The sequence below is a fragment of the Malus domestica genome, chromosome 05 (assembly GCF_042453785.1).
Source record: "Malus domestica chromosome 05, GDT2T_hap1".
Taxonomy (NCBI): Eukaryota; Viridiplantae; Streptophyta; class Magnoliopsida; order Rosales; family Rosaceae; genus Malus; species Malus domestica.
The window spans coordinates 21,605,262-21,676,392 of NC_091665.1; the positions used below are offsets into that span (position 1 = coordinate 21,605,262).

At 36.1% G+C, this 71,131-nt stretch overlaps 5 protein-coding genes and 2 long non-coding RNA genes across 16 annotated transcripts; 1 reads left to right on the forward strand and 6 right to left on the reverse strand.

Moving 5' to 3' along the window:
• Positions 1-1,824: 1,824 nt before the first annotated feature.
• LOC103428109 (phytosulfokines-like) lies at positions 1,825-2,506 on the reverse strand. The gene is made up of 2 exons (XM_008366207.4): positions 2,207-2,506; positions 1,825-2,107 (listed from the first exon to the last, which is right to left on the reverse strand). Exons 1-2 carry the CDS (start codon positions 2,333-2,335, stop codon positions 1,976-1,978), a joined length of 261 nt encoding a protein of 86 aa, XP_008364429.1. The 5' UTR covers positions 2,336-2,506; the 3' UTR covers positions 1,825-1,975.
• Positions 2,507-5,570: 3,064 nt separating this feature from the next.
• On the reverse strand, positions 5,571-19,585 carry LOC103428110 (pre-mRNA-processing protein 40A). 10 transcript variants are annotated; one of them, XM_070822372.1, is made up of 32 exons: positions 19,437-19,561; positions 19,261-19,335; positions 18,807-18,874; positions 18,573-18,638; positions 18,431-18,492; positions 17,816-17,881; positions 17,388-17,720; positions 17,139-17,300; positions 16,970-17,046; positions 16,755-16,824; positions 12,616-12,668; positions 12,468-12,525; positions 12,008-12,345; positions 11,841-11,901; positions 11,668-11,763; positions 11,462-11,530; positions 11,301-11,378; positions 10,876-10,962; positions 10,746-10,780; positions 10,535-10,640; positions 9,928-10,008; positions 9,750-9,842; positions 9,625-9,678; positions 9,418-9,534; positions 9,153-9,251; positions 8,786-8,833; positions 8,621-8,713; positions 7,676-7,783; positions 7,460-7,524; positions 6,424-6,523; positions 6,005-6,301; positions 5,571-5,914 (listed from the first exon to the last, which is right to left on the reverse strand). In XM_070822372.1, exons 5-32 carry the CDS (start codon positions 18,461-18,463, stop codon positions 5,777-5,779), a joined length of 3,015 nt encoding a protein of 1,004 aa, XP_070678473.1. In that variant the 5' UTR covers positions 18,464-18,492; positions 18,573-18,638; positions 18,807-18,874; positions 19,261-19,335; positions 19,437-19,561; the 3' UTR covers positions 5,571-5,776. The 10 variants fall into 10 exon arrangements, with proteins under 10 accessions (XP_070678473.1, XP_070678477.1, XP_070678472.1 ...); XM_070822376.1 differs by having other exon boundaries at positions 5,571-5,911; positions 18,807-18,916; XM_070822371.1 differs by having other exon boundaries at positions 18,807-18,916.
• A 1,686-nt stretch (positions 19,586-21,271) lies between these two features.
• LOC139195924 (uncharacterized) lies at positions 21,272-22,385 on the forward strand. Its single transcript, XR_011581004.1, has 2 exons — positions 21,272-21,680; positions 21,796-22,385. It is a non-coding gene; the product is annotated as an uncharacterized lncRNA (long non-coding RNA).
• A 9,500-nt stretch (positions 22,386-31,885) lies between these two features.
• On the reverse strand, positions 31,886-32,629 carry LOC139195925 (uncharacterized). The gene is made up of 2 exons (XR_011581005.1): positions 32,430-32,629; positions 31,886-32,338 (listed from the first exon to the last, which is right to left on the reverse strand). It is a non-coding gene; the product is annotated as an uncharacterized lncRNA (long non-coding RNA).
• A 10,950-nt stretch (positions 32,630-43,579) lies between these two features.
• On the reverse strand, positions 43,580-47,183 carry LOC139196432 (beta-glucosidase 12-like). Its single transcript, XM_070822377.1, has 13 exons — positions 46,968-47,183; positions 46,725-46,794; positions 46,410-46,468; positions 46,190-46,265; positions 45,941-46,018; positions 45,760-45,847; positions 45,423-45,678; positions 45,107-45,222; positions 44,747-44,964; positions 44,579-44,610; positions 44,383-44,485; positions 44,132-44,240; positions 43,580-44,015 (listed from the first exon to the last, which is right to left on the reverse strand). Exons 1-13 carry the CDS (start codon positions 47,136-47,138, stop codon positions 43,844-43,846), a joined length of 1,548 nt encoding a protein of 515 aa, XP_070678478.1. The 5' UTR covers positions 47,139-47,183; the 3' UTR covers positions 43,580-43,843.
• Positions 47,184-55,169: 7,986 nt separating this feature from the next.
• Positions 55,170-58,692, reverse strand: LOC103436320 (beta-glucosidase 12-like). Its single transcript, XM_008374742.4, has 13 exons — positions 58,477-58,692; positions 58,226-58,295; positions 57,911-57,969; positions 57,690-57,765; positions 57,441-57,518; positions 57,260-57,347; positions 56,923-57,178; positions 56,607-56,722; positions 56,247-56,464; positions 56,079-56,110; positions 55,883-55,985; positions 55,632-55,740; positions 55,170-55,515 (listed from the first exon to the last, which is right to left on the reverse strand). The coding sequence occupies exons 1-13, from the start codon at positions 58,645-58,647 to the stop codon at positions 55,344-55,346; spliced, it is 1,548 nt and encodes a 515-aa protein (XP_008372964.2). The 5' UTR covers positions 58,648-58,692; the 3' UTR covers positions 55,170-55,343.
• A 7,779-nt stretch (positions 58,693-66,471) lies between these two features.
• Positions 66,472-70,195, reverse strand: LOC139196433 (beta-glucosidase 12-like). The gene is made up of 13 exons (XM_070822378.1): positions 69,980-70,195; positions 69,735-69,804; positions 69,420-69,478; positions 69,200-69,275; positions 68,951-69,028; positions 68,770-68,857; positions 68,433-68,688; positions 68,117-68,232; positions 67,757-67,974; positions 67,589-67,620; positions 67,393-67,495; positions 67,142-67,250; positions 66,472-67,025 (listed from the first exon to the last, which is right to left on the reverse strand). The coding sequence occupies exons 1-13, from the start codon at positions 70,148-70,150 to the stop codon at positions 66,854-66,856; spliced, it is 1,548 nt and encodes a 515-aa protein (XP_070678479.1). The 5' UTR covers positions 70,151-70,195; the 3' UTR covers positions 66,472-66,853.
• Between the last annotated feature and the right edge of the window lie 936 nt (positions 70,196-71,131).

The window sequence follows — 71,131 nt, forward strand, 5'->3', positions numbered from 1 at the left end:
GAAAATGATTATGACCATGAGAACGGAGAGAGGAGTTGAAGCTGTGGATACAAATATGCTTTTAGAAACTAAAGTTCATGAAATATCAACAATATCATTCTTTAGAAATCGAATTTGGATGATAGCAGTGTATACAAATATGCTTTTAGAAATCACTGCTAGAAAGCACATATGCAATAATGATAGAAATTGTGACAATTTCAATCCTCAAGTCGGTCCAAGATGTACATAAAGGAAGAACTTTTACAAAGTTTGGTTGACTCGGAAAAGAAGGGATTCCCAGCAAAAGAACAGTCTTATCTCGTGTGCTTTTGTATCAACTAATGGAGAAAAGATTTGTCTATCCTGGTTGTATGCAACAGCTGAGTCTTTTCTCTCGTGTAAGTGGAGATAACACAGATTCAAATCATTCAATCATCACATACAATAGACCGATACATCTCAGATTTTATTTGATGTTAGGGCTAGATTAGCCGTTATATTGTCATACAATGTTATTAATTTACTTAAAATATAACACGTGTACGTATACTTTATCTAAATTCATATATTAATCATACACAGATTAATGTTATACATGTAACAATATTATCGTCACAGACAAGAATTATTCCGCCAAATGATATCTATTACTATGAAATTCACTTGGTAAAACTTTTTTTTTTCTTTGTTTTTTTCTGGCTGGATAATATCAGTCATGATAAGATGGTCAGCACAATGTCCTTGTAGCATTCCACTATTGTAGTATGCACGCTTGTCACTCCTCTATACAACCTCATCATGTTTGATCTTGTCTTTATGTCATCGGATCAAGATACAATTAAAATACAAAATTGTGCTTAATCATTCGTGCTACAAGCTAGCAATCTCATGATCTAGATCGATTACTTGTCGACAATATGATATATGTCTCCAAATTATTAGGATTAAGGTGCACTCCTTATTATATATATGTCCAGTACATATTGTTAAAGTTTTTGTTTAATTAAGTAACAACTTTATTGTCTCCATCTCTAAATGTATTTTTTTATATAATTAACAATATGTTTATATTAAGAGTGTGAATGAATAAATTAATATTGAACTCGCTATTTACAAAATTTGAAATAAAAACTTTCACTTACAAGTAAAGATAAATATCACTAGATTGGAATACTAAAGGAATCCAAATGTATAAAGTTACATGTAACATTTATAGATCAAACCTCCATCTCTGGTAAAGGTAATTTGGTAACATCTTAATTTGTGATGACTCGAGTCAATGTAGTTCAAATAGTTTCATTATTAGTTTTAACCCTGAATATGTAATTAATTATTAGTTAAGATTTACTCATATAGGAGAATTGTAAAGACTTTTACACTTTTTTTTTTTTGAACAAACGATATTATTTACATTAAAAGAGAGATGGTGGGCTTAGCCTCTCACAATGACCTAGCAATAATATGATTAAAATTCGTCTTAGGCAAGAATCGAACCTAAGACCTCTCACTTACAAAAGAAGAAGAATACCACTTGACCGTGACACTAAGTGGTGACTATATACTGTTTGGATAAGGGAAATAAACATGGAATTTTGACAAAAATTAGAATTTATAAATTGACATGCGCCAATTCCCTTGTTTGGATTTATAAACATAGAAATTTAGAATTTCCATGTGGAAAAAAAACTTGCGTTTGAGACCTCTAATTCTTAAGTTTAAATTTCATGTAAATATGTGTCATTTACAATTTGAGAGTTTAAAAATAATAAATTTTGTATTCAAATTCAATTGTTCTTTTAAGTTAACCAAACAAAAAAAATTGGGAAAGAAATGAACCGAAAATTGAAGAACTACTCCACAACTCTATATATCATTTATACACCGGCTAGTACACAGAAAAATTCCTAAAATAGATTGGTAAATTAAGTATAGAAATATCAACTAAATCAATTAAGAATACATGATGCATAATTGCATATGAAGAAAAATTAATTTATGGATTGTGCTTCTGTGTATAGATGTAATCAATGTGAGCCGCAAGAGTTCTTCTCATCAGGCACTCATCTTCTCCAACTCCATCACAACTTTCCTCCACCATGGCTTTTTCTACCTCAACATCCTTCAACTACATTAATAAAACACAAATTAGCAAATTTTACCACAAGGTTAGCTAGTTTATAATCTGATTTTGGAAGAAATAACTTATAATTAGTGAAATAATTACCTCAGGTTGAACTTTCACTGCACTGACATCAGAAGAAGAAGAAGAAAGCAACGGCCGCGCCGTCATGCCGGATAATGCAAGGAAGAGGAGGAGGGCAACCACACAGAGGCTGGTGAGCTTGGACGACATGTTTGATTAAAACGATGAGATGTGAGCTAGCTAGCTGTATTAGATTGTAAGCAGAGACTGTATGGAGGACTATATATAGAAGTTGAAGAACAGGAGAAGGGCATATGTGGAATTTTGAAAATGAATCGGATGACTCGTTTCTGCCTACTACTAGCCGTTGACCATTTCTAGAAGGCTAGCTAGCCGCAATTGTATTTAAGTAATGTTAGGACAATGCTTCCGCAACGGCATTTCGAAGGACTTGGATTCTCTGCCCTCTCATTTCGGTGTCCTCTTCGTGCTCTTCTGTTTGTGTGGTCACGGTTAAGCCACGTCAATATTTTATATTACTATTTTTTTTTTGTCTTATTATTTTTATAAAAAACAATATAAAATGTTAGCATGGATTAACCGTGACCACACAAAACAGGAGGGCACGGGGAGGGTACCGAAATGGGAGGGCAGAGAATCTAAGTCCCCCTCCCCGTGTCCTTCTGTTTTGTGTGGTCACGGTTAATCCATGCTAACATTTTATATTGTTTTTTATAAAAATAATAAGACAAAAAAAAATAGTAATATAAAATATTGACGTGGCTTAACCGTGACCACACAAACAGGAGGGCACGAGGAGGGCACCGAATTGGGAGGGCAGAGAATCCAAGTCCACGGGGAGGGTACCGAAATGGGAGGGCAGAGAATCCAAGTCCCATTTGGAATGGGGATGTCATAATGCCATTTGACTTGGCAGATTTCTTTAAAAAAAACAATATTATTTACACTCAGGGGTAGTAGGAGAGTGGGTTAAGCTTCATAATGAACTAAAAATAATGTGGTTCAAATTCGTTTTGTGATAATCGAACCTAAGGCCTCTCTTATAAGTGAAGATTATTACTAGATTGTAGTACTAAATGACATAAAAAAAATATTTTGCTCATTTGATATTTTAACTAAATCACCCTTTTTTTATACTAGAGAGAGTATGACGAAGGAAATCTACTATTTCGGATACACGAATAAATATTCTTAACCATTTTAACCACAAATTCCTTCAAACTGTATAAAACTTAACATTTAACGATAAAGTATCCATTTGCACAACCAAAAACCTCCTAAACCAAAGATATTGTTTACGTATCACCTTTGCCACATTGTAAATTTTTTTTTTGTCAATAGCCACATTGTAAATTTAAGTGTTCTACACATATGTCATTAACTCGTTACAAGTTGAACATATTTTTTGAGTCACATTAATATTATATAATCGTAATTGATTGTCGATGATTATTTTGTTTTGAGTTAAAAAAGTTTTGAGTTTAAATTTCATGTGCGACAATTATTTAATAAACATTGAAGTGCAATCTCGTATTTGATTCGATCACTGTCGGCGATGAGATCTATCAATTTGCTACGAATTGTTTATTCAGTCTTTCTTTCATCCCCATCTCTAAAATCCAAACCATGCAAATGCTAATCAAATAATTAACACTTTTTATTGGAGTCAAAACAATTAATTAGTTAATTATAATTAACACCTGCATGTGAAGTTGTGAACACAGGATTATTCTCCGCGGGTGTATTTTTTGGTCACGGACCGACAGATTTAACATGCACGTTCGTTGACAAAGTTGAAGGCATGTAAGCAAATAGTGTAAGCATGCACGTATGTTCCAAGAACCATGCATATAAAATCTTGGTTTTATCTAAAATTAGAGTAATTTAATGATATTAAAAATCGGATTAGTCCAAAACTGCACATGTGTATACGAATATTCTGTCCCCTCCAATGTCACCTGAAAACTTCACGGGTGATGAATATTTAGTTGAATAAATCACCAATAGGTATTGCAGGATGTAATCAAGAATGTTCTATTTAATTAACTATTAAAAAACACACACAAAGTGGGAAAGAGAAAAACTATTGAAAAATGTTTGGATTCTTACAAGGTGATATGAACACATTACAATTAGAAAAATTGTTTTTTTTTTTTATTTTTTTTTAACAAACGATATTATGTACATTACATTAAGGGGGTGGGAGAGTTGACTAAGCCTCACAATGGATTAGCAATAATGTGATTCAAGTTCGCATTTAATAAGAATCGAACCTAAAATATCTCATTAATTACAAGTGAAGATGAATACTACTAGATCATAATACTAAGTGGCAGAAAAAATTGTTTGGGTTCTTACTCCATTTTAATGAAGTTTTTGGTTTTTACCGCTCATTCTGAACATTATTAGTTTCAATGCTCAGCAACCTCATTTTGGAGTTTAGAGTTATCGTATGCTTGTCACGTAACAAGAAAGATATAAATAACTTGTCAACAGGCATAAGCAGATGATAATAAGCTATGTGGGATTTTTCTGATTAATCTTCTTATATGCTAAAACGTAGACCATTCTTTTGGAATTAATTATTAATTGTTGGGTGTTGGTAGGGTTGGGTGGCTTAAAAGTATAAAGAGAATAGGTAAGAATGTAGGCATGACAATTGGGAATGAAAAGAAACTTCTTTTCGTCACCCCTTACAAAGCTTGCATATGTCAAAGTTAGATATAAGCAATATTCTACACTAAATTAATCTTAACTACGAAAAAAAAGCAATTTAAATTTGGATGCTAAAAGAATAGTACACTGTTTTAGCTAACTTGACTTAATCCAGGTATGCAGTACAAAAAGGCCAAGAAAGGTACAATCTTCCAAACAAAAGAAAATTTCATTTGAATAATCTTTAGATAATTCGAATTTCATTATAATCTTCCAAATGACAGAAATTGAATAAAAAACATTGAACGAAATCCTACCAATTTCTATTAAGTTAGAAAAACAGAGTACGACATGTTTCAAATATCATTTCTTCCATTTGTATTATTTGCAATCTACATGATTTCCGCATCACTATGACTAGAAAGCTAATATGCTCCCCAACTTCGATGAAGGCAACGGTTCATCAAGTTAGCCGCAACAAACTTGTTTTTCAGCGACTCGCAACAAGCTTTTCATTGAAGTAGGTCGCTCCAACAGACGAAAAGAAGTCCCACACCAACTTCAAATGCTAAAAGCCACAGAAGTGGCGGTTCTCCGTAGAAAAACCAAATGGACGTGATTCTTCTCAAACCCGGCCACCCCCGAGAAACAAAAGACTACCGGAAAAAGAAGCAACCTCTGTATTGTGTAAACAATGAAACCCTTGGAAGGGCACACAAAAGAAACAAATATGTTCAAGCTCAAGAAGACAAGGAAGAGACCGGAAAAATAGTTTAACAGAAGCCTGTTAATGGTTAAAACGAGATGGAAGTAGTGCAGCATGATGCGGCTAATTCTTAGTAAAAGAAAAAGGAAATAGCTCTTTTCGAACTAAATATATAGCGCTAGAAGTTCTAAGATTGTAAGGAAAACATATATTTCACAATATTAAGAAAAGTTTAAACATGGGTATAAGCAAGTTGGAGGATGAAACAACTACCGACTTTCCCCAACATTGCCAAATTCCCCATCTTCTAGATCCTCACGATCACCACTTCTACGAGAACCATTCCGGTGATCTCTTTTATGTCTTCTATGTCTGCTTTCGGAATCTGATTCAGGACCAGGTTCCTGCTGTGACATAACGATTGGAAATGCGCTAAACTTTACATCAATGTTTAGATAATAAATCAAATGAAGAGTCACAATTATTTCTCAACATACCCGTCTTGATTTCTTGTGGTCACTGCTAGATCTGTGAGATTTTCTAGACCGATCATTCTCATTTCCATTCCCATGATCTTCATCACTATGATGCCGCTTCCTATGTCTCCTATTATCGTCATGTCCTGACCTCTTTTTCTCTTTGGACTCATGAATATCCATTGCATCAGCTATTTCATTGTCTGCTCCATCTTTCTTGTTGTGTTCCCCGTTTTCTCGTTCATATTCCACCTCTTTTTCCCTTCTTGGCTTCGCCCTTCTTTTGTCTCTTTCTTCTCTCTCCTTTTCCTTCCTTGCCTAGAGGGTGTAAAATAAAAGGAATTCAAATTCAAGGTTTCATTCCACATCGAATAGTGAATAAAAGCTTAAACATCAAACAGATACGGATTTACAAATAATGTGATCCAGCTAATTAGTACCTTTTCCTCCTTTCTTTTTCTCTCCTCTTTTGCTTGTTCTTTCAGTTGCATTACATGCTTTTCAAATATCTCCTTGCAGAAGTTCTCGTCGCCAATGCCACTACACATGCATCTAACATAATCAGGGAAGAGGATAGTATTTGTTGAAGACTAACAAACCTAAAACAAACGTATCCAGTGATAAGAAATATGCCGAACTTAACTTTCCCGTTATAATTTAATTTCAGTTTCTTCAAAATTTTGTTTATTTTCCAAATTTTCTTCTTTACGGCCCTAAACATCAGGCCAGACAATAGAGATCTCTCAGATATTAAACTTTAGGCCCAAAAGTGATTGTTAAAGCAGATACATTATGAGTCAGAAAATTGTGCCTCAAATTAACCATAGTTGGTCACCACATAAAATCAAGGGTGAACTGCCAATTTAGTCCCTGAATTAGCACCTCTGTGAAAATTAGGTCCCTAAACTATTTTTTCAGAAAAATCAGTCCTTGAATTAAAAAAATCTGCCAATTACATCCCTAATATTATATTCGAAGCTATTATATTTAATTTTCCGTCAATTTCAGTCACATCACTTGCATGTGATACACATTAGAGGGTAGATTGCTAGTTTTTCAAAAAGTAATAGTGTATGGAGTTAACTTTGGAGGGTAAATTGGTAGTTTTTCATAAGAAATAGTGTAAGTTAACTTTGGAGGGTAGATTAGACGTTAGATCCGCAACCTATATGAAATGTTAAAGGCTTATAGGGGAAAAAATGACGATATTACACTCTAAAGTGTGTTGATTGACTTAAGTTGACGAAAAATTGGATAAAATAGCTTTGAATATAATAGTAGGGATGAAATAACAATATTTAATGAATTTAGGGACTTATTTTCCCGAAAAAAATAATTCAGGGACCTAATTTTCACTGAGGTGATAATTCAAGGACTAAATCTACACTTCACCTAAAATTAACATACCAAAAACACTATTATAGCACAAAACATGGTTGGAAGGTGATTCAAGTTGTTACGTGTAATAAACTATACCTGTACTCTTGACTAATTTCAAGAAGTGGTTTGTAGTCCTCCCACTTAGAAGATGGAGTTATCTCCTGCAGCAAATAATGAATCAGAAAGATGACAAGATTTCAAACCAAAAACTAGAAGATAATATTGAAATATATTCTACTGGTGCCAATTGCCAAACCATTAGGAAAATAACAAAATCATAAATACCAGAAATTGGAACACAGCATGCCACACCTTGATAGAAGATAAAAGATGAGAGAAGTCCTCTGCAAGACGTTTAAGCTTTTTAGCTTCTTTCTCCTCCTTTTCCCTCACTCGTTCCAGTAACTCATTGAAAACTAGCTGCAAGGCAGTTGAAAATCACATAAGATCATTGCAGCACATTTACCAAAACAAAGCACTTATTGTAGGATGAAAGGAAAAAAATAAAAACAATGGATCATTAAAAATTAAATTGTCAACAGAGAAGAGACTTTTCTTGCACGGAAACTTCGCCACTCTGGTTGACACTTCAAACATCAATATGAAAGAATATAGTTGCACATAGTGATGTTTTGCTATGTGTTATATTCCTTGAAACTTCTTGAATGCTTATAAGTTATATCTACCTCATCCTAAAGCAGTGAAAAGTTCATCTAAAATTCATCCGTGACAACTTGACTGGCAAAGACTGAAAATTTGGAACAATGGCATTGATTTAGTTTAAGAATGCATATGGTAGCTTCATCACGACTAAGGAATTATATCTGAGGTTGAGTAAATGTAGCAACCTTCTTTGCAATATGTTCTTGGATGCTTTTTTGAAAAATTGGTACATTGGTTACTGAAGTGTAGGCACGATTTTAAAAATTAACAAGCAAATACATTGTTATCTATAACTGAGATGTTGACCAGTGTTTGTCCATGGTGGTTTCCACAAATCATTAACTTTAGTTATTTAGATGATTCTTAAGAGCAATGACCCACACGATGAAAGTTAATATCCGTAAGAGAAATTCTAAGGTCCGGTGACCAAACTTCATGCCCATCCAACCACCCAACCAATGTATTTTGGTTCCCAAAAACCCCGTGTGGTCCTACATCTGTGTGTGCTACCGTATCTAGTAGCTGAAGGAAGAATCTCTCCCATTGACTTCTCAAGTTTAAATATCATAATATTTGTTTGAAGTCTAAATGTACCTTTAAGTTGGCATCTGATATCGGTGGAGAGCCAATATCATTTGATAAAACAGTTTTGAAGTCTTCAAACTTCCAAGTTGATGCAAGCACGACCTAAAAGCAACCACACATTAGATATCTAATGACAGTAGAAAATATAAACAAGATAAATCTGACCAATCAAACCTTTCCCAATTTCACGGCATCTTTTATTCGAGTTTTGTCCTCCTGATACTGTAAAAGAAATAGGCAAGATTTCTAGTTTGTAAGCAACTAAGAACTTAACTAAAGATTCAAGAAAAAACAGTAAGATGCCTTACTCATGCGTTTAAAAAAGAATGCTTAACTACAACTTTTTTAATATTGTTACAGGAAAAGAAAGAAGAATTTTTTGCTGAAATGTAATTACAGAATCAAACTAAAGGGACCCAAACATGGAAACTTGAACCAAATAGATTCATAGGGAAAGGTGACAAATTGTCATTGGAGGACAGATTTATAGATCCTGTTTCATTTTAAGAAATATAAAAAAGCCAAGGTATAGTTTAATTACTTGTTTCGTTAGTTCCTCAACAACATCATCGAACAAATCTTTTGGAGTAGCACCGGAGGCGTTTGATGCAACTGCCAGATATGCAGGTAGGTCTTTAACCTAAAGAGGACAGAAGAAAAGGGGAAAAAAGGAAGTTCAAAACATGAGATAACAACATGATAGCAGCTAAATTAAGTGTAGCTGGAAAAAAATTATGTTTTCATCACAATTTTGAATTTTTTCAAAGGAAATAACGTTACAGATACAGGGAAAAAGGTATACTAACCTTCATGCAGTAATCACGCCACTGAGTTTTGAATGTAAGAGTGCCTTCCGTGAGATGTTCTTCCATTAATTTGCGGAACTCATCACGGTTTTTACGTTCTGCCTTTCTCAATTCTTCCTGTTCTCCAAGAAAACCCAGATAAAAAAAAATTGTCCATTTGAACATAAACATATAGACCAATGTCAGCACAGTCAAACAATAAAGAACCTTCTGTATCCTCTTCTGCTCCTCCTCTTCCTTTTGTAGATCCAGCAAATATTCCTGTGAACGACATTTTACAATAATCTTCAACATCCAGTTGGAAGTATAACTAGATAAATGAGAAGCATTACCTGGAAAATTTCCAAACGATCAATTTTTTCAAGACGTGAACATCTTTCATCAGCCTCTAAACGATCTTGAACTTTTCTCCACTGGATGTTTGCCTAAATGAGAAGGTGATGCCAAGATCCATAAGTTTTAATGGCAAAAGAACCCCATGAATACAAAAGAACCATGCTAAAAGAGAACCTTGATGAAATCACAAGATTCCAAGAATCTCCTGTATTCCAATACATTGCGCTTACGTTCCTCCTGTGCTTTTGCTCGTTCCTGTTCCAAATTCAGTTTAACAGCAATAAGAGCATATTTACTTAGAATCTATGATCATCAAAGCACCAAATGATAATGGGCATCAAATGTCAATTTAAAGTACTTCCACACTAAGTTAATAGATACTATCACAATGAGGACGAATGGAAAAAATGGCAAGGTTAAATTTGTCACACCTAATTTATGAGGTCAGTCATATCTAAAGCTCTGTTTGTCGGCTAAGAATAGCCATTCAAAAATCAAGCTTTAAAATGAGCAAATCTCAATATATCCATGCCTTTATCTGTACATAAATACATGCATAAAAATATACACATTGGAAAGTGGAAACACACACAAATGCACACTAAGTCTTAAGGAGGTCAACTCCGGTACAATAGTTAGACAAGCAAGGATTCCTCAGCAGCATCCCAGCCTTAAGTTGCTCAATGCCAATGTACGTTTTGCAACTAAGGGGTGTAAACATCCACAACATGCATATAAATGTTACATATACAGGAGAAAAACTAAGGTGGCAGATAATTACTTTCTTTTGGAGTTCCTCAATATAGTCTTCAAACATCTCCCTGCGATCTCTATCCCGTTCAACAGCTTTGAAACGTTCATCATTTTCGAATATGCTCTCTACTTTTCTGTATGATAATTTAACCATCAGTCTTATACATACATATAGGTATCAAACTGTCTATTAACCACACATTGGAAACAGAAGAATATTGATACAAGGAAAGACAGACCCCCATCTTGCAGATGATGTTAACTCTGAGCATTCCTGCAAGGAATTCAAGCCATGAATAAAAAAATGAGACAAAGCATATAATTTCTATGTAGAGAAGAAGAATTTGAGGGGAGCAGATAACAACGTACTTCCAGCATTGTTTTGAATTCATCCCGTGCCTTTTTCTGTTTGATACGCCTCTCCTCAGCCTCCTGCTTTTTCCTTTGTACCAAGAACTGAAGCATAATAACAACATTAGTGATTATTTACAGGTATATAGATATACAGTGAATCGTTAGCAGCACCAATTATATACCCTAACAGTGATTGAAACAATACACATCTACAACTTAATAAGAATACCAGACAGGACGGTCAGGATTTAATGGTAACCTCAGTGCAAAAAAAACAAATCCATGGATCCAGTACTTGAGAGTTGACCACTACATACCAAAGTCTAGAAGATTGACACAATACCACATCCCCTTCCCAGGAACTCACTTTCATGAAACCACTACTAGGTATATTTATTAATTTCTTTGATACGAGTGCACACAACAATGTGAAGATTTACCTCATTAAAAGCTTGCTTCCGCTCTCCAAGCGTTTTGAGAGCACCATATCTCTTGTCATTAATTATCACTCTCATGGCCTGCTAAATTTCAGGATTATATCATGAACTTTTAACATATATTAGCTAAAAACTGAGAGCATATATGGCAATAATTGAATTACCCGATCCCAAGTCCAATCAGAACCAATATTTGTAGACTCAAGGAGCGCTTTAAATGCATTTTTGGCCTCCTGAAAAAGAAAGCAGAAGGTAAATAATAAGGGTATTGCCATGAAAGTAACAATGACAGAGACTGAAATGCATCCAAATTTGAGAAAGCAACAATGAAAGAGAACACAGTGTCTCAAAATTTGAAATTTATTTGTACCAGTTTATTTTCATATGGTATGGGTTCCCGATCAACTGATTTTTCTTCTGCGGCAATATCATTAATCTTCTTTCCCGTTGCATCATCCTTAGCTTCCTGCAACACCTCGCTGTATGAGTTGCTAGAAAAGTATGTCAGGAATTAAAAAACTAAAGAAGAAACCTAAGAAATACCTCATTCTCCTGAGCAGGAACTCCATCAGCAGAACTATCAAAATCCTGAGCTGATATTTCCCTACAAATCGGGTGCAAGAAAAGTCAGATTCTCGGAATACATGCCAAATATACCTCCTCCAAATGCAAAAGAAAATTTCATAAAAAAAACAAGTTAATGACAGTACATTGGTTCTGCACCAGTATCGTTGATTGTGACAGCAGCTTCAGTACTTCCCATAACAGAGGCAGATGGTGCAACAGGTGTCTGAACTTCACTGGGATTTTCTTTCAAGGGAGAATCCACAACAGGTGAGGCAGATGTTCTCGATGGTACAGCAGTTTGAACATCACCAGTGGCAACAACTGGTGCCACCAAAACAGGGCTTGATTTTACTTGAGCAGTACCGATTGAAGCATCAGCTTCAGCTACAGAGGGAGAAACAGTGACTGTGGCATGATGATCACCAATCGTTTCCTGTTGTATTTCCTTCACAGACGCCTTTTCTACTAGCTCTCGAGCCAACTTTAATAAATAAATAAAAACATATTTTTTAGAGGACTAGTGGAGAAAATTAAAAAAACTGAAAAACTATAAAAGGTTGAGGGAATGATGAGTGGCATAAGCGAATGGGTTGGAACAAAAACCTTAAGTTCCTCAGGCATAGTCCATCTTGATTCTTTGGTGACCTTGTTGTAGTAATACCTGCAACATTTGCATGTAGGATGAGGTAAGCAAATGCAATTGTGAACATGCGTTCATGACTTTCTCAATGCAAAAATACCAATTACTCACTTTCTTCCATCAGGACTGGTAAACTCCTTCCAGTTTGTTGATGCATCTGCCCTCTGTCCCAGTGAAGATACTAAATAAGTCGAATCTCTATCTTAAATAACACTTTCTCCCAAAACAAGAATGCTAGAGAAAGGAAGGGCAGGAATAAAACAGTACGAACCAAAGTTCTTACAGCAAAAGCATAAACAGCACAACGAAGAAGACGCGTGACGATGACTCTCTCTCTCTCTCTCACGCACACAAAGGCGTACACGTATTGAAGAAGACATTAATCAGCACATTTCAGTAAAAATATACAAGAAAGAGCCAATGGAGAAGATGAAATTCGAAAACCAAATGATATTAAGTCTAAAATAGTTCTAGTTTTCTTCCTAACATAAAAGCACGCAGACAAAAGTTGCTTAAGGTCAACAATGGATGAATTTCACCTGAAACTGTCTAATAATACCCATAACTCCCTCCATTGCCCCTAGAACTAAAAGCTAATACAAATTTTAAAAATGGTGGGGGGATTTTGACTGGTGGGTGTGGCAAGGGGTTGATGTTCCTTATTACTTTACTAATATTACCCAAATGAAATTTTAAAGTTTAAATAATTAAAAAAAAATCTATTGATTTTAGATCAATTAATGAATATTTTAATATGTTCTAACTGTAAACAGACAAAATGGACTAAGATTGTTTATGTTTGGCAGCACTTAACAAATTGTTAACATAGTGACAAAAAAGGTCTTTAACCCTTACCAACTTGCAACATCAACTTATGCAAAGGCCATTCTAATATAGAATCCCAATGATAAAAGTCGCCAAAGCTATTGAAATAATCAGCCATTGCAACCTTCTTATCCTCTATGGCACTAAAGATTACACACGACTTGAAGGACAAACCCCAAACGATATGAGGCCAAACCCTTCAAACTACAAGGAAGATAGTAAATTTTTTTAAAAACTCAAATAAGATATTTTTATACTATAATGAGGGATGAGTAGCTATCAGAGCCATATTTTTGAAACTGGAAACACAATATATGCATGTATAAAAGAAAGATTATGCTTATGCAAGTTATGGGGTCAGTTTTCGAGTTTCTTATCAGTGTAAATGTGAAAAATGATAATTTATTCAAATAGTATGCACTAAGAATTAAACATACAACATATCACGCCAATATCATTGTAAAATCAAATAATGCAAATGACAGAATTTACATTCAAGCTACATAGTAGGTAGAGCAAGCAACAAAGACCCACAGCATATCCTACCTCTCAATAGATTGGCACGGCATGTACCTGTAAGCATCTTTAAAACTATGGACATTGCCAATGCATAAATGGATGAAGAATAAATTGAAAAAATTCTTAAAAAGGAATTAAATGACCATTAACACTGTTTCTAGGACTAATGCAAATAGAAAACAGCAGAAAACAAAACTCATAAAACCTTGGAAGCCCTTACCAAAAGAGAATACCTTCGAATTACATCAAACACTAAATGATTAAGAATAATATTAGCAATATGACAAGAAGTAAAGATGCAAGTCATTTACCAGAACATGTATACCGAACATAAAAGATTAGGTAAGATAATACAATTACCATGAAACTCAAATAACAATTATGGAGAGACTCATTTTGTGTATTCTTTTAAATTTACTAACTACATGTCGGTGGCCTAAAATTCTAAATCCTGTCAAGTAATTCCAAACCAAAACAGCATTCTGTACGTACTAAATATTCCCCTTACAAAAGCTGTAGGATTTTCCAGAACAACAATTTTTCCATTAACGCTTCCCCTTTTTTTGAACTCTTGGGATATAAGACAATAGTTGGCCTGCATCCTAAGAGATTAAACTTTTCCGGATAGTGGTTGATACCAAAGTATTGAGTTTAAAGTTTAAACCCTTGGGACTGCATGATAAGCTCATATTTATATATACTTTACATCAAATTCAATTGTCTTTTCTTAGTTAGTTCCTTATTTTTTTGAGCTATTTACTTTGTTTTTGTGTTTTCTAGGATTTGTCAAGCAAAGAAAAGAAAAATAGCACAAGTTGGATATTACGTAACAAATTCGTCAAAACTGCCTGTGCAGGTCAGCTGACTTTGGAAGCAAGTTGCGAACAGCTTAAAATGAATTAGAGAATGAGCCTTATATGCTTGGAAAGCTACGGATGTCTATTTTCTGGAGCATTTCGCAGATTGTTAATAGCATTTTTGTAGAAGAAGTTATGGCCATTTTAACACTGAAAGGTTCACAAGAGACTGGACAGTTTGTAACTGCAATGAAAGCAATAAACCCAATAAATCTAGCAGCCAAAACTGATGCAGCCAAGAACAAACCAGCTGATACCTATTCAAATATCAGAGGAAATGAAAATAAAGATGAGGATTAAGTGGGAGTAATTGGCATAAAGACTACCCAAAGAGTTACAATTGTTTTACCATTTCCTCTCACTTATTGTCATCACTAATTGGCTGTTAGTGGGGTGAGTTATGGAGCAGAAATGATGCAGCAAGAATTGGTTTAAAAGCAGCATTGGGGAAGGAAGGAAATAGAGGAGGAGGCCTCGGTCGATTTCTTTCGGTTCTATCTTCTCAAACTCATGTCTTTCTTTTGGTTTTATTTGATAATAATGTGTAACTAAATTTTTAGTAGTTAGGGGCTGTTTTGAAGCCCCGAATATGATTGCAATTTTGTTATGACATTTTGTTTGAATTACTTTTATGAATGGATGAAAATTGGTTCACTACTTGTCTCATTGATGAATTCTTTATTTGTTTTCTATGGATGCATACGTAGTAAGCATATCTAGGATTCTAACACTATGAATATGTGTGTGCCTGCCCTTGTCGAATGAGGACCTACATATGTTCTAGAGTAGTACTTGTTAATTGCGATTAATATGTGAACCAATTTCTAGGATAAGTAAGACAACGCCAGTACTTACGATGCCTTGTGATGACTCAAACTCTTTTCGTTCTTAATGATTTCTACTTGTTAAATCTATGAACACGTCATTCTAGATTGCATGCTAGGGACTAAGTTAAGTTGAAAACGCCATTCTCTTAACATACTACGTAAGAAAGAGTAATAGGTTGAGTTCTAACATTGAGCCAACTTGAGCATCTTCATCCGGAAATAAAAGGAATTTGAATGAAACATAACATGTTTGCATGATTATTTGGTGGTGGATAGCAATTCCCCTAACTCGTTTTTCTTAATTTACGAACTATTTAAAATTTGTTTCTGTCCTGTTTTTGTTCAATTTAATTTAAATAGCAAATCAACTCCAAAAATCCCAAAAATTTGTGTGAGTGTAGCTATGTGTGTCTAGTGTTGTCATATAAAATTTTGTAGACTTTAGATAAGCGTAAGTTAGTCTAATAATTATTTTTTGGTGGCTGGTCAGTATGGACAGCAGCCCAGTTTTAAGTAGTTAGTTAAAACAATCTTCTGCGGGAAAGACCCTTATTTTCATATGCTACAATTGACAAATCTTAGCTTTAATAAGGAAAATCAATAGGACATGTGTGTGCTACTTTGTGGTGTGCTTTTAATCCTATCACTGCAACCTCTCAATTTATGAGTTCCACATGTTGGTTTCTCCACTGGTCAAGACAGGCCCACATGTGAGGGGGAGTGTGAATATAAAAAATAAAAAATAAAAAAAATAAAATAAAAAAGACATCCTAACAGTATAAACTTATGAGAATAGTAACCAACAGAATTTTTGGGAACTTAGCACCATAGTTGATCCAATTAAAATAAATAAAGTTGCAAAAAATGACTTATTGCAATGAGTCAATGTAAACAGAAAAGCTTAATAACTAATGGTCCAACCAGGCCCTCGACATTGGTAACCTTGCAATAAAATTACAAATCGTGGGTGCCTGCTTGAGAGGAACTCCAGTAATGAGCTAAAGTTTCACCAGACTTCATAAAAGTTTGCATTCAGTGTACAAAAATGAAAGACATTTCACTCACAAGTAACTTGATAAATCAAACCCAGTAAGAATAGCACCAACACGGAAAGGAAACACACCGACAAGCTCACAATTTCACGGAAATGAAAACTGTCGATTGATATCACTAAAAATTTAAAAAAGGACACCAGGAAAAGCAAGTTAGTTGCATGACTCACCTCCATTGGTGTCATCAGTTCCAAAGGCTTCTCCCAAGTAGATAATGCTGTCCTCCTGTTGTAATAAAATCTGAAGAGTTCATACAGCAAAGAATATATTCAATTAGCAAGAGTGACCCTTGAAAAGTGCAGATCAGCCAAGAAATCACTAAAGCACAACATTCTAACAAAACAAAGAGTACAATACAAATATGTGGAAAAGTAGGACTAATTACTTTCTTCCATCAGCAGATGTATGCTCTCTCCACTCTGCTGCAGTCCCTCCGGCCGGGGGAGGTCGAACACCTGTTTCCTGAAATTTTAAAGGATAATGAACATTAGCAATAAATGATCATAGATAACTGAGAAGCATGACAACTAGGCTCCAAGCTGAAGAATTCTTACTGGAGCAATGGAGGTGGTTACAGCAGGCCGTTCACTGGCTTGCTGCAGAGGTGTAACTTGTCCCTCGGATGAAACACTGGTTGCATGCGATTGAGATATAGACTGATACTGGGTGGAGTCATTGAAACTTCTTGGTATTTGACCATAAGAAGAAGTTGCAAACTGCATAAGTGCAAGTTATGAATTCAAGGCGGCCTAAGGAATTTCAAGTAAATCAAAAGGTCAACCAAGAACACTCATGAAACTCACAGTATATGATGAAGGGACAGCTGCTCGTGGGCCACCAAAGTTAGGCATGATGTTATTTGGAGCTTGTGAATTAGGCTGAGGTAGAGGCAACTCAGATGCAAAATTCCTGTTAGGCTGAGCAACGGGCAATGGAATTGCCTGTGATGGAGGCATACCATGACCTGGCTGACCAGACCTTGGAGGTAGATGCTGCATTGGTTGTGAAAACTGGGGTTGGTGATTTGGGGGAGGCAGCCTAACATTCATCAATGGAGCCCTGCCGGCATGCTGAAAATTTTGAGAAGCCACAGGAATGAACTCCTGCGAATGTGGTGTCGGAACTACTGGGCGGAACTGTAGCATAAAATTAAATTGAAAGGGATTATTTTAATTATAACAACTAATATTGTACAGGTGACACAAATATTCGTCAAGAAGAAATGAGTTACTTGAAAAGACATGGGTGGCAGACTTCGAGGAGGATCAACAGCACCAACCATAGGAGGCCGAAGAGGCTTTACAAGGAAAAGAAAATGGCAAAGTTAATTAGCAAAGCATAATTGGCCACATCTATTTTTATAATTTTTTTCTTTTATGGAATCGAAAGCTTTCATCCTTTTTGAAAGTTACATGTATTTTTCAAAAGAAATTCAAGTACAGGAAAAAGTATAACCAGTAAAATTATGAAAGGTAAATGGGGGGTTTTTTTTGTAAAAAGAAACAAATTATATTAAGAACAGAGGAAAATGCGGAAAGGAAGGCAGTAGTCAAGAAGACCATGGAGGAAAATCAAAATATTAAATATATCGGAAAATGGAACTTAGTCACTTCACATGCATAAGAACCTATGAAGATATAAGAAGAGCCTTGATGCATGAAGCTAAGATGCCATGAGTGCCTTAAGCTATATGGAATGTAGATAAAAAGTAATGGCCTCAAAAGAATCCGAAAAGATCACCCTTCATCCCTAAGTGGCGGGAAATATAGATTAAAGAAACATACACACTGAGCATCAAAGAAAAACAAAAAAAATTGTTTTAAAATCTAGGTGGTTTACAAATTACCTGTAGACCTGAAAATTGAGGGTTATTGGCCATTTCACTAAGCTACAAGCCTCTGAAAGCAACTGCAAAGACAACAAACATCATTAGAATCTTACAGAATCAAGGGAGCATGCTAGGATGGACGCTTCAAATTATCAAGTACTTATCGTCCGCAATCCACGTAATGGAAATTACACCAAACATACAGTCGTATATGATTTGATCCAGTCTGCAAAGAAAACTGAAACCTAAACTTTGTGGCATTGAGGGGTGCAGATTCAGAAAGATGTTCGTTAAATGATCATTGCTAAGAAGAGATATTAAGACTAAACTACATTCTAGAGGCAATGGACAGAAAGATGAAACAAGAAAAAGAAGGGTAAAGGTAGAGTAGTACCAAATTATAATTTGATAGCAGGAAGTCCTCTATGACGGTTGATATGCGCAACAAAGACTTAATAAGCACTGCACCAAAGAGTGATCCAATTCAAGTTCAAGGAATCAAATCTGCAACAAAAAACAAAAAACAAAACCCAGAAAGTTATGAAACAAATCCTAAGTAACCATTTTTATCTTGCAGTTCGGAGACTGCGAACTATTTTAAAAAAATTAATTGCTAACTGAAAAATACAATTTTATACTGCTTTACAAGAACAGATTTTGAAAACTCAATAAAATAAAAAAAGGATTAAATTCTCAGAAAAGCCAAATACAAAGATATTTTCCAGAAAGCAAAATGTAGGCTGTGACACTGCCACCACCAAATCCAAAACCAACCCAGAATGTCAATCCAATCAAATTAAAATCCCTAAAGTTTCAAACTTAAGAATCCCAATTAAACAAAAACTGACCTAATTAATTGGATATCCCAACGAGGACAATTGAAGCCGGAGATACATACAGTATCTACCTATACATGTTGGAAACTGCAATAGAATTTTGATTCATCCGACATCAATGGAATTTAAACGTGATAATAATCACAAAGATAATAAAAATTACGATGAAATTTGAAGGAAAATCGTACCAGCTCAGTGATGAAAGCTGTGAGGTGAAGCACGTGAGAACTTGAAGCCTCCGAGCGTTATCGATCTCGCCCGTCGCAGCTTTTTATTTTTCATTTTTTTTTATTTGGTCTGAATTTTGCAGCTTTAACTAAAACGGAAAATTTCAACTTAGTCCTCGGTAACTTTGCGGTTTATGATGCGGCGGCCCCTCTTATTGCGGTAAATTTTATTTTGGTGCATATATTGTTGTAAGATTTTAATTAAACCGTTTTGACTGTGGCACACGTGAATTAGACTAGTTGTTGTCAATAGCGTCATTCCGTCCTCTCTTCTCTCTTTGAAATTTGATACTGCTTATATCTTTTTATACTTAAGTTTGAATTTTTTTTTTTTTGTAGATTTAGTAGTTTAGAATGAAATACTGTCGGATAAAATGACGTTTTTCTTTGTGTTTTTCAGGTGGTTATGAACATAACTATAAGTTGCAACAACCATCGAGTATATGTGTATTCTTTTTTTTTTTTTTCTCCCCATTTTGGAGAATCCAAATAATAAGATGAATTGTTTGATGATGTATATCAAAAGAATATTCTTACTAGTGACTTAAGGGTGCGTTTGGTACGTGGGATGGGACGGAACAGAGTGGGACGGAACCGTTCCGTCCCACGTTTGGTGCGCTAAAATTATGTGGAACGCGCGTCCCACGGAACGAAAATGGGTTAGATTTTGGTTCCCCCTCCCCCCTGGAACAAGTTTTTCCATCCCGTGGGACATAAACTTTATAACTTTTTGGACAACAATACCCCTCTTATTTTTCATTAATTACATTGTTTACCTCCCTTTCTCTCCCGTAACCTCCTCTCTTCTACCCCTCTCCCGTAGCCCTCCTCTTCCTACACCACAAACCCAGTAACCCAACTGCTAACCCAATCCCAGCAAACCCATCCGACGACGACGACGACGTCACCATAGCAAACCCTCTTCTTCTCCGGCGCCGTCTGGCGTCACGAACATGACCCGTATCTCGTAATCTCCGTCCGTGTAAGTGAGGTGGATCTGATCCGGAACATGACCCGATTCGAAGCTAAGCTCGTCATTCCTAATCTGAGGTGGCGAGCAAGTGGGCGGTGCCGGGGAGGGGGTTGTGGTCCTGGTCGAGGTGGTTGGTGAGCAGGTGGGCGGTGCCGGGGATTAGGACGAAGTCGCCGATTTGGAAAGGGAGGTTGGGGAGAGAGAGAGTGAAACAGTTTGGTGGGTCGGAGGGAAGAAGGTGGATGCTGCACGGAGGACGATTGAAATCAATTTTGGGATTTTTCTGTGTTTGATTTGAAGAGAAAGAAATTGTTTGGGGGTCTGATTCGTCATTTTTTTTCGTTCCGTCCTATGCATACCAAACATAACACGAACCTCCATTCCGTTCCGTTCCGTCCCGTTCCGTCCCGTCCCGTCCCGTCCCGTCCCGTTCCGTTCCGTTCCGTTCCGTTCCGTTCCGTCCCGTCTGCTTACCAAACGCACCCTAAAAGACATTTTATTTTATTAAGGAAGATAGTCAATATTAGAGTCAACTAACTGCCCGAATATGTGATTTAAGAGAGATCTAATTTTGACTTTGAATTAAAAAAATGTTTAAGATTTATAGATCTTGGAATACAAGTTAAACTTTCATTGGCCAAAAAAATAGATATAAGACTCGAGGGTGCAAAAATGTGGGTTGAAAAACTTCAACTTTAGAACAAGATTAGTGCTTTTGAAAAAAAGTACGATATTCATTTATTGGAAAATAATAAGTACAAATAGGAGGATAGTATGCATATAAGGGCCTCAATAAAAACCTATTAGGGATTTCAATCTGGACGAGAGAAAAAGAAGGTCCTGCACAAATAGCTTAAATAGCTATCTATCCTCAAATAAGCAGTAAAATATAATTTGCTAAAATAGAAAATCGTGCAGAGTTTTCGTCCAACAATACATCCATTAGAAGATCTGATGGCCCGCCAATCCAAGTCTTCTCACCAGTTCGTCCAAGATCACTACACGTAAGGCGATGAGCGACAACATTGGCCTCGCGACGAATCCAGCTAACCTAGGCATGCGAGAAATCCAATAGGTAAGCACGGAGATCGTTGATGATAGGTCCAAGCACCGAGCAATCCTCTCCTTGCATATTCATCGCAGCATCAGTCAGGCTTGAGTCACCTTCAAAAATCACCTCTACACTGCATCCAACAGTAGCCTGCGCAAGAAACACTGCTTTCCTAGCCGCTGTAAGTTCGGCCTGCGACGAGTCAATATTATATTATATATATTATTCTATTCTTAGTATGTTTTAATAATTATTTTGGTAGAATTTTGATACTTTGCTTTATATTTTCAATCTAGGACATTCAACTTCTTCTGAAACAAAACATGATCAAACAGACGAACTTTAAAATGATTCAAATTGGAGGACGTTCGTGAGTTGCTTTAGCTTGACTCTATCAAAATATCAGATTTTTCCACCAAGCGATTATTTTTTTGCAAGGAAATAAAGATGCAGTGCATGGTATTGGAAAGTGACGTTTTTGGGCTTAATTGTGTTTTTGGAGCCTAAAATAACCTCTGAGGGGTTTGTGGCCTTCTGGAGAAGTGTTCAGAATAGTCCAAACTTTAAATCCAGTTATTTTAGGCTGGTTTTGGAGCATATATGGGTCCAAAACGTGGCTGTGCAGATTTTGAGCAGATTATCCTAGTCAATTTAGAATTATGTTTCCTAATTTATTTTAATTTATTTGGTTTCCTAGTTTTATTCTAAGTCATTTTCTAGGAAGGATTGGATTTTCTAGTTGTATAAATAAGCCATTGTGGCCTTCTTCTTTACGCAATATTAGAGAGAGAAATTTGGCTAAAGCTTAGAGATTTTCAGACTTTATTTTACAAGGTGTTTTCATTTGTTTTCTAGTTTAATAAAATTCTTTTGATTTTATTATGAATATGAGTAATTAACCTTCTTTTGCTAGGGCGATGCCTTGAGCATTAGCATGAATATGTAGTTTTTATTTAATTGCTTATGATATTATGCATGCATACTTTGAATTATTAATCACTATGTTTGAACTGTCTTTGTGTCTTAATGCTTCGTGACCATTAGGATGTTTAGATAAGTAATCGGCTTCAATTCGGTCGGATTACTACTGGAGGATTGAGTATTGCTTCCTATGATTGATAATTGTAATTTCACCTAGGGCGGATGCCACGTCTTACGGGTTGCATGGTTTTTTCAAAGAGTTTTCACAAAGCGTAATGAGTTATGCATGTTTGTATTTGATCTGAATATCATAGACGGATTGCATGTTTGATATACGTTTAAACTTGAATACCACGAGTAGAATATGTAGTAAACCTAACCTTTAAAGTTGCATGGGTAATTCATAAATAATTAGTAAATCTACATATATAGGATTGTTAAGGAAATTGTGGAATCCTAGTGCTTTTCCAAATTTATTTCTCAAAACCATTTCTTTTTTATCTGATTTCTTCTTAATTGGCTACCAGTTGTTTTTCCTAAATTACTTTTATTAAATTCATTTTTATTTATTTAAATTCAAAATCAACCTTTTCCAATCTTTGTTTTTAAATAATTAACTAAGATTTTGGTTTTGCATAAATTGTTTTAAATAATCTTTGTGGAATGACCTTGCATAACCATTTTTACTACAACTACCTTGCTCTCTTGCAAGTATTTTGTGTGATTTTAACCTCTCTTTGTGCAGGTCATAAAAAAATCATATCAGCCTACATTGCCGAGCCCACGGTGGTGGCACTCCCCGACATCACTGCAATGAATTCCCCTTTGCAATCACGAATTATTATCCCAATGCCACCGATTCTTTATCGTTCATCCCATGCACCATCGAAATTACATTTTACCTATCTGTCAGTTGGTCAAGTCCATTTTTGCGACGTTGCGATCCCATTCTTCTTCTTTGGTGAATGCCAACGGTGATGCAAGCAACCATTCTTCGGCTCGAATGGAGATATCATGAGGCAAAGCTTGAACACCCTTCCATAGCGTATGTCATTCCGCGCTCGCCAAATACTCCATAACGTTATCAACACCAAGTCAAAAGCATGTTTAGGTACTATTTGTGCTAGCTGGGCCAACCATTCCAACAGAGATTGATTATTATTATTATGAACTCTCAATCCCAGAGTCGACAACCACATCACAGCCACCATGGAGCAATCCCTCAACACATGCCCTATAGTCTCCGACTTCCCGGAACAGAACAAGCAATTAGTTTCAGTAGTGATCCTCTTTTTGGAGAGGTTCGATCTAGTTGGCAGCGCATCTAAACAACCTCTCCAAGTAGAGGTTTTAACTTTTCCTGGAATGCAAGCATTCCATAGTTTCTTCTAGAGCACCGATTCATGGTTTTGCAAGCTCGTTCTGTTGTTGTTCTAATCATCTCCACCTCTATTCTCGCCAAGTGATAAGCACTTTTGACAGAGAAGGCTCCATTCTTTTCATAGTGCCAGATAATTTTGTCAACCGTAACTCATTCACTTAGGGGGATAAATTTTATGGTTTCCACTTCCTCCGGGCTAAACAAATTGCCAAGAAGTTCTAGGTTCCAGCAACGTGTTTCCTCCACAAATAAATTACTCACTGTGGCAATGCTATGCCAATTCGCTGGAGGTGGCGAGATTATTCTGAAAAAATTATCCCGAGGCACCCAATTATCGCCCCATATTTTGATGGATGAACTGTCCCCTACTTGCCAACGCAAGCCCCACAAGATTACTGAGCGAGCTGCTGCAATACTCCTCCACACAAAGGAGAATTAGAATTCACTTTTGCACTCAGAAAATCTGTGTTAGGGAAATACCGAGCTTTGATAGGCGAAAAGCTAAAGAAGAAGGCTGAGAAACAAACCTCCAAGCTTGCTTAGCCAAAAGAGCTAAATTGAAGGCATATAAATCGCGAAAACCCAATCCTCCTCCATTCTTCGGTTTCCATAACTTTCTCCAATTAATCTAATGAATCTTCCTCTTTCTTGGATCCCCACTCCACCAAAATTTGGCTATCAACATGTTTAGTTCCTCACAGAATGTTTTTGGGAGTAAGAAACATTGCATGGTGTAAGTAGGCATTGCTTGGGCTACCGTCTTCACCAATAATTCCTTCCCCTTACTCCTAAGCAAACCGCCACGCCAACCTTGCATCTTTTTCCACAAACGATTTTTAACATATGCAAAGGTTGATTTCTTTGATTGTTTCACAAATACCGGCAAGCCCAGATATTTATCATGAAATTGTACTTTTTGAACTCCAAGACAACTTGCTAAGAATTGTTTGATCAACATCATGCTACACAACTCTTATTAAAGTTAACGGATTGTCCCGACATTAATTCGTAAGTACGCAGCAAGGTTTTGATGTTCTGGCATTTCTCCAAAGTACCTCGGTGCATTTTTGCACACCGACACACCATGAATGAGTCCGAGTTCTTTTCCATTACTTAACAACGCGGACAAACCTTCGACACATATGACAAACAAGTCAGGAGATAAGGGGCAACCCTGTCGAATCCCCCTCTTAGGAGAAACAAGCCCCATCTGCTCGCCATTAACTTTGAAGGAATCTGTAACCGTTGAGATACACAACATTACCATACGAATCCAATTCTCATTAAAGCCCAGACACCTAATCATTTCCTCCAAAAAATTCCATTCCAAACGATCATAAGCTTTACTAATGTCAAGTTTCAAAGTCATAATACTGTTCCAACCGGATTTTTGTTTATGCATGGAGTAAGCAATTTCCCCCGCCACCAAGGTATTATCCGAGATTAACCTTCCTGGAACAAAGGCACTCTGCATCAGAGAGATAATCCTTGGCAAAATCCTCTTAAGTTTATTGGTGATCACCTTAGCCACAATTTTGTAGATAACGTTGCATAGACTTAATGGACTAAGTTGTGTCATTTCCTTCGGATCTCGAACTTTGGGAATCAATGTTATATGAGTGTAGTTGATTTTCCATAGCATACATCCTGAATGTAACATTGAGCGCACTCCATTACAGACATCAGTCCCTACAACATCCCAATGTTTTTGGCAAAAACCCGGAGGCATGCCATCGAGCCCAGGGGCCTCTATGGGATGCATTTGGAATAGGGCAAATTTGATTTCTTCATCAACAAATGGCTGACTGAGCTCTTCATTCATATCCATGGTGACTCTCAACTCAATGTGCTTTAACACCTCATCTAGATGTTCACCACCATTAGACTCGAAAAGCTTCGTAAAGTAATCTACAACCACCTTTTCCATACCCGATTTATTGTCATGCCAGTCTCCGTTTTCGTTTTTCAGTCCATACAAACCATTCCGTCGTTATTGACGCGTGGCTTTTTGGTGGAGATACTTTGTATTTCTATCGCCAAGCTTCATCCAATTCTCCCTTGATCTTTGGCGCCAATAAATTTTTTCTTGCTTAAGCAAGGAGTTTAATCTTGCAACTAGCTCTCTCTTCTGTCCAATCGTAACCTTTGTAAAAGGTTGACCGAGAAAGGAGGTAAGCTTGTTCTCTATTTCATCAATTTCTTTAAACCCCTGCCAAGTATTTTGACGGGCCCACTTAGCCAAATTCAATCTTGTTTCTTTGATTTCCTCCGTAACCTGGAACATAGGAACACCCTCGACCACTTTAGCCCATCCTTGTTTTATTGCTTCCCGACACCCATTCTGTGAAGTCCACTGTTCTTCATAATGATATTGTCTCCGGCATTTCAACGGTCTCCGTCCACCCTTATTGTAACCTTGAGAAATAGTGGTGTGTGAGCAGAATAAGACTTCTTTAAATGAGTAACCTTGGAGGAGGGAAATAGTTCCAGCCACGCATAATTGGCCAAAGCCCTATTGAGTCGCACCTTTTTCCCTCCACCCTTATTGTAAACCATATGAATTTATTACCACCATAGCCCAGGTCAATAAGTTGACATCTCTCAATTACATTCTGGAACCCTCCATTCGCCTATCTCGATGCAGATTACCACCTTCTTGTTCATCAGCTTTAAGAATTTCGTTGAAAACACAATACACACCCAAGGCCGCTGACACGAAGATAGCCATAAAAGAAAGTGACCCTCCAATTGGACTCATCTCCCACGCCACCCACATCCATATCTATATGATTCAAGGAGTATGACCGTAAACTCAAATTTTCATGTTCTGTTCCACATCACACTTAATCCCCCCCTCCGATTATCCTTTACTGGCAACCGGGAAAACAAAATCAAACTGCAATTGTACTTTGAATCTTTCCATTTGAGCCACGCTGCTCTTAGTCTCACAAAGAAAGACAATGTTGGGATCTTTATTGGATATCAACTTTTTAAGCGCATGAACTACTCAGGGGTTCCCAAGCCCCCGACAGTTCCAACTGATACAACTCATTGCGAGCGGCAGGGCTGACCTTCGGCAGCCGCCGCCTATAAATCGAAAGACCCTCCATTCAAATCAAGTCTACGTCTTGAAACACATGTGGGAAAACCAAAATATTCATCACGATTTGCACGCTTACCCAACTCAGGGAAAGGTTCACAAGCACGTGCATGAGAACTAGCCAAACCCCTCAAACCACCTACTCTTCTTACGTTCGATGATAGGCATAAGATTAAATGGGTCAGGTCCCAAAGAGAATTCCAAATGGCCCAAAGGGCTAATATTACTTTCTTGGACCATCAGCCTCTGCAAACTAGAGGATGTCGATGACCCCAGACTCAAGAACACATTGGCTCATTCCACTACTGCTATGAGGGACCCCTGCCACCTCATCATGAATCCGTGTCTCCAAGCATGGATCTGTTAGGGGCTGGTTTTTAATATTGACACCAAATAAGGTTAATTCTTGCTGAGTAGTAGTGAATATGTCATTATAATGCATTGACCTATCATCAATCTGCATAGCGGGAACCCCGAGATGATTGTCATTAGATCCCATGGGAATAAGGCTAACTGGACCGCCATAATAAGGAATTACAGCCATACAATCAAATCCCATATCCTCCTCGGACGCAGCTGCATTTAAATCTGGCAGATTTGGACGAGGTTGATTTTCCTGATTCGCATTTGACAGATGGTTCATTCCCCCTTCATCCGTCGCATTAACTTCGTGGTCAACTCTCTGGTCACCAACGTGTCGACAGCTCTCTGGTGAACCTTCCGACATCTCCTCATCGTCATGGAGTGGCGCTGCCATCTTCCAGCCTGGGGATGGATTTAAACCGAACCGTCTCCCTTGAATTTTACGATAATCCAAACTAATCACATCATTCTAGAACCAACGACCGTATGGTTTCGCTAGATCATCATCATTGCGCCCTCGAAAATGCGAGCACTGCTCCTCAACGTGATCTACCATCCCACAAATTAAGCATGTTAGGGGTAGTTTCTCACAATACTACAAAAGAAGTTATCACTGGCGAAGCAAAAACCGACAAGAACTCCAATTTCTGTCGAAAAGTTGATAAAAATCCGACATAAAACCATGCAATGTCGGATTGGAATAGCGACACCATTGCTAGCATAACAAAAAGGCTTCGATGTCGGTTTGTTTGCTTAATCTGCCACGAATCTGCGTCGGTTAAAAGCGACACTGAACTCTACGTCAATTAAAAGTGACATGCTCTTCTGACATAATGGCGGTCATAACCAACATCAAGTCGCAATTAAAATATAAAGTATTCAACCCACTGTCGGTTTTAACTAACATAGTGTTAAAATTAACAAATAAAATATTCCGGATGTAATAAAATATGCAAGCTACAACCGACAACAGCTAACAATTAAATAAATAAAATATGCAATCTACTAACGGTCTTAACCGACACCACCTATGTTAATAATAAATATATAAACAGATTTGTCTCCGCTTTCGTTTTCAATTAATAGTAATTAAAAAAATTTATATAAAAAAATTAATAAATTTCATGTATAGGCCAAAACAAACATTAATAAAAATTATTAACAATAAAAATAGTGCCAAAATATACAAATATTTTATATCCAACATTCCACATAATATACAAAAACTCATCCGTCATAGCAAACACTAAATCCGACAGTACAAATATAACAACTGATTGTGCCGATTGTTTGACTGTTCAACCTTAACCTCTAGGTCCGCCAATCGTTTAGCATTCGCTTCGTCCTTCTTTCTCAACTCATTGTTTTCAGTCATCAGCAGTGCCATTGAACTCCTAGCTGATCTACTGGAGGAATTTGAAGTAGAAGATGAAGAAGATGCATAGGACACCATATCAGGAGTCACCCAATGACCATATCCTTTGACTCTATTATGATTCTCAGGACCCATCGTATCGACATAAACTCAGGTCCTAAGTTCATCATTATCCTCTTGGCCTGACTCAATCAAAGTTTGAAGATTGCTCTCAATTGTTGCCTTGCAATACAATTTTTAAAATTAAAATTCAACAATCATAAAACAGAAAAATTAACTATAGATAATACAAATTAATAACAATGAAATACTAACACGAAAAAAATCAATTACCCCTATGCGCTGAGATGTTTCATCAATCCAAGTTTTATCTTTTCGTGTATGACATTCATGAAAAAAAGTAACAGGATTTGCCTCCTTCCCATGCTTTTTTTGCTTTATTTATATGTCAATGAAAAAACAAACAATTTTAAGCAAACTTCATATTAAAAATAAAATTTCTAACAACCATATATTAAATTTCAAATTAGTAACATTTCTCAAAAATGTACAACCCATACAAATTCTTGATGCACCCTTGCAAAAGATTTTGAACCGGTTGTATGGTTCATTGGTTTCAACAGCCGATTAATCCTATTTTTTTTAGCAACCTCCTGAAAAATAAGAGAATTTATTAGACAAATTTAAAGTTATAACAAAATAAATCATATAAAGATTACCCTTGTTTTTTCTCTATTCCAGTATGCCACCAACTCAACCTATTGTGCAGGATTCACATCACGACAAGGGTGGGTGCGCACCTCAATTGCTCTATTAGTATAATACTTTTTTTTTTTAAACTTATTTCTATACTCTTTGTGCGCATGCTCCGCAACCTGAAGCTTCATGTGACGGATCACAGACATTTTTTACTATATCTTCATCATCAAAAAAAATATTTCCCTACTTCCATAAAAAAAATCAAGCTAATTAATTATTATTATAATCATTGACTTATTCTTGTATTTTCAAGTTAAAAAAAAAATATCTATACCTTTATTCTATTGTAGAAAACTTCCTTCTCTTCTTCCTTAATCTTAAGATCAGCTACATATTTCCTTTGATTTAGGAACAATCCTTTTGGAAGAAGTAGCCATTTCTATGCCAAGAAAATACTTTAGCGTCCCAAGGTCTTTAATGGTGTTGAACAATAAAATATATACAATATATAAAAAAATAAAGTCCATACAAATTGGGTCAAACTACAAGGTAAAAAAAAAAAAAGTAATCTAGCCCAAAAAATGAGAATGAGCTTTATATACAAATCAACATCCATAAATAAATAAAATAATATATGAAGTTTCTTCCTACAAAAGGGGGAAGAAACGTGCAAAACAGGAGCTCCCCATTTTCTTCAACAAAAGGACGTGGAAGATTGGGATAGTCAGTGAGGGAAGTTGAGAGAAAGTGGCGGAAGACACAACCTCTATCTCCCCACGTAAAAGCTCTAGAGCCTTCATAAGATATCTATAAATAGGCATAAGTTGCAGTGAAAAAGAGAGACACAAAGAGAGGAGGCGATACTCTGCAGAAAATAAGAGAAACTTTGAGAGAAAATACCAAAAGCAACAAAGTGTTACCAGAAAAGAGAAAAGGGGTTCAACCATTCGTGCTTTCGAGTCAAGATCCAAAAGAAGAAAATTCATCACCAGGTATGAAACAAGTTCTTTTAATTTATTTCTTTCTTGTTTAATGTTGTGTTGCAGACAAAAGTGAAAAAAGAGGGCGTAATCAACTACCCAGAGTCTATAACTTTTAGTTTATACAAGAAAGTTGCAACGTTTAAAAGAGAAATGAAGAAGAGGATATGGACTCCCCACTGACAGCAGTAGAAATAATCTCCAAAATCCCATGAATTTCTTCGGGGTGGCCTAAACCACCCCGTGAAGTTCCAATCAAATCTAAGAGATCCATTTTCACCGTCCATGCCAAGAAAGAAGGAGCCATTGGTGTCACGACAAGCAATAGATTTGATAAAGAATGAGCAAGTTTCGACTCCAAATATCGATGACAACCTGTTCTTCATTCAATCAACAACGGTGCAGAAGCGTGCTGGCGAAAGCAGAACAATATGCTCCAAGAAGGTGGTACGTTGCTGATGTCCTAGACTTTAAAGATTACTCTAGAGAAGGAAAAGGAAGAAGACTTTAAAGATTACTCCAGAGAAGGAAAAGGAAGAAAAGTCTTCTAGATAACATGAATGTCATTCATGTGGTTATCATGTTGGGTAAAGTTAAAGAAGGTTGAAAACAACAAAGGATCATTCTAAAGGCCATCTGTCAAAAATCAAGCTAAGGAAGCAGACATAAGAAGCCAAGTTTTATATGGAAAGTCATTCTTTGAGTTCCAATGAGAAAATAGGTGCATTTATGGACCAAAAGAAGCCAAGATGCAACTCCAGAGGAAATAAATTGTTCTGTTAGTAATTCTTTGGTGTTTTCTTTGCTACTCACGGGTACAAGACATAGAAGATGCCTTTGCATAAAATTCCATAAAAACCCACTTGGGATAAGAATCCAAGGAAAAGGAGAAATTGGAAAAGATGGTGTCTCCCTTTATATTTGTAAAGTTCCAGCAAAGTATATTGGGATGATGTTTGCATAGTATTTCAAAGGTGGACCAAAGTCAAAGCATGAGACTTTACCAAAAAAGAAAGTTAAAGCATAGGTCAAAAATATTGACCAAAAGCATTGAAATGAAACTGACAGATTCTACAAGACAAAAGGAAAGAAAGAAAATTTGCCAATCTCTAAATAAGTAGCGAGAATGTATTTGCTTCTCTGCCACGTGAAGTTGGACTTGAAAGAGTTCAAGCTATCCCAAGTTTACAGGGAAGGAAAAGCCTGCTGTCAAATTTCTCAAATTAATTAGGGAAACCCATTCACATGGCAACCTTTATTAACACCCAAAGACCTGGTAGACAAATCAAAACTACAAGAAGATTTTGGGAAAAGCATCAGTTTGCATAAGTGTCAATAAGAAAGAACAACCAAGTATGATCAAGTTACCATGAGCATGGCTATCATAAAGCCATTCACGTGGCATTCAAATAAGAAAGGCCATAGTGCCCATCTATTTTCTGATTAAGCATAGAAGGCAGCACATGGACGGGAGCAAAAAAAAAAAAAAAGGAGGGTGTCTACTGTCTACTAACCAAACTAATCACAAGACTCTTTACGGAGAAACGTAGATATCGGAAATTGATAATTAAACATTAACGCATCAAGACTCATTCAAGTATGGCAAACATGAAGAATGTCTTACTACAAAATTTTAGAGTACAATCCTCCCCTTTGGAGCCATAAATCAACACTTGTTATCAACAAACTCAGGGCTGCAAATCAGAAAGAAAGAAATTGACATTAAGTCAAGGTGGAAGCAGTGTTCAACACCGAATGGAAATTGATTCGCACTAACCAATCACACTCAGCAAACACTTTTCCTCTACATATTCCAAAGAAAAGAAAAAATGACTCTCCATAAAGAGGACACAAAGACTCTTCTCCCCTATACATCAGAAGCTACAAAATCTAGAATACAGAAAATGAAAATGGAGTCACCTGCTTGTTACTTTCTCCTCCCTTTTTGCTTTTAATTTTTCGATCCACAAAAGAAGTACAAGCAGGAGAACAATGCAACAGAAAAATGAAAGCTTGTGGCCTGCACAAAAAAAGGCCTTTGCAATTTAAGGGGGGGAAATGATGGTAAATTGAAGAAATTTGAAAAGGATCTGAGCTCTAACAAACCTTACCCATCCTCACTTGGAAATCAACGGTTACCCAATCCAAATAGAAGTTCGAAATATACGAAATCCACGGGAGCCCAAGTACATCGAAATTGATTCTTGCTTCTAAAGGAAAACCATCGTGTATTAGAGCCAAGAAAAATAGGAATTTCTAAAAGCCATCTCATGAAGGGGGGCGTAAATAAAGTCTGCGCCTCACACCTCAGGTGGAGAAGAAGAGAGGTTGTTGAACCTGGAAGCTTTAAAGTCATATATATATAAAAAGTAAAGCTTGCTGTCAAAAGATTGGGTCAAATGGTTTCAAAGTCCCATTTTAAATGGGGTTGAAAGTTCAAAAGAAGAATATAAAAAAATGGGGAGAAAAGAAAGTACAAAAAGACAAGTCAAAGCACCATCAAGTTCCCTTATAAAAATGTGAAAGTGACGTGGTCCTAAAACCTTGCCAGATTGTCATACTCAAATTATAATTAATGGGTCATTTACCTATTAATTATTCAAATCCCAAACAGCATAAAGCCGTATTAAATATCAAGTGGTATAAAACTGCTAAATTCCACACACATATTCCTTGGTTTATACTCAATCATATGCATTGAAGAATGTAAACGAGGAACGCAACGGATTAATTTCATGGTCCTCTACAAATCATGACGGAAGTCTCGAAAGCAAAGCTTGAAGCCCACCGTTGCACTAACACACAAAGTTGACCAGGTCGACATTAATTAATAATTAATTGTAGTTTAAATAATTATTGATTATTAATTAAGCAATTAATTAATTATTTTATCACTTGTGTAGGAGGCCAACAAAGCTTCGACACATAGGATACAACTACAACTTGTAGAAAGCTTCTCACACTCTTGATCAAGAGTGTGCGAAGCAACATCAATATATGGAGTGGTTGAAGCTTGAAAAAACTTCTACCTTTCAAGCTAAGTGTCCCCAGAAAAAAAGGCACAAGCTTCAACCACTCACGATATGTGCCCAAAGGAAAAAGCTTCAACCACTCAAACTATGTGCCTAAAGGAAAAAGCTTCAACCACTCAAGCTATGTATCCAAAGGAAAAAGCTTCAACCACTCACGATATGTGCCCAAAGGAAAAAGCTTCAACCACTCAAACTGTGTCCAAAGGAAAAAGCTTCAACCACTCAAACTATGTGCCTAAAGGAAAAAGCTTCAACCACTCAAGCTATGTATCCAAAGGAAAAAGCTTCAACCACTCACGATATGTGCCCTAAGGAAAAAGCTTCAACCACTCAAGCTATGCGCCCAAAGGAAAAAGCTTCAACCACTTAAACTATGCGTCCAAAGGAAAAGAGAAAGCTTCAGCCACTCAAGCTATGTGCCCAAAGGAAAAAACTTCAACCTTTCAAGCCATTTGTCCAAAGGAAAATGCTTCAACCACTAAAGTTGTATACACAAAGGAAAAAATTTCAACCAAATTTTCTTTGCTCAACAAAAAAAGAAGAAGAAGGAATTGGGCTTAAGAAAAAAAATATATATTTACTTGGGCTACATCCAAAAAAAAATGAAGAAAGAATTTTTAAAGTATTTTTCTTCAATGACTCGGGAAATATAAGACACCTCCTTTGGTAATCCTCCTTGATAAGAGACTTGGGGGACTCCTATTATATGCTAATACACTTTAGTACTCGAAAGTTTCATGAGTACTCAGCAACTTGGGTTTTGCAAGTCCCTATTAGAGAAGCTTTCCTCACTCGGGAACTTGGGGGAGCACTATTTGTTCCATACTTCTCTACCAACGAAACTACTAAGCACCGGTCAACTACATACCTTCAAGGGCCCACTAAAGAGTTCATGTGGAGGCACCCTTGCTGAAGCACATGAGTTTCTCTCCAATCAAGAGACCAATCACAACACTACTCGCGTCAAAATAAAAATAAAACTCCTAGAGTCCCACATTAACCACGGACGGAGCTAAAGACTCTCCTTAACTATACAAGGAAACCGTTCTTGTACAATTAATTGCTATTGCCATTATTGTGCTTAAACTTGTCATTAGAACTCACTATTGATGATTAGGCTTAAACTTATGTCTTGTGTAAAATCTTCACTATTAATGAGGAATCCTCTACGCTCGTGGACATAACCTAATTTAAGGTGAACCATGTACATCTTGTGTTGCTTCCCTACCTCTACATCTTTACATATTATCCTCACCAGGTGACCGGAGCAACCTTGCAAAGGTTTCAAACTTGACACTTTACGTCGTTCCAAAGTCTCACTGATTTTATGCATCAATATTTATAAATAGTTTTTTACAAGCAATTGAGCCCGCGCGATGCCGTGAGTTTTAAAACTATGTTAAACAGGTGGAATATATTAACATCTATTAGCATCCTTATGTTCAACAAAGAATAAAAAATAGATGTTTGTAATACATAGGAAAAGTTTTAAAACTCTTTAATTCTTCTTTCTAAGTAAATTTGACAAATACGAACGATCCAATCTTCGACCAATTCAAGTGTTTACTTTTTCTTTTCTTCTATCAAATTTGTCATGTCACCCAAGGTCATATGCAAAGCCAACTAACTGAAAACATTTGTGTTAAGTTGTGCAAAAAGTTGAGTATGCTTTAATTGAAAAAATAATCACTAATACAATTAGGCAAGAAGGGGAAGGAGATAATCTTGAGGAGCTAGAAATATTTTGACTTCAACAAGAAGATATTGACAAGGTTTTACATATGTACCCGCAAGCTCCAAGCTGTGGTATCAACTCCAAAAAAAAAAACAAAAAACAAAAAATCGTCCCAAACAATATTAGAGAAATATTTTAGTCCATCTTAAACTTTGATTTGTGGCCTTGCTTATTTTTGTACTTATTAACAATTACTACTATGTCGAGGCGAGTTTCCTTACAACAAGACCAAGAAAAATGATAACTTATTACAATGTGGTATTTATTCCTGAACCCAAATTGGTACCATAATTGTTTATGACTATAAATAAGTTATTGTTATAAACTTCTTATTTAAGTGTGATTGTATAAATCTTAGATTAGATTTGATTTTAGTTATTCTTTCCTATTAGGACTTGTAGTCCTTGGAGGAGAAGGATTTCATCCCCTTCTTATTACTATAACTAAAAGCACCGCATAAGGGGAATAACACATCTTCTACACAACCCTACAAACACATCTCTCTCTCTCTCTCTATATTTTCTCTGTGTCGCCGATCCCCTCTCTTTGTCAGTTAAATATAGGCCACAACACGTTATCAACACGCTCCTACTGCTGCGCTTAGGAATCTGACGTGCAATTTTTCTGCATCAAACTAGTTCATCAATATCATCACGCTATCAAATTCTTTCAAAAACAACGGTTTTTAACTCGATATTTTTGCAGCCCTGAGAGCATGAACATTCACCATAATGCATGACCCAACTTTAAGTTTTTCGAATTTTAGATTCTACATAAATTGTCTATGCATTATATTCATAATTGTTGAGTTATGTGAATTGATATTGCCATGAATTGCATCATATATATGTCCATGCATTAAATTATATGTTGAATATGCATCAAATTTCCTTAATTTTATAATCTGGAATTGAATTAAAATAATTTTTTTTTTGGGTTTCGTTGAAACCTAACCATGTCACATGGGCCACCCCATTCCCCGAGCTGAGAAACCCAATCCTAGAGCCACGGCTCTAGGCCCAAACCCTAAACCCAACGCCCAAACGACGTCACATCTCCTACACCATCGAGTAGCATGGCCTGCAGCCATGCTCAGCCACCACGACTACCTTACTAGACAACTTGAAGTTGTCACTGATGAGTCTTGACCGAGATTCGTTTGAATCTTATCGGTTTTTCTTTCGAAATCTTGATTTAATTTTTAGGGTTCCTAAACACAAAGTTGAGAGCTTTTACTTTCCGTTCCAATTTTTGGGTTGCCGTTGAACCCACGGCTTTCACCATGACTTTTTTGCACCACAACACGACCGCCAGAAGCGTGGCACCGATTTTCTTCTCCGGCGAGTTTACCCAGCTCATGCTGGGGTGTCTGGATAAAAAACCCAAGCCTATTTAGGCTTGGACTATCTCTTGGCAAGCACCAGCCCTTTGGGCTTCAGCGCTTCTCTTAGCCCAGCACCAGCCTATTGGCCATGATGTTCCCACCGCACTGGATCCCAGCCACTGTGCTAGTATATATGTGTTTGTATCACACACAATGGCACCCTTATTTGGGCCATAGCCATCTGGGCCTGCATTTGCAGCCTGCGTTTGTGCATATGGGCTTTTTACTCAAAGCCCTTCCCACGAATGACTCCAGCCCAATTGGGCTTTGGTGTCTTTGTGTTTGCAACCTAGCAGAACCCCTGTAGGGCTTTTGGGGTTCCCTGCACCTAACCGCACCAGATCTCAGCTTGTAGCTTGTGATTCGGTGCACCTGGCTCGATCAGGCGCTTCGAGAACTGCTTGTAGCCGAGCCGAGCCCAACCCATCCTAATTTTTAGACTTGGGCCTCACATTTCAAATTACTCTGCCCACCCGTGGGTTTTGGCCTATTATTTTGGGCCCCGAGTTTAAATGCTTATTTGTTTAGGCCCTATGGGTTTTTATATTTTTTTTTCGCCCAACCTTTAATTTTGGCCCGAAGTCCAAATAATTAATTCAATTATTATCATAGGCCCCGAAGACCTACTTGTATATATTTGTTGTATATTTCCGTATATATATGTGTTTGTTTGCAGGTACTATGAACCTGTAGTTCATAAACTTTTAGCAAAAAAAAATTAATTGAATGAATTTAAGTTTTCAAACTTTAATGCATATGACCGGTTCAATTAATTTTATTCTAGGTATGACTAGTGGGAAAGTTAGTTGACTGGCAGATAGTACAACCACGCATACCGTTTTGCATGAACGCATCTATTTCACTAACTTTGTACCTAAGAATGCACATTTGACAACCCTCTTAAGTCCATCTAGCCTGATCGAAGGATACGAAAAGGCCCGTATAATGATGTCCAATGGCACTATTTTAACCATTCAAGATGCACTTTATTCTCCACGTTCCAAAAGAACGTTGTTGAGCATTAAAGATATTCGAGACAATAATTAAACAATAATTACCACGTTGAAACCTATGTAGAAAACGAAGTTGAATTTTTGTGCTTAAATTCCTTCGAATATGGCCAGAAGCATATTCTAGAGAAGATGGAGCGTATCCCTAGTGGTATTTATACTATGACCATACGCCTTATAGAAAGCCACTATGTGGCCGGCTCTACCTCTGGGACTGCGCACAAATTACACTTTGGCATGATCGTTTGAGACACCCTGGATGAACAGTGATGCGCCGTATCCTCAAATCATTACACGGGCATCCATTAACCTGAAGTTTAGGTTCGATTCAAGGAATCACATGTCAAACCTGCCCTATGGGAAAACTTATTATTAAGCCTTCTTATGACAAGATTTGTTCGAATCCTCATATTTATCTATAAAGGATTCAGGGGGATATTTGTGGACCGATTCACCCTCCCTGCGGACCATTTAGATATTTTATGGTATTGGTTGACGCTTCCACACATTGGTCACACATGTGCTTGTTGTCCACAAGAAACGATGCCTTCTCCACACTAGTGGCTTAGATTAACAAGCTCAGGGCTCACCACCCTGATTATCCAATCAAAACTATTTGATTGGCTAATGTTGAAGAATTCATATCTAATACTTTTGATGACTATTGCATGTCGGTTGAGGTTGAAGTTGAACATCTATGTAAGCCCTGAAATTTAATTTACTATTATTTTTTTAATTTCAAATAGGATTTTCAGCCCAATTTTTATTTTACACTCAGCCCAACTTTTTTTTTTTGTGTGTGTAGGCCTATTGTTATAACCCACCAAACAAAAGACAAAGACTCTCTCTTTCTAATTTTCGAATCAGCAAGGAGAAATTGTTTCTTCCCTTCTTGTTCTTATCCTTTCCTAAATATCTTTTTCCAATACTCTATTTTGCTAGCTAGTGTAGGCTATGTAACTACGAGGTGGAGGGTTTTTAGAAAACGGTGGAAACCATAAACAGAAGGTGGAGAAGCTAGGGGTGTGGTGGAGAGTCTATGGTTGCAGGTGGTTGTCCATGGTGGGTTTAGGTTGCTTTGTAAGCAGTCTATATAGCTAAGTAATCTAAGATATGAAGTAGGTGGTGGAAGGTCTAGGTTTAGGTTTCAATCATCACCTTTTCCCCTATAAATAGTGACACTTCGAATAGGAATTTTAATAGCAAGTTTTCTTTTAGTTTATAGAGAGAGTTTGAGTGAGAACCCTGAAGAAAAAAGGAGGTTTAAATTTGCAGAGGAAGGCTTAAGGACTTGATGGTGCCTTAAAGCTTGGGAAAGCTAAGGAAAAAGATTTTAACTTGTCTGGAGTCGAGGTAGGGGTTTCTTGGGGAACTTATCACCATTGGGGTATTTGTCTTGTTTAAGCTTTGTGAAATATGTGTTATACTTGATATTTCTCTGTAATTGATATAATTGTGTATTTTGAAATATGATTTATATTATTGTTGATAATGTGGATATTGTGATGATGATGGTGATTATATGCATATGTCATTGCATATTAGAAGGGATGGATTTTAGTGGTTTCGAGATTGGTATATGGAAATGGAAATATTCTTTTGTGCGATTGAGTTCGACTCTCGTAGAGACCAGCAAGGGTGGCAAAAATGAAATTATAGGAATGGTATCAGAGCCACTCTGCCATTCGGTACGGATAAACTAGCGAGGACACCGGGTTGCCCTTAAGTGGGGTGGATTGTGAGATCCCACATCAACCAATGGAAAAATGGTAATGTGCTTTATATGTGCACACTCCCTTCTTTGTAGCATGCGGTCTTTTGGGGACTCACTGGCTTTGGATTCTGTAGGAACTTCGAAGTTAAGCGAGTTTGGGCAAGAGCGGTCCCAGGATGGGTGACCCACTAGGAAGTTCTGGTGCCGAGTTCCCAGAAAAAAACTGTGAGGGAATGGTAAACCCAAAACAAACAATATCTTGTTACGGTGGAGCCGATCTGGGATGTGACAATCCAGTACCCCATGTTTATACCCATAACGGCTGGGCAGAGGCGTTCATTAAGTGCTTACAAATGATTGTTCGATTGTTGGTTATACGTACCAAGGTCCCAATCATTGCTTGGGCACATGCAATAATTCACGCAACCATGTTAGACCGGACCAACCTTGTGAAGGTCACAAACTTGTCACTTAACGTTGTTCCAAAGTTTAACTGATTTTACACCATTTGTGGGGACGACACTAATTCCTACTCTCACCAGCTTTGTCAGACTAGTTTCTATTTGATAAGGCATCGCTCTCTAACATGGGGTGTGAAGGAATGCACAGTATGCAGAAAAACACCCCTTGCATGGCTAGTGTGAGGCAGCGAATGAGGGAAAGGAACAAGTTTGTTTTTCAAACTAAAGTCCAAGAGGTTAGAACTCAGAATAAAATATAAAAAATGGCGATACGGAATGAGATCCTCCAACAGCAGTATGTGAAGCTCTTCGAGATGTTTCACGAGGTTATACAGACTCAGTCTCAAGAGTCATTGCCCTCTTGACAGCGGATTAACACATAGGTACCTACGCGAAGTTTCACATGTCTTCAACACGGGGATTCTTAATAAGGAATGGCCTTCTACCCAAGATATTGATCAACACGAGACTTCTCTCAACCCAGCTGCTTCAAATTGAAACAAGATAAGTGGAAAAGGACATCTCCTTGCAAAAGGATTGGAATGATCAAAAGCTGGTTATCGCGACTGTCAAGACCTCTTTAGGCATCGTCGAGAAAAACCTATCCATATAGACTCAAGGATCATTGACCCAAGGGTCATCGAAGGAATCAGTCTGTTACCATAACCAAGGTCAACTACTAACCTAAGGAAGAAACGACAAGACTTAGATGGACAAGAAGGTGTTTGAGTCTCGAGGAACTTCCAACCGAAATTTCCTTGAAGCCAGTATGGTGAATAAAAAAAAAAGTCACATACTCTTGACTAAACTTCTCCACTTCTAAATAATGATGGAAACTTACGAAGGAGGGTTCCAATAGTCCCTGACTCCATTCAGGACCCCCTTATCCTACAACTTTTTTAGGAAGTGAATAGACTAAAGGCCAAACGCCATGCCAGGGCCAGGCTTTCTGGTAAGAAGGATCTTTGGCACCCCTCTACAAGGAGAAACAAAATAGAAAATTAGTTTGCTATCGTAAATTGGTGAGGGGGAAGACCCAATTAAGCATATCTATCTCTTTGAATCCACCATGGTATACCGAGGCATAATAATGAAGAACGATGTCTCATTTTCCCCTTCATTCTTTCTGTGGGAGCTCTCAATTAGTATTGTTGTCTTCAACCTGATACAATTCTTTCATTAAGCTTAAGAGACTTTTTGTGGTGCAACGCATCTTCTAGGCTGATTGCTTACACTCCGCTAAACATTTATACACCATTCGTCAGAAGTCAAACTAGTCATTATGTGAATATGCCCGTAGCTTCAGCCACAAGTATTCTTTTGCGTTGCGGTAGATTATAAAACAACACTCAGGGCCTTCACAATAAGTGTCCACATACACTTTTTCCCTTCGACATGTGTTACAATGTGCCTCGAGAACTTGTCATTATTCTCACCCACTTGGTTATGAAGGAACTCACATTCATATCACCAACCAAGTGATAATTTTTTTCTTTGGCAACTTACCACCCTTTCCACCAACTAGGTAATGAAAGAACTCACCTTGGTCCACTAACTAGGTGATGGAAAGTACAACCAGTACTCCACTCTTTTCACTAACCAGGTAAGGAAGGAACTCACCTTGTATCACCTTGCAGTATGAAGCGTTATTAACATCTCCTTCAACTGTGCCAGAATGTCAAACATTGTAATATATACAAGGAGACCGAAGACTCTCATCAACTATAAAAGGAGATCGTTCTCGTACAATTAATTCCTAATATCATTATTGTGCTTAAACTCGTCATTAGGACTCACTAATGATGATTATGCTTAAACTTATGTCTTGTGTAAAATCTTCACTATTAATGAGGACTCTTCTACCCTCGTGGACGTAACCCAATTCAAGGTGAACCACATACATCTTGTGTTGCTTTCCTACCTCTATCTCTTTAATTATGATCCTCAACAGGTGACCGGAGCAACCTCGCGAAGGTTACAAACTTGACACTTTACGTTGTTCGAATGTCTCACAGATTTTGTGCATCAACATTTGTAAATAGTTAGCTACAAGCAATTGAGCCGGCGCGATTTGTTTTAAAAATGTGTTAAACAGGTGGAATATATTAAAATCTATTAGAATCCGTCTGCTTAACAAAGAATAAAAAAAATAGATGTTTGTAGTATATAGCAAAAGTTTTAAAACTCATTAATTCTTCTTTCTATGTAAATTTGACAAATGCGTACAATCCAATCTTCAACCAATTCAAGCGTATACTTTTTCTTTTGTTGTATCAAATTTGTCATGTCACCCAAGGTCATATGGAGAGCCAGCTAACTGAAAACATTTGTGTTAAGTTGTGCAAAAAGTTGAGTACGCTTTAATTGAAAAAATAACCACCAATATAATTAGGCAAGAAGGGGAAGGAGATAATCATGAGGAGCTACAAATATTTTGACTTCAACAAGAAGATATTGACAAGGTTTTACATACGTACTAGCAAGCTCAAAGTTGTCGTATCAACTCCAAAAACAAACAAACAAACAAAAATCGTACTTGGGCCACATCCAAAAAAAAATGAGTAAAGAATTTTTGAAGTCTTTTTTCTTCAATGACTCGGGAAATATAAGACGCCTCCTTCGGTAATCCTCATCGATAAGAGACTTGGGGGACTCCCATTATATGCTAATACACTTTAGTACTCAAACGTTTCATGAGTACTCACCAATTTGGGTTCTACAAGGCCCCAACCGAGAAGCTTTCCTCACTCGTGAACTTAGGGAACCACTGTTTGTTCCATACTTCCCCACCCCAAAAACTACTTAGCACCAGTCAACTTCATACCTTCAAGGACCCACTGAAGAGTTCATGTGGAGGCACCCTGGCCGAAGCACACGAGTTTTTCACCAATCAAGAGACCAATCACAACACGACACGTGTCAACCTAAAAATATAACTCCTAAATTCCCACATCAACCGGGGACGGGAGCCGAAGACCCTCATCAACTATACAAGGAGACCGTTCTCGTACAATTAATTCCTAATGTCATTATTGTGATTAAACTCGTCATTAGAACTCACTAATGATGATTATGCTTAAACTTATGTCTTGTGTAAAATCTTCACTATTAATGAGGACTCCTCTACCCTCGTGGACGTAGCCAAATTTAAGTTGAACGACGTACATCTTGTGTTGCTTCCCTACCTCTATCTCTTTACATATTATCCTCACTAGGTGATGGAGCAAACTTGCGATGGTTACAAACTTCGCACTTTACGTCGTTCCAAAGTCTCAATGATTTTGTGCATCAACATTTATAAATAGTTTCTTACAAGCAATTGAGCCCGCGCAATGCCACGAGTTTTAAAACTATGTTAAACATGTGGAATATATTAAAATCTATTAGCATCCTTATGTTCAACAAAGAATAAAAAAATAGACGTTTGTAATATATAGCAAAAGTTTTGAAACTCTTTAGTTCTTCTAAGTAAATTTGACAAATACGTACAATCCAATCTTCGACCGATTCAAGCGTATACTTTTTCTTTTCTTCTATCAAATTTGTCATGTCACCCAAGGTCATATGCAAAGCCAGCTAACTGAAAACATTTGTGTTAAGTTGTGCAAAAAGTTGAGTACGCTTTAATTGAAAAAATAATCACTAATACAATTAGGCAAGAAGGAGAAGGAGATAATCTTTAGGAGCTAGAAATATTTTGACTTCAACAAGAAGATATTGACAAGGTTTTACATACGTACCCGTAAGCTCCAAGCTGTGGTATCAACTCCCAAAAAAAAAAAAAAATGGTCCCAAACAACAGTATAGAAATGTTTTAGTCCATCTTAAACTTTTTTTTTTTGTGGCCTTGCTTATTATTGTACTTATTAACAATTACTACTATGTCGAGGCGAGTTTCTTTACAACAGGACCAAGAAAAATAATATCTTATTACAATGTGGTATTTATTCATGAACCCCAACTGGGACCGAAACTGTTTATGACTATAAATAAGTTATTCCTTTATGTACAGAGGTTTTACTGTAGCATGCACATCTCTTATAGCTTTTTATTGAATTATTGAATCCCAAAGAATACTTACATTATTGAAAGGAAATACAAATGCAGAAGGAATTGAAATACAAATACATAAGAAGGAAAATTATCCACTTAAATGTTTATAATCAACAATAAATTTCTTTTAACTTCTTCAATTCTTCTTAAGCAAATTTTTGAACCAATGTGCTGAGAGTTTTGGGTGTCTTTTCAGCCCATCATTATAATCCACGTAGTTTAAACCAAATCGGACGGTGTATCCAGAATTCCATTCAAAGTCGTCCAACAATGTCCATGGAAAGTATCCCTTCACTTTCGCACCATTTCTGCACACACATACACAAATGTTCAAATGGATTAGGTCAATATAATGATTAAATAACAATAACTTAAGAAGGCTAGGCAGTATATAGCCTTAATTAATTTGTTAATAACTACTTACTTGATCGCCACTTGAAGGTAACATAGGTGACGGTAGTGGTAGTCAATTCTACCGGTATCAAGAAGAGCCTCGTCAATTGATAGTTTTGGATTATTCGACTCTGATACACCTACGTACATATTATTGCACAAAAAATTAAATTTAGCTTTTTCCTCTAAAAATATAAAAAAAACATGCAGTTTTAGTTAACACCATTATAAATATGTGAAACTTTTGCAATTAATCAAGGCTTAAAAGTACGTATTACATACCATTCTCAGTAATATAAATGAGTGGATCATTATATTTTTCCTTTGTGTAGAGCACAAGATCGTGAATTCCTTTTGGATATACATATAACCAATCTGAAGCAGTCTGCAACACCATTTCAAGATAATACGTAAATGTTGGGGAAAAAAGCTAATCCTCCAAATGCAAATAGCTCAAAATGATAAATTTGATGTATACCTGTGGACCAATAAGTACTCCATTAAGCTCAGCTGCCACAATATTTACAAACATTAGAATACAATTGGTGTAAATATTAGAATATAATTAATGTAATTAAGAGGTTAAACTAGGTCAAGAAGAACCGAGAACTGAAGCTATTCAAAGTAAGTTTCCTTCGGCACTCACTTGTAAGATCAGCTCGAGGATCTGTTACGAAGCTTGCCTGTAGTGAATTGTTCTTAGGTGTACTAGTTGTGTATCTAGCAGTATAATAATTTATTCCAAGAAAATCAAATGATCCGTTTAGCGACTTGGATTGTTCCTTTGTGAATTTTGGCAATCTTTTTCCAACAATTGATCGCATGCTGTGTGGATAGTCACCGCTTGTTAAAGGGTCCAAAAACCTACAAAACAAGAAAATTCCAAATATTAGCCTAATTATAGCATTATAGATAAATAGTACTGCTAGCTAGGTAGTATCAATGTTACAAGTCATAAGTAAACATGATGTAATTGGGTTTATGTATAATTTAATAAGACACTTGCCATCCAAACATAAAATCCAAAGATCGTAAGGCAGCATCTTTATCTTGCTTTGACTCCGAAGCAGGCTCAAACCAGTATGACACCAATGTTATCCCTATCAAGCCTTTCTGAGATGCCTGCACAAAAATATGAATTTTGGTTGAATAAATAGGAGTTATAGAAAAAGATACAACCATTAGATTATCTTACTACTGAGAGTATTCCCTCTTGTATTACAACTCAATAATAAAGATTCATATAGAATTCTCGATTAGGAGCCAATAATCTGACCCAAAAAACAAAATAAAAAAAATTAAAAAAAAAACAGTTATTGAACCTGATATCTATTCCTGTACAATTCTACAGCTGCTCCATGAGCAAGAAGAATGTGGTGTGTCACCAAGTATGGTTCAATGGCTGAATCTCCACCGGTGCAGTTTAGGTTTTGCCAAGAAGAGCAGCGTCCCGGTGCTAGAGTCCCAACAGCATAACCCATGCTACTAAAAGTATATGGCTCATTTACCGTGAACCAGTGCTTGACTCGATCACCAAATTCCTTATAACAAAGTTCTGCATAGTCTTTAAAATGATCTCTGTAGATACAAATTTATGTTACGTATATCAGTATGTATTTTATCAAATTATCAACGACAAAATAAATTTTGTTCACTTACACAATACGAGGGCTTAAGAAACCACCATATTCATCTTCTAAAGCTTGGGGAACATCCCAATGAAAGAGTGTTACAAACGGCTTTAAACCTATAATACATGATCAGTAAAATCAAATTAAAAGTCTGATTGAATGATGTTCTAAAAATTCATGTAATAATTGTTTAAGGTAGGATGATTAACCATTGCGTAGGAGTTCATTGATGAGATTGTTGTAATAATCAATTCCTTTCCTGTTAACGCCACCACTTAACGTTCCATCTAATTAGAACAAAAATAACAAGAAAAAAAAGGGTTACCCAGTAGATAACTCGATCACATTACTTTAGTTAAAAGTATATAAAGAGAATAATTTTCTTGTAGGAAAAATAATTCTTATGCACAATATTGTCAATGGTCCCAACCAAAAAACGAGAACGTGGAGCGACTTACTTGGTAATAATCTGGACCATGAAATAGATAATCTGTAAGCATCCAAATTCATATCCTTCATAATCCCCACATCTTCCTAGAATGACAAAAGTTTAAAATTAAATATTGAGGATCTCATTATATATTGTTCTTTTTTTTTGTGTAAAGGCTCCAATTTAATATGTTAACATGTGCCCTTCAAGTATAAAGGGTCAAGAGACAAAGTTATGAGGTTTTAGACCTTATAACGGTGATATTGATCAATAGCGACGTCTCCGTTACTGCCATCAGCGATTTTTTCTGCAGTTATTCAAAAACATAATGGTGAAATCCATATCATGTGCAAAGTACTTTATATGCGTGCGCACTGATGAAGTATATACATATATTGTACATATCACATGACCACGTACTATTGGTCTCCCAACAAAGTGCATGGCTATTAGAGAGGTTGGAGTTTACTTGTCCTCACGAAGAAAACAATGAGGTGCTATTTCTACTCCTTTGAAATGAAGTAGCAAAAGTTTTCATATTACCAATTGATTAAATCACAGACCTGGATGTTTGTGGGTGAAGGTATCCCATATGCTTGGTCCTCTTCCATCTTCTTTTACTGCACCTTCATACTGAAATACGCACACATGCATATACGTAAGAGTACTACTACACACGCAAGGAAGATGACAACATTATAATTCATGCATGGATGTTAACTGCATGTATAAAATACACCAAAAATATGGTAAATAAAGACAGAAGATATATAAATATATATATATATATATTTATATATACTGACCTGGTAAGATGCGGAACCTGTGCCAAATATGAACCCTGGTTCAAAACTGCTACGATTGAGAAATTCGCAATGAACAGGTGGATCTGTATTAGTTGCTTTGCCATTTGTCAATGCAAAGCCAATGAGTAGCAGCACACCAAAGAGCAAAGGTCGTGAATATTTCATTGCCATAATTTGGGAGTTTTGATATCGATCGAGATAATTAAGTTATCTCCTCCGGGAATATTGCATGGGGTTTATATAGAGAAAGGGGGGAAGGGATATGGTGTCTACGTACTAGCTCATGAGAATAGTAAAGGGTTAAAATTTGTAAACAAAATTGGCTTTGAAAGTCCTAGTTTAAAGACCAAGTCATGGTATGTTTAAAAAAAAAAAAAAAACGACCAAGTCATGGTCTGTAGTTTAAAAGAAAGCACGTTCCATGTACCCAAAAGTTGCGTATGTATGTACGTAAAAGAACGGATGATCCTTGCGTTCCACCTATGAGGAATGCACATATTCCACAAATTTTATGTTGTGATCGTTTAGTTTCTTAATCTTTATTGGAAAATCATCTAAACAAAAAGACTTATATTGAACTATTCATTTTATTGATATATTTGGATAACTAAACAGTCTTCAATTTGAATAGTTTTTTTGTATATATGATATTCAAATTAAAATTAAAAAACTAATAACTTATTCAAACAGTAGAAAACTACTTGACCCAGCAAAAAAGTAGAAATTTATGACCAGAATTCTTTACGTAAGTACATAACGGATAAAGATGAAGAATTTAATCTTGATCTTTTTGTTCTTGTTAGAGTTTTAGTATTGAATCGGTAAACCCAGTGTTTTTGTGAAATTGTCTTTCCACTCTAATTAAGAGGGGATCGAAATAGCTAGGTTCTCAAGTTGGCTATTTTGCTCCTAAAGATTGTGAAAGGATTCCATTGGGGTGGCTTTTTCGAAGGTTTGGACACCTTCAAAGTATAGTAGTTACACATTCTTCTTGCTAGTACAAGAATGAGAATAGTAAAGGGTTAAAATTTGTAAACAAAATTGGCTTTGAAAGTCCTAGTTTAAAGTCCAAGTCATGGTCTGTAATTTAAAGGAAAGCACGTTTCAAGTACCCAAAAGTTGTGTACGTACGTTAAAGAATGGATAATGCTTGCGTTCCACCTATGAGGGATGAACATATTCTACAAATTTTATATTGTCATCGTTCGGTTTCAAAATCTTTCTTTCAAGATCATCAAAACAAAAACAATGATTTGAATCTGAGATCGTTTAGTCATTTAAATATATGAACCTAATTGACAGTGTCGACACTAAGTAAAAGATTTATAACGAACTATATTTATTGATACATTTGGATGACTAAGCAGTCTTCAATTGGAATAGTTTTTTGTATATATGATATTCAAATTAAGATTAAGAAATTAATAACTGATACTACAAAAATACTTTATTTATTACAAAAAAAAATATTCCTTGAGTTGAAAAGTAAGATAATGTACACAACAGTTCGATCGATCTCATCTTAATTTGAAATGATCAATCCTTGAGTTACCCTTGAGTTTTCCACAAAAGAAAATGTTTTCTGTATTCGGAAACAAATGGTCATTTATCTGCATGTTTATATTATGTCTGTCCAACTGTTGAAGGGCATAGCTTTTGAAGTTGAATATGGACGATTAGCTACAGAGACTTATTCAAACTATAGAAAACTATTTGACACCACAAAAAAGTAGAAATTTATGACCAGAATTCTTTACGTAAGTACATAATCGATAAAGATGAAGAATTTAATCTTGATCTTTTACTTCTTGTTAGAGTTTTAATGTTGAATCTGTGGACCCAGTGGTTTTGTGAAATTGTTTTTCCACGCAAATTAAGAAGGCATCGAAATAGCTAGGATCTCAAATTGGCTATTTCGCTCCTAAAGATTGTGAAAGGATACCATTGGGGTGGCTTCTTCTTGGTAGTACAAGAAATTGATTAGCTGTTTCAGAAAACAGGTTTTTTATTAGCTTACATCTATTTATTTTGATTTAATATTTTTGTACAATTCAAAAACAAAAATTTTGACCCCCCCTGTAATTTTTCTAATTTTTTTCTTTATTTGAATTTTTGGGACTTATATTGAATTTTAATGTGTATCACAACCTGAAGGGATTGGGAGGGAGGGTCATTTCATTTTTGGATATAGAATGAATAGGTTCAGGAGATGAGAGAATTAAGGATACGCACCAGAAAGACTATCCAATGTATAATGATGTGCCGAAAAATAGAACATTTTTGTTACCCGACCAACCCTTAGGAGAAGCAAATGCGACACGTAGACTAATCAGTAAAATTAAAGAAGTAGCATTTAATGCAAAAATAGCCAATAGGAAAGCAAATCCTCCAATCTACCAACAAAAGAATTATACCATTTGATCCCTTTATCAACCAAAAAATTGTACGCCTTATATACTGCTTTGGGTAACCCTCTCAACAACTAGAGATCCATTCGCTGAACAAGGCGACTAGTTGAAGTACGGATCCTCCCAATATTGGGAGTATCCGTACTTCAATTGAGCTGATGACAAATCATTTCACCATTTTAGTTGGAACTTTAGGCGGTTCTCAAAAAAAGATAGCGAAAAAAATTATTCCTAAAGTTTAGACTAAAAGGAATGTATAAACCAATGCTTCCATAGATTCGATCGTGGTTTACAATTATATCTTCCATACCTGTTTATTTGGGATTGTCTCCCGGATAAATAAAGAACAAGAGTCAAAGAAAAGGCAGTGATTCAAATCTAGATTTATCTGGTACCCCATCTAAAAATCACAAAAAGAAAATAAAAAAGAAAAGTAACAAGTCACAAAACATATTGTATCAGACTACTTGTCTTCTTGTAGTTGGATCTCCAAGCTTTTGGAATGCTTCGAATTCCAGTTGAGCATCTAAATCTGGATCAATACCAGCAAACACATCTCGAAACAAGGTTCTAGCTCCATGCCAAATGGATTTAGTTTTTGTCCCATAATCCCCCACTACTATATATATCGTGCAACATGACATCTGTCTGTATGTTTTTTTTTATTCATTCGATTTTTTTTAAGCATAACATAATATAGCGTATTTGTATAATTTATAATATAAAATATTCTTCCTTTAAGCATTCCTTAGCTCTGATTTATTGAATTTCCTTTTATCAATTTCTTCATCTTCATCGAAAGATATATCTTTCAATGCAATAGTTATATGACAAGTAGATCTTTTTATAGGATAACCCCATCCTCGAGCCAGGGGCTTTCATTTTTTCACAGTTGCGTGTTACAGATAACGCCAGCCACAAGGACCACTCTTGTGTTATAACTAATATAAGATAAAATTAGGTGATGCAATAAAATTAAAGAAGGGAGCGACGTTGAATTAAGAAAAATGATTGAAGAATTGTTATTTTATAGGTTAATAGGTTATTTATCATTGTCATATTCCCCAAAGTTTATGTTTTGGACTGTTTAAATTGTTCTAGTTAACGTAGCTATGATCCTGTCAGTTTTGGCTCATTATGTATGGATTCGAATGAAACAACGAGATTTACAAAAGTAAATGAGCACATGGGGACTTGGCAAAGTATTCACGTCTAAATAGATAAAATATAGATTTAAGAGCTTTCGGAAAATTTGATATTTGTTGTTTGTACCGTACTTCGTCAATCCCAAAGCCACCGAGCACTGGTCAACTCTGTACCTTCAAGGACCCACTGAAGATTTGATGTGGAGGCACTCTTGCCAAAGCAGACGAGTTCCTCTCCAATAAAGAGAGCAATCACAAAACGACACATGTCAACATCAGAATAAAGCTCCTAGAGTCCCAGATCAATTGTGGACAGGATCCGAAAACTTTCCGCATCCTTAAAAAGCGAATGTTCTCTTGCAATTAATTTCTAATGTCTTTATTGTACTTAAACTCGTCATTAGAACTCACTAATGATGATTATGCTTAAACCTATGCATGGTGTAAACTCTTCACTATTAATAAGAACTCATATACCCTCATAGACGTAACCTAACTTAGGTTGAACCACGTACATCTTGTGTTTGCTTCCCTACCTCTATCTTTTTACATATTATCCTCACCAGGTGACCGGACCAATCTTGCGAAGGTCACAAACTTGTCCCTTAACGTTGTTCCAAAGTCTAACTGATTTTGCGTATCAACATTTTACACCGTTTATGGGGACGACACTAATTCCTACTCTCACCAGCTTTGTCAGACTAGTTTCTATTTGATAAGGCATCGCTCTCCAACATGGGGAGTGAAGGAAAGCACAGCATGCAGAAAAACACCCATTGCATGCCTAGTGTGAGGCAGCGAATGAGGGAAAGAAACAAGCCTGTTCTTCAAACTAAAGTCCAAGAGGTTAGAACTCATAATAAAATATAAAAAATGGTGATACGGAATGAGATCCTCCAACAGTAGTATGTGAAGCTCTTCGAGATGTTTCACGAGGTTATACAGACTCAGTCTCAAGAGTCATTGCCCTCTTGACAGCGGATCAACACATAGGTACCCACGCGAAGTTTCACATGTCTTCAACACGGGGATTCTTAATAAGGAATGGCCTTCTACCCAAGATATTGATCAACACGAGACTTCTCTCAACCCAGCTGCTTCAAATTGAAACAAGATAAGTGGAAAATGACATCTCCTTGCAAAAGGATTGGAATGATCAAAAGCTGGTTATCGCGACTGTCAAGACCTCTTAGGCATCGTCGAGAAAAACCTATCCATATAGACTCAAGGATCATTGACCCAAGGGTCATCGAAGGAATCAGTCTGTTACCATAACCAAGGTCAACTACAAACCTAAGGAAGAAACGACAAGACTTAGATGGACAAGAAGGTGTTTGAGTCTCGAGGAACTTCCAACCGAAATTTCCATGAAGCCAGTATGGTGAATAAAAAAAAAAGTCACATACTCTTGACTAAACTTCTCCACTTCCAAAAAATGATGGAAACTTACGAAGGAGGGTTCCAATAGTCCCTGACTCCACTCAGGACCCCCTTATCCTACAGGTTTTTTAGGAAGTGAACAGACTAAAGGCCAAACGCCATGCCAAGGTACCTGACTGGAATTAGCCGAGGCCAGGCTCTCTGATAAGAAGGATCTTTGGCACCCCTCTACAAGGAGAAACAAAATAGAAGATTGGTTTGCTATCGTAAATTGGTGAGGGGGAAGACCCAATTAAGCATATCTATCTCTTTGAATCCACCATGGTATACCGAGGCATAATAATGAAGAACGATGTCTCATTTTCCCCTTCATTCTTTCTGTGGGAGCTCTCAATTAGTATTGTTGTCTTCAACCTGATACAATTCTTTCATTAAGCTTAAGAGACTTTTTGTGGTGCAACGCATCTTCTAGGCTGATTGCTTACACTCCGCTAAACATTTATACACCATTCGTCAGAAGTCAAACTAGTCATTATGTGAATATGCCCGTAGCTTCAGCCACAAGTATTCTTTTGCGTTGTGGTAGATTATAAAACAACACTCAGGGCCTTCACAATAAGTGTCCACATACACTTTTTCCCTTCGACATGTGTTACAATGTGCCTCAAGAACTCGTCATTATTCTCACCCACTTGGTTATGAAGGAACTCACATTCGTATCACCAACCAAGTGATAATTTTTTCCTTTGGCAACTTACCACCCTTTCCACCAACTAGGTAATGAAAGAACTCACCTTTGTCCACTAACTAGGTGATGGAAAGTACAACCAGTACTCCACTCTTTTCACTAACCAGGTAAGGAAGGAACTCACCTTGTATCACCTTGCAGTATGAAGCGTTATTAACATCTCCTTCAACTGTGCCAGAATGTCAAACATTGTAGTATATACAAGGAGACCGAAGACTCTCATCAACTATAAAAGGAGATCGTTCTCGTACAATTAATTCCTAATATCATTATTGTGCTTAAACTCGTCATTAGGACTCACTAATGATGATTATGCTTAAACTTATGTCTTGTGTAAAATCTTCACTATTAATGAGGACTCTTCTACCCTCATGGACGTAACCCAATTCAAGGTGAACCACATACATCTTGTGTTGCTTTCCTACCTCTATCTCTTTAATTATGATCCTCAACAGGTGACCGGAGCAACCTCGCGAAGGTTACAAACTTGACACTTTACGTTGTTCGAATGTCTCACAGATTTTGTGCATCAACATTTGTAAATAGTTTGCTACAAGCTATTGAGCCGGCGCGATTTGTTTTAAAAATGTGTTAAACAGGTGGAATATATTAAAATCTATTAGAATCCTTCTGCTTAACAAAGAATAAAAAAAAAAAGATGTTTGTAGTATATAGCAAAAGTTTTAAAACTCATTAATTCTTCTTTCTATGTAAATTTGACAAATACGTACAATCCAATCTTCAACCAATTCAAGCGTATACTTTTTCTTTTGTTGTATCAAATTTGTCATGTCACCCAAGGTCATATGGAGAGCCAGCTAACTGAAAACATTTGTGTTAAGTTGTGCAAAAAGTTGAGTACGCTTTAATTGAAAAAATAACCACCAATATAATTAGGCAAGAAGGGGAAGGAGATAATCATGAGGAGCTACAAATATTTTGACTTCAACAAGAAGATATTGACAAGGTTTTACATACGTACTAGCAAGCTCAAAGTTGTCGTATCAACTCCAAAAACAAACAAACAAAAAAAAATCGTACTTGGGCCACATCCAAAAAAAAATGAGTAAAGAATTTTTGAAGTCTTTTTTCTTCAATGACTCGGGAAATATAAGACGCCTCCTTCGGTAATCCTCATCGATAAGAGACTTGGGGGACTCCCATTATATGCTAATACACTTTAGTACTCAAACGTTTCATGAGTACTCACCAATTTGGGTTCTACAAGTCCCCAACCGAGAAGCTTTCCTCACTCGTGAACTTAGGGAACCACTGTTTGTTCCATACTTCCCCACCCCGAAAACTACTTAGCACCAGTCAACTTCATACCTTCAAGGACCCACTGAAGAGTTCATGTGGAGGCACCCTGGCCGAAGCACACGAGTTTTTCTCCAATCAAGAGACCAATCACAACACGACACGTGTCAACCTAAAAATATAACTCCTAAATTCCCACATCAACCGGGGACGGGAGCCGAAGACCCTCATCAACTATACAAGGAGACCGTTCCCGTACAATTAATTCCTAATGTCATTATTGTGATTAAACTCGTCATTAGAACTCACTAATGATGATTATGCTTAAACTTATGTCTTGTGTAAAATCTTCACTATTAATGAGGACTCCTCTACCCTCGTGGACGTAGCCAAATTTAAGTTGAACGACGTACATCTTGTGTTGCTTCCCTACCTCTATCTCTTTACATATTATCCTCACTAGGTGATGGAGCAAACTTGCGATGGTTACAAACTTCGCACTTTACGTCGTTCCAAAGTCTCAATGATTTTGTGCATCAACATTTATAAATAGTTTCTTACAAGCAATTGAGCCCGCGCAATGCCACGAGTTTTAAAACTATGTTAAACATGTGGAATATATTAAAATCTATTAGCATCCTTATGTTCAACAAAGAATAAAAAAATAGACGTTTGTAATATATAGCAAAAGTTTTGAAACTCTTTAGTTCTTCTAAGTAAATTTGACAAATACGTACAATCCAATCTTCGACCGATTCAAGCGTATACTTTTTCTTTTCTTCTATCAAATTTGTCATGTCACCCAAGGTCATATGCAAAGCCAGCTAACTGAAAACATTTGTGTTAAGTTGTGCAAAAAGTTGAGTACGCTTTAATTGAAAAAATAATCACTAATACAATTAGGCAAGAAGGAGAAGGAGATAATCTTTAGGAGCTAGAAATATTTTGACTTCAACAAGAAGATATTGACAAGGTTTTACATACGTACCCGTAAGCTCCAAGCTGTGGTATCAACTACCAAAAAAAAAAAAAAATGGTCCCAAACAACAGTATAGAAATGTTTTAGTCCATCTTAAACTTTTTTTTTTTTGTGGCCTTGCTTATTATTGTACTTATTAACAATTACTACTATGTCGAGGCGAGTTTCTTTACAACAGGACCAAGAAAAATAATATCTTATTACAATGTGGTATTTATTCATGAACCCCAACTGGGACCGAAACTGTTTATGACTATAAATAAGTTATTCCTTTATGTACAGAGGTTTTACTGTAGCATGCACATCTCTTATAGCTTTTTATTGAATTATTGAATCCCAAAGAATACTTACATTATTGAAAGGAAATACAAATGCAGAAGGAATTGAAATACAAATACATAAGAAGGAAAATTATCCACTTAAATGTTTATAATCAACAATAAATTTCTTTTAATTTCTTCAATTCTTCTTAAGCAAATTTTTGAACCAATGTGCTGAGAGTTTTGGGTGTCTTTTCAGCCCATCATTATAATCCACGTAGTTTAAACCAAATCGGACGGTGTATCCAGAATTCCATTCAAAGTCGTCCAACAATGTCCATGGAAAGTATCCCTTCACTTTCGCACCATTTCTGCACACACATACACAAATGTTCAAATGGATTAGGTCAATATAATGATTAAATAACAATAACTTAAGAAGGCTAGGCAGTATATAGCCTTAATTAATTTGTTAATAACTACTTACTTGATCGCCACTTGAAGGTAACATAGGTGACGGTAGTGGTAGTCAATTCTACCGGTATCAAGAAGAGCCTCGTCAATTGATAGTTTTGGATTATTCGACTCTGATACACCTACGTACATATTATTGCACAAAAAATTAAATTTAGCTTTTTCCTCTAAAAATATAAAAAAAACATGCAGTTTTAGTTAACACCATTATAAATATGTGAAACTTTTGCAATTAATCAAGGCTTAAAAGTACGTATTACATACCATTCTCAGTAATATAAATGAGTGGATCATTATATTTTTCCTTTGTGTAGAGCACAAGATCGTGAATTCCTTTTGGATATACATATAACCAATCTGAAGCAGTCTGCAACACCATTTCAAGATAATACGTAAATGTTGGGGAAAAAAGCTAATCCTCCAAATGCAAATAGCTCAAAATGATAAATTTGATGTATACCTGTGGACCAATAAGTACTCCATTAAGCTCAGCTGCCACAATATTTACAAACATTAGAATACAATTGGTGTAAATATTAGAATATAATTAATGTAATTAAGAGGTTAAACTAGGTCAAGAAGAACCGAGAACTGAAGCTATTCAAAGTAAGTTTCCTTCGGCACTCACTTGTAAGATCAGCTCGAGGATCTGTTACGAAGCTTGCCTGTAGTGAATTGTTCTTAGGTGTACTAGTTGTGTATCTAGCAGTATAATAATTTATTCCAAGAAAATCAAATGATCCGTTTAGCGACTTGGATTGTTCCTTTGTGAATTTTGGCAATCTTTTTCCAACAATTGATCGCATGCTGTGTGGATAGTCACCGCTTGTTAAAGGGTCCAAAAACCTACAAAACAAGAAAATTCCAAATATTAGCCTAATTATAGCATTATAGATAAATAGTACTGCTAGCTAGGTAGTATCAATGTTACAAGTCATAAGTAAACATGATGTAATTGGGTTTATGTATAATTTAATAAGACACTTGCCATCCAAACATAAAATCCAAAGATCGTAAGGCAGCATCTTTATCTTGCTTTGACTCCGAAGCAGGCTCAAACCAGTATGACACCAATGTTATCCCTATCAAGCCTTTCTGAGATGCCTGCACAAAAATATGAATTTTGGTTGAATAAATAGGAGTTATAGAAAAAGATACAACCATTAGATTATCTTACTACTGAGAGTATTCCCTCTTGTATTACAACTCAATAATAAAGATTCATATAGAATTCTCGATTAGGAGCCAATAATCTGACCCAAAAAACAAAATAAAAAAAATTAAAAAAAAAACAGTTATTGAACCTGATATCTATTCCTGTACAATTCTACAGCTGCTCCATGAGCAAGAAGAATGTGGTGTGTCACCAAGTATGGTTCAATGGCTGAATCTCCACCGGTGCAGTTTAGGTTTTGCCAAGAAGAGCAGCGTCCCGGTGCTAGAGTCCCAACAGCATAACCCATGCTACTAAAAGTATATGGCTCATTTACCGTGAACCAGTGCTTGACTCGATCACCAAATTCCTTATAACAAAGTTCTGCATAGTCTTTAAAATGATCTCTGTAGATACAAATTTATGTTACGTATATCAGTATGTATTTTATCAAATTATCAACGACAAAATAAATTTTGTTCACTTACACAATACGAGGGCTTAAGAAACCACCATATTCATCTTCTAAAGCTTGGGGAACATCCCAATGAAAGAGTGTTACAAACGGCTTTAAACCTATAATACATGATCAGTAAAATCAAATTAAAAGTCTGATTGAATGATGTTCTAAAAATTCATGTAATAATTGTTTAAGGTAGGATGATTAACCATTGCGTAGGAGTTCATTGATGAGATTGTTGTAATAATCAATTCCTTTCCTGTTAACGCCACCACTTAACGTTCCATCTAATTAGAACAAAAATAACAAGAAAAAAAAGGGTTACCCAGTAGATAACTCGATCACATTACTTTAGTTAAAAGTATATAAAGAGAATAATTTTCTTGTAGGAAAAATAATTCTTATGCACAATATTGTCAATGGTCCCAACCAAAAAACGAGAACGTGGAGCGACTTACTTGGTAATAATCTGGACCATGAAATAGATAATCTGTAAGCATCCAAATTCATATCCTTCATAATCCCCACATCTTCCTAGAATGACAAAAGTTTAAAATTAAATATTGAGGATCTCATTATATATTGTTCTTTTTTTTTTGTGTAAAGGCTCCAATTTAATATGTTAACATGTGCCCTTCAAGTATAAAGGGTCAAGAGACAAAGTTATGAGGTTTTAGACCTTATAACGGTGATATTGATCAATAGCGACGTCTCCGTTACTGCCATCAGCGATTTTTTCTGCAGTTATTCAAAAACATAATGGTGAAATCCATATCATGTGCAAAGTACTTTATATGCGTGCGCACTGATGAAGTATATACATATATTGTACATATCACATGACCACGTACTATTGGTCTCCCAACAAAGTGCATGGCTATTAGAGAGGTTGGAGTTTACTTGTCCTCACGAAGAAAACAATGAGGTGCTATTTCTACTCCTTTGAAATGAAGTAGCAAAAGTTTTCATATTACCAATTGATTAAATCACAGACCTGGATGTTTGTGGGTGAAGGTATCCCATATGCTTGGTCCTCTTCCATCTTCTTTTACTGCACCTTCATACTGAAATACGCACACATGCATATACGTAAGAGTACTACTACACACGCAAGGAAGATGACAACATTATAATTCATGCATGGATGTTAACTGCATGTATAAAATACACCAAAAATATGGTAAATAAAGACAGAAGATATATAAATATATATATATATATATATATATATTTATATATACTGACCTGGTAAGATGCGGAACCTGTGCCAAATATGAACCCTGGTTCAAAACTGCTACGATTGAGAAATTCGCAATGAACAGGTGGATCTGTATTAGTTGCTTTGCCATTTGTCAATGCAAAGCCAATGAGTAGCAGCACACCAAAGAGCAAAGGTCGTGAATATTTCATTGCCATAATTTGGGAGTTTTGATATCGATCGAGATAATTAAGTTATCTCCTCCGGGAATATTGCATGGGGTTTATATAGAGAAAGGGGGGAAGGGATATGGTGTCTACGTACTAGCTCATGAGAATAGTAAAGGGTTAAAATTTGTAAACAAAATTGGCTTTGAAAGTCCTAGTTTAAAGACCAAGTCATGGTATGTTTCAAAAAAAAAAAAAAAACGACCAAGTCATGGTCTGTAGTTTAAAAGAAAGCACGTTCCATGTACCCAAAAGTTGCGTATGTATGTACGTAAAAGAACGGATGATCCTTGCGTTCCACCTATGAGGAATGCACATATTCCACAAATTTTATGTTGTGATCGTTTAGTTTCTTAATCTTTATTGGAAAATCATCTAAACAAAAAGACTTATATTGAACTATTCATTTTATTGATATATTTGGATAACTAAACAGTCTTCAATTTGAATAGTTTTTTGTATATATGATATTCAAATTAAAATTAAAAAACTAATAACTTATTCAAACAGTAGAAAACTACTTGACCCAGCAAAAAAGTAGAAATTTATGACCAGAATTCTTTACGTAAGTACATAACGGATAAAGATGAAGAATTTAATCTTGATCTTTTTGTTCTTGTTAGAGTTTTAGTATTGAATCGGTAAACCCAGTGTTTTTGTGAAATTGTCTTTCCACTCTAATTAAGAGGGGATCGAAATAGCTAGGTTCTCAAGTTGGCTATTTTGCTCCTAAAGATTGTGAAAGGATTCCATTGGGGTGGCTTTTTCGAAGGTTTGGACACCTTCAAAGTATAGTAGTTACACATTCTTCTTGCTAGTACAAGAATGAGAATAGTAAAGGGTTAAAATTTGTAAACAAAATTGGCTTTGAAAGTCCTAGTTTAAAGTCCAAGTCATGGTCTGTAATTTAAAGGAAAGCACGTTTCAAGTACCCAAAAGTTGTGTACGTACGTTAAAGAATGGATAATGCTTGCGTTCCACCTATGAGGGATGAACATATTCTACAAATTTTATATTGTCATCGTTCGGTTTCAAAATCTTTCTTTCAAGATCATCAAAACAAAAACAATGATTTGAATCTGAGATCGTTTAGTCATTTAAATATATGAACCTAATTGACAGTGTCGACACTAAGTAAAAGATTTATAACGAACTATATTTATTGATACATTTGGATGACTAAGCAGTCTTCAATTGGAATAGTTTTTTGTATATATGATATTCAAATTAAGATTAAGAAATTAATAACTGATACTACAAAAATACTTTATTTATTACAAAAAAAAATATTCCTTGAGTTGAAAAGTAAGATAATGTACACAACAGTTCGATCGATCTCATCTTAATTTGAAATGATCAATCCTTGAGTTACCCTTGAGTTTTCCACAAAAGAAAATGTTTTCTGTATTCGGAAACAAATGGTCATTTATCTGCATGTTTATATTATGTCTGTCCAACTGTTGAAGGGCATAGCTTTTGAAGTTGAATATGGACGATTAGCTACAGAGACTTATTCAAACTATAGAAAACTATTTGACACCACAAAAAAGTAGAAATTTATGACCAGAATTCTTTACGTAAGTACATAATCGATAAAGATGAAGAATTTAATCTTGATCTTTTACTTCTTGTTAGAGTTTTAATGTTGAATCCGTGGACCCAGTGGTTTTGTGAAATTGTTTTTCCACGCAAATTAAGAAGGCATCGAAATAGCTAGGATCTCCAATTGGCTATTTCGCTCCTAAAGATTGTGAAAGGATACCATTGGGGTGGCTTCTTCTTGGTAGTACAAGAAATTGATTAGCTGTTTCAGAAAACAGGTTTTTTATTAGCTTACATCTATTTATTTTGATTTAATATTTTTGTACAATTCAAAAACAAAAATTTTGACCCCCCCTGTAATTTTTCTAATTTTTTTCTTTATTTGAATTTTTGGGACTTATATTGAATTTTAATGTGTATCACAACCTGAAGGGATTGGGAGGGAGGGTCATTTCATTTTTGGATATAGAACGAATAGGTTCAGTAGATGAGAGAATTAAGGATACGCACCAGAAAGACTATCCAATGCATAATGATGTGCCGAAAAATAGAACATTTTTGTTACCCGACCAACCCTTAGGAGAAGCAAATGCGACACGTAGACTAATCAGTAAAATTAAAGAAGTAGCATTTAATGCAAAAATAGCCAATAGGAAAGCAAATCCTCCAATCTACCAACAAAAGAATTATACCATTTGATCCCTTTATCAACCAAAAAATTGTACGCCTTATATACTGCTTTGGGTAACCCTCTCAACAACTAGAGATCCATTCGCTGAACAAGGCGACTAGTTGAAGTACGGATCCTCCCAATATTGGGAGTATCCGTACTTCAATTGAGCTGATGACAAATCATTTCACCATTTTAGTTGGAACTTTAGGCGGTTCTCAAAAAAAGATAGCGAAAAAAATTATTCCTAAAGTTTAGACTAAAAGGAATGTATAAACCAATGCTTCCATAGATTCGATCGTGGTTTACAATTATATCTTCCATACCTGTTTATTTGGGATCGTCTCCCGGATAAATAAAGAACAAGAGTCAAAGAAAAGGCAGTGATTCAAATCTAGATTTATCTGGTACCCCATCTAAAAATCACAAAAAGAAAATAAAAAAGAAAAGTAACAAGTCACAAAACATATTGTATCAGACTACTTGTCTTCTTGTAGTTGGATCTCCAAGCTTTTGGAATGCTTCGAATTCCAGTTGAGCATCTAAATCTGGATCAATACCAGCAAACACATCTCGAAACAAGGTTCTAGCTCCATGCCAAATGGATTTAGTTTTTGTCCCATAATCCCCCACTACTATATATATCGTGCAACATGACATCTGTCTGTATGTTTTTTTTTATTCATTCGATTTTTTTTAAGCATAACATAATATAGCGTATTTGTATAATTTATAATATAAAATATTCTTCCTTTAAGCATTCCTTAGCTCTGATTTATTGAATTTCCTTTTATCTATTTCTTCATCTTCATCGAAAGATATATCTTTCAATGCAATAGTTATATGACAAGTAGATCTTTTTATAGGATAACCCCATCCTCGAGCCAGGGGCTTTCATTTTTTCACAGTTGCGTGTTACAGATAACGCCAGCCACAAGGACCACTCTTGTGTTATAACTAATATAAGATAAAATTAGGTGATGCAATAAAATTAAAGAAGGGAGCGACGTTGAATTAAGAAAAATGATTGAAGAATTGTTATTTTATAGGTTAATAGGTTATTTATCATTGTCATATTCCCCAAAGTTTATGTTTTGGACTGTTTAAATTGTTCTAGTTAACGTAGCTATGATCCTGTCAGTTTTGGCTCATTATGTATGGATTCGAATGAAACAACGAGATTTACAAAAGTAAATGAGCACATGGGGACTTGGCAAAGTATTCACGTCTAAATAGATAAAATATAGATTTAAGAGCTTTCGGAAAATTTGATATTTGTTGTTTGTACCGTACTTCGTCAATCCCAAAGCCACCGAGCACTGGTCAACTCTGTACCTTCAAGGACCCACTGAAGATTTGATGTGGAGGCACTCTTGCCAAAGCAGACGAGTTCCTCTCCAATAAAGAGAGCAATCACAAAACGACACATGTCAACATCAGAATAAAGCTCCTAGAGTCCCAGATCAATTGTGGACAGGATCCGAAAACTTTCCGCATCCTTAAAAAGCGAATGTTCTCTTGCAATTAATTTCTAATGTCTTTATTGTACTTAAACTCGTCATTAGAACTCACTAATGATGATTATGCTTAAACCTATGCATGGTGTAAACTCTTCACTATTAATAAGAACTCATATACCCTCATAGACGTAACCTAACTTAGGTTGAACCACGTACATCTTGTGTTTGCTTCCCTACCTCTATCTTTTTACATATTATCCTCACCAGGTGACCGGACCAATCTTGCGAAGGTCACAAACTTGTCCCTTAACGTTGTTCCAAAGTCTAACTGATTTTGCGTATCAACATTTTACACCGTTTATGGGGACGACACTAATTCCTACTCTCACCAGCTTTGTCAGACTAGTTTCTATTTGATAAGGCATCGCTCTCCAACATGGGGAGTGAAGGAAAGCACAGCATGCAGAAAAACACCCATTGCATGCCTAGTGTGAGGCAGCGAATGAGGGAAAGAAACAAGCCTGTTCTTCAAACTAAAGTCCAAGAGGTTAGAACTCATAATAAAATATAAAAAATGGTGATACGGAATGAGATCCTCCAACAGTAGTATGTGAAGCTCTTCGAGATGTTTCACGAGGTTATACAGACTCAGTCTCAAGAGTCATTGCCCTCTTGACAGCGGATCAACACATAGGTACCCACGCGAAGTTTCACATGTCTTCAACACGGGGATTCTTAATAAGGAATGGCCTTCTACCCAAGATATTGATCAACACGAGACTTCTCTCAACCCAGCTGCTTCAAATTGAAACAAGATAAGTGGAAAATGACATCTCCTTGCAAAAGGATTGGAATGATCAAAAGCTGGTTATCGCGACTGTCAAGACCTCTTAGGCATCGTCGAGAAAAACCTATCCATATAGACTCAAGGATCATTGACCCAAGGGTCATCGAAGGAATCAGTCTGTTACCATAACCAAGGTCAACTACAAACCTAAGGAAGAAACGACAAGACTTAGATGGACAAGAAGGTGTTTGAGTCTCGAGGAACTTCCAACCGAAATTTCCATGAAGCCAGTATGGTGAATAAAAAAAAAAGTCACATACTCTTGACTAAACTTCTCCACTTCCAAAAAATGATGGAAACTTACGAAGGAGGGTTCCAATAGTCCCTGACTCCACTCAGGACCCCCTTATCCTACAGGTTTTTTAGGAAGTGAACAGACTAAAGGCCAAACGCCATGCCAAGGTACCTGACTGGAATTAGCCGAGGCCAGGCTCTCTGATAAGAAGGATCTTTGGCACCCCTCTACAAGGAGAAACAAAATAGAAGATTGGTTTGCTATCGTAAATTGGTGAGGGGGAAGACCCAATTAAGCATATCTATCTCTTTGAATCCACCATGGTATACCGAGGCATAATAATGAAGAACGATGTCTCATTTTCCCCTTCATTCTTTCTGTGGGAGCTCTCAATTAGTATTGTTGTCTTCAACCTGATACAATTCTTTCATTAAGCTTAAGAGACTTTTTGTGGTGCAACGCATCTTCTAGGCTGATTGCTTACACTCCGCTAAACATTTATACACCATTCGTCAGAAGTCAAACTAGTCATTATGTGAATATGCCCGTAGCTTCAGCCACAAGTATTCTTTTGCGTTGTGGTAGATTATAAAACAACACTCAGGGCCTTCACAATAAGTGTCCACATACACTTTTTCCCTTCGACATGTGTTACAATGTGCCTCAAGAACTCGTCATTATTCTCACCCACTTGGTTATGAAGGAACTCACATTCGTATCACCAACCAAGTGATAATTTTTTCCTTTGGCAACTTACCACCCTTTCCACCAACTAGGTAATGAAAGAACTCACCTTTGTCCACTAACTAGGTGATGGAAAGTACAACCAGTACTCCACTCTTTTCACTAACCAGGTAAGGAAGGAACTCACCTTGTATCACCTTGCAGTATGAAGCGTTATTAACATCTCCTTCAACTGTGCCAGAATGTCAAACATTGTAGTATATACAAGGAGACCGAAGACTCTCATCAACTATAAAAGGAGATCGTTCTCGTACAATTAATTCCTAATATCATTATTGTGCTTAAACTCGTCATTAGGACTCACTAATGATGATTATGCTTAAACTTATGTCTTGTGTAAAATCTTCACTATTAATGAGGACTCTTCTACCCTCATGGACGTAACCCAATTCAAGGTGAACCACATACATCTTGTGTTGCTTTCCTACCTCTATCTCTTTAATTATGATCCTCAACAGGTGACCGGAGCAACCTCGCGAAGGTTACAAACTTGACACTTTACGTTGTTCGAATGTCTCACAGATTTTGTGCATCAACATTTGTAAATAGTTTGCTACAAGCAATTGAGCCGGCGCGATTTGTTTTAAAAATGTGTTAAACAGGTGGAATATATTAAAATCTATTAGAATCCTTCTGCTTAACAAAGAATAAAAAAAAAAAGATGTTTGTAGTATATAGCAAAAGTTTTAAAACTCATTAATTCTTCTTTCTATGTAAATTTGACAAATACGTACAATCCAATCTTCAACCAATTCAAGCGTATACTTTTTCTTTTGTTGTATCAAATTTGTCATGTCACCCAAGGTCATATGGAGAGCCAGCTAACTGAAAACATTTGTGTTAAGTTGTGCAAAAAGTTGAGTACGCTTTAATTGAAAAAATAACCACCAATATAATTAGGCAAGAAGGGGAAGGAGATAATCATGAGGAGCTACAAATATTTTGACTTCAACAAGAAGATATTGACAAGGTTTTACATACGTACTAGCAAGCTCAAAGTTGTCGTATCAACTCCAAAAACAAACAAACAAAAAAAAATCGTACTTGGGCCACATCCAAAAAAAAATGAGTAAAGAATTTTTGAAGTCTTTTTTCTTCAATGACTCGGGAAATATAAGACGCCTCCTTCGGTAATCCTCATCGATAAGAGACTTGGGGGACTCCCATTATATGCTAATACACTTTAGTACTCAAACGTTTCATGAGTACTCACCAATTTGGGTTCTACAAGTCCCCAACCGAGAAGCTTTCCTCACTCGTGAACTTAGGGAACCACTGTTTGTTCCATACTTCCCCACCCCGAAAACTACTTAGCACCAGTCAACTTCATACCTTCAAGGACCCACTGAAGAGTTCATGTGGAGGCACCCTGGCCGAAGCACACGAGTTTTTCTCCAATCAAGAGACCAATCACAACACGACACGTGTCAACCTAAAAATATAACTCCTAAATTCCCACATCAACCGGGGACGGGAGCCGAAGACCCTCATCAACTATACAAGGAGACCGTTCCCGTACAATTAATTCCTAATGTCATTATTGTGATTAAACTCGTCATTAGAACTCACTAATGATGATTATGCTTAAACTTATGTCTTGTGTAAAATCTTCACTATTAATGAGGACTCCTCTACCCTCGTGGACGTAGCCAAATTTAAGTTGAACGACGTACATCTTGTGTTGCTTCCCTACCTCTATCTCTTTACATATTATCCTCACTAGGTGATGGAGCAAACTTGCGATGGTTACAAACTTCGCACTTTACGTCGTTCCAAAGTCTCAATGATTTTGTGCATCAACATTTATAAATAGTTTCTTACAAGCAATTGAGCCCGCGCAATGCCACGAGTTTTAAAACTATGTTAAACATGTGGAATATATTAAAATCTATTAGCATCCTTATGTTCAACAAAGAATAAAAAAATAGACGTTTGTAATATATAGCAAAAGTTTTGAAACTCTTTAGTTCTTCTAAGTAAATTTGACAAATACGTACAATCCAATCTTCGACCGATTCAAGCGTATACTTTTTCTTTTCTTCTATCAAATTTGTCATGTCACCCAAGGTCATATGCAAAGCCAGCTAACTGAAAACATTTGTGTTAAGTTGTGCAAAAAGTTGAGTACGCTTTAATTGAAAAAATAATCACTAATACAATTAGGCAAGAAGGAGAAGGAGATAATCTTTAGGAGCTAGAAATATTTTGACTTCAACAAGAAGATATTGACAAGGTTTTACATACGTACCCGTAAGCTCCAAGCTGTGGTATCAACTCCCAAAAAAAAAAAAAAAATGGTCCCAAACAACAGTATAGAAATGTTTTAGTCCATCTTAAACTTTTTTTTTTTTGTGGCCTTGCTTATTATTGTACTTATTAACAATTACTACTATGTCGAGGCGAGTTTCTTTACAACAGGACCAAGAAAAATAATATCTTATTACAATGTGGTATTTATTCATGAACCCCAACTGGGACCGAAACTGTTTATGACTATAAATAAGTTATTCCTTTATGTACAGAGGTTTTACTGTAGCATGCACATCTCTTATAGCTTTTTATTGAATTATTGAATCCCAAAGAATACTTACATTATTGAAAGGAAATACAAATGCAGAAGGAGTTGAAATACAAATACATAAGAAGGAAAATTATCCACTTAAATGTTTATAATCAACAATAAATTTCTTTTAATTTCTTCAATTCTTCTTAAGCAAATTTTTGAACCAATGTGCTGAGAGTTTTGGGTGTCTTTTCAGCCCATCATTATAATCCACGTAGTTTAAACCAAATCGGACGGTGTATCCAGAATTCCATTCAAAGTCGTCCAACAATGTCCATGGAAAGTATCCCTTCACTTTCGCACCATTTCTGCACACACATACACAAATGTTCAAATGGATTAGGTCAATATAATGATTAAATAACAATAACTTAAGAAGGCTAGGCAGTATATAGCCTTAATTAATTTGTTAATAACTACTTACTTGATCGCCACTTGAAGGTAACATAGGTGACGGTAGTGGTAGTCAATTCTACCGGTATCAAGAAGAGCCTCGTCAATTGATAGTTTTGGATTATTCGACTCTGATACACCTACGTACATATTATTGCACAAAAAATTAAATTTAGCTTTTTCCTCTAAAAATATAAAAAAAACATGCAGTTTTAGTTAACACCATTATAAATATGTGAAACTTTTGCAATTAATCAAGGCTTAAAAGTACGTATTACATACCATTCTCAGTAATATAAATGAGTGGATCATTATATTTTTCCTTTGTGTAGAGCACAAGATCGTGAATTCCTTTTGGATATACATATAACCAATCTGAAGCAGTCTGCAACACCATTTCAAGATAATACGTAAATGTTGGGGAAAAAAGCTAATCCTCCAAATGCAAATAGCTCAAAATGATAAATTTGATGTATACCTGTGGACCAATAAGTACTCCATTAAGCTCAGCTGCCACAATATTTACAAACATTAGAATACAATTGGTGTAAATATTAGAATATAATTAATGTAATTAAGAGGTTAAACTAGGTCAAGAAGAACCGAGAACTGAAGCTATTCAAAGTAAGTTTCCTTCGGCACTCACTTGTAAGATCAGCTCGAGGATCTGTTACGAAGCTTGCCTGTAGTGAATTGTTCTTAGGTGTACTAGTTGTGTATCTAGCAGTATAATAATTTATTCCAAGAAAATCAAATGATCCGTTTAGCGACTTGGATTGTTCCTTTGTGAATTTTGGCAATCTTTTTCCAACAATTGATCGCATGCTGTGTGGATAGTCACCGCTTGTTAAAGGGTCCAAAAACCTACAAAACAAGAAAATTCCAAATATTAGCCTAATTATAGCATTATAGATAAATAGTACTGCTAGCTAGGTAGTATCAATGTTACAAGTCATAAGTAAACATGATGTAATTGGGTTTATGTATAATTTAATAAGACACTTGCCATCCAAACATAAAATCCAAAGATCGTAAGGCAGCATCTTTATCTTGCTTTGACTCCGAAGCAGGCTCAAACCAGTATGACACCAATGTTATCCCTATCAAGCCTTTCTGAGATGCCTGCACAAAAATATGAATTTTGGTTGAATAAATAGGAGTTATAGAAAAAGATACAACCATTAGATTATCTTACTACTGAGAGTATTCCCTCTTGTATTACAACTCAATAATAAAGATTCATATAGAATTCTCGATTAGGAGCCAATAATCTGACCCAAAAAACAAAATAAAAAAAATTAAAAAAAAAACAGTTATTGAACCTGATATCTATTCCTGTACAATTCTACAGCTGCTCCATGAGCAAGAAGAATGTGGTGTGTCACCAAGTATGGTTCAATGGCTGAATCTCCACCGGTGCAGTTTAGGTTTTGCCAAGAAGAGCAGCGTCCCGGTGCTAGAGTCCCAACAGCATAACCCATGCTACTAAAAGTATATGGCTCATTTACCGTGAACCAGTGCTTGACTCGATCACCAAATTCCTTATAACAAAGTTCTGCATAGTCTTTAAAATGATCTCTGTAGATACAAATTTATGTTACGTATATCAGTATGTATTTTATCAAATTATCAACGACAAAATAAATTTTGTTCACTTACACAATACGAGGGCTTAAGAAACCACCATATTCATCTTCTAAAGCTTGGGGAACATCCCAATGAAAGAGTGTTACAAACGGCTTTAAACCTATAATACATGATCAGTAAAATCAAATTAAAAGTCTGATTGAATGATGTTCTAAAAATTCATGTAATAATTGTTTAAGGTAGGATGATTAACCATTGCGTAGGAGTTCATTGATGAGATTGTTGTAATAATCAATTCCTTTCCTGTTAACGCCACCACTTAACGTTCCATCTAATTAGAACAAAAATAACAAGAAAAAAAAGGGTTACCCAGTAGATAACTCGATCACATTACTTTAGTTAAAAGTATATAAAGAGAATAATTTTCTTGTAGGAAAAATAATTCTTATGCACAATATTGTCAATGGTCCCAACCAAAAAACGAGAACGTGGAGCGACTTACTTGGTAATAATCTGGACCATGAAATAGATAATCTGTAAGCATCCAAATTCATATCCTTCATAATCCCCACATCTTCCTAGAATGACAAAAGTTTAAAATTAAATATTGAGGATCTCATTATATATTGTTCTTTTTTTTTGTGTAAAGGCTCCAATTTAATATGTTAACATGTGCCCTTCAAGTATAAAGGGTCAAGAGACAAAGTTATGAGGTTTTAGACCTTATAACGGTGATATTGATCAATAGCGACGTCTCCGTTACTGCCATCAGCGATTTTTTCTGCAGTTATTCAAAAACATAATGGTGAAATCCATATCATGTGCAAAGTACTTTATATGCGTGCGCACTGATGAAGTATATACATATATTGTACATATCACATGACCACGTACTATTGGTCTCCCAACAAAGTGCATGGCTATTAGAGAGGTTGGAGTTTACTTGTCCTCACGAAGAAAACAATGAGGTGCTATTTCTACTCCTTTGAAATGAAGTAGCAAAAGTTTTCATATTACCAATTGATTAAATCACAGACCTGGATGTTTGTGGGTGAAGGTATCCCATATGCTTGGTCCTCTTCCATCTTCTTTTACTGCACCTTCATACTGAAATACGCACACATGCATATACGTAAGAGTACTACTACACACGCAAGGAAGATGACAACATTATAATTCATGCATGGATGTTAACTGCATGTATAAAATACACCAAAAATATGGTAAATAAAGACAGAAGATATATAAATATATATATATATATATATTTATATATACTGACCTGGTAAGATGCGGAACCTGTGCCAAATATGAACCCTGGTTCAAAACTGCTACGATTGAGAAATTCGCAATGAACAGGTGGATCTGTATTAGTTGCTTTGCCATTTGTCAATGCAAAGCCAATGAGTAGCAGCACACCAAAGAGCAAAGGTCGTGAATATTTCATTGCCATAATTTGGGAGTTTTGATATCGATCGAGATAATTAAGTTATCTCCTCCGGGAATATTGCATGGGGTTTATATAGAGAAAGGGGGGAAGGGATATGGTGTCTACGTACTAGCTCATGAGAATAGTAAAGGGTTAAAATTTGTAAACAAAATTGGCTTTGAAAGTCCTAGTTTAAAGACCAAGTCATGGTATGTTTCAAAAAAAAAAAAAAACGACCAAGTCATGGTCTGTAGTTTAAAAGAAAGCACGTTCCATGTACCCAAAAGTTGCGTATGTATGTACGTAAAAGAACGGATGATCCTTGCGTTCCACCTATGAGGAATGCACATATTCCACAAATTTTATGTTGTGATCGTTTAGTTTCTTAATCTTTATTGGAAAATCATCTAAACAAAAAGACTTATATTGAACTATTCATTTTATTGATATATTTGGATAACTAAACAGTCTTCAATTTGAATAGTTTTTTGTATATATGATATTCAAATTAAAATTAAAAAACTAATAACTTATTCAAACAGTAGAAAACTACTTGACCCAGCAAAAAAGTAGAAATTTATGACCAGAATTCTTTACGTAAGTACATAACGGATAAAGATGAAGAATTTAATCTTGATCTTTTTGTTCTTGTTAGAGTTTTAGTATTGAATCGGTAAACCCAGTGTTTTTGTGAAATTGTCTTTCCACTCTAATTAAGAGGGGATCGAAATAGCTAGGTTCTCAAGTTGGCTATTTTGCTCCTAAAGATTGTGAAAGGATTCCATTGGGGTGGCTTTTTCGAAGGTTTGGACACCTTCAAAGTATAGTAGTTACACATTCTTCTTGCTAGTACAAGAATGAGAATAGTAAAGGGTTAAAATTTGTAAACAAAATTGGCTTTGAAAGTCCTAGTTTAAAGTCCAAGTCATGGTCTGTAATTTAAAGGAAAGCACGTTTCAAGTACCCAAAAGTTGTGTACGTACGTTAAAGAATGGATAATGCTTG

Excerpts from the sequence above, each read along its gene's own strand:
- LOC103428109 (XM_008366207.4), bottom strand. The coding sequence starts at position 2,335 with ATGTCGTCCAAGCTCACCAGCCTCTGTGTGGTTGCCCTCCTCCTCTTC. Across the intron at positions 2,108-2,206 it reads CAGTGAAAGTTCAACCTGAG|TTGAAGGATGTTGAGGTAGA; the intron begins GTAATTATTTCA and ends TTATTAATGTAG.
- LOC103428110 (XM_029102159.2), bottom strand. The coding sequence starts at position 18,463 with ATGGCCAATAACCCTCAATTTTCAGGTCTACAG. Across the intron at positions 11,764-11,840 it reads TTCCTGCTCAGGAGAATGAG|GAAGCTAAGGATGATGCAAC; the intron begins GTATTTCTTAGG and ends GAGGTGTTGCAG. Across the intron at positions 8,834-9,152 it reads TTGAGGAACTAACGAAACAA|TATCAGGAGGACAAAACTCG; the intron begins GTAATTAAACTA and ends TTTCTTTTACAG.
- LOC139196432 (XM_070822377.1), bottom strand. The coding sequence starts at position 47,138 with ATGGCAATGAAATATTCACGACCTTTGCTCTTTGGTGTGCTGCTACTC. Across the intron at positions 46,795-46,967 it reads CAGGTTCCGCATCTTACCAG|TATGAAGGTGCAGTAAAAGA; the intron begins GTCAGTATATAT and ends TGCGTATTTCAG. Across the intron at positions 45,679-45,759 it reads TTCTTAAGCCCTCGTATTGT|AGATCATTTTAAAGACTATG; the intron begins GTAAGTGAACAA and ends TTGTATCTACAG.
- LOC103436320 (XM_008374742.4), bottom strand. The coding sequence starts at position 58,647 with ATGGCAATGAAATATTCACGACCTTTGCTCTTTGGTGTGCTGCTACTC. Across the intron at positions 58,296-58,476 it reads CAGGTTCCGCATCTTACCAG|TATGAAGGTGCAGTAAAAGA; the intron begins GTCAGTATATAT and ends TGCGTATTTCAG. Across the intron at positions 57,766-57,910 it reads ATCAATATCACCGTTATAAG|GAAGATGTGGGGATTATGAA; the intron begins GTCTAAAACCTC and ends TTGTCATTCTAG.
- LOC139196433 (XM_070822378.1), bottom strand. The coding sequence starts at position 70,150 with ATGGCAATGAAATATTCACGACCTTTGCTCTTTGGTGTGCTGCTACTC. Across the intron at positions 67,251-67,392 it reads CATTTATATTACTGAGAATG|GTGTATCAGAGTCGAATAAT; the intron begins GTATGTAATACG and ends ATATGTACGTAG. Across the intron at positions 67,026-67,141 it reads TACCTTCAAGTGGCGATCAA|AAATGGTGCGAAAGTGAAGG; the intron begins GTAAGTAGTTAT and ends ATGTGTGTGCAG.